At 32.2% G+C, this 72089-nt stretch overlaps 6 protein-coding genes and 1 pseudogene across 7 annotated transcripts; 4 read left to right on the top strand and 3 right to left on the bottom strand.

Annotated features, from left to right (window-relative positions):
* Positions 1 to 2993: 2993 nt before the first annotated feature.
* LOC114385956 (aspartyl protease family protein 2-like) lies at positions 2994 to 4655 on the top strand. The gene has a single exon (XM_028345982.1). It carries the CDS (start codon positions 3112 to 3114, stop codon positions 4453 to 4455), a length of 1344 nt encoding a protein of 447 aa, XP_028201783.1. The 5' UTR covers positions 2994 to 3111; the 3' UTR covers positions 4456 to 4655.
* Positions 4656 to 24591: 19936 nt separating this feature from the next.
* On the bottom strand, positions 24592 to 28916 carry LOC114385969 (transcription factor bHLH30-like). Of its 2 annotated transcripts, XM_028345993.1 has the most exons (3): positions 28592 to 28916; positions 27641 to 28307; positions 24592 to 25108 (listed from the first exon to the last, which is right to left on the bottom strand). In XM_028345993.1, exons 2-3 carry the CDS (start codon positions 28265 to 28267, stop codon positions 24617 to 24619), a joined length of 1119 nt encoding a protein of 372 aa, XP_028201794.1. In that variant the 5' UTR covers positions 28268 to 28307; positions 28592 to 28916; the 3' UTR covers positions 24592 to 24616. The 2 variants fall into 2 exon arrangements, with proteins under 2 accessions (XP_028201794.1, XP_028201800.1); XM_028345999.1 differs by lacking the exon at positions 28592 to 28916 and having other exon boundaries at positions 27641 to 28540.
* A 6356-nt stretch (positions 28917 to 35272) lies between these two features.
* Positions 35273 to 40722, top strand: LOC114385946 (probable lipid-A-disaccharide synthase, mitochondrial). The gene is made up of 8 exons (XM_028345976.1): positions 35273 to 35903; positions 37314 to 37413; positions 38054 to 38159; positions 38249 to 38472; positions 38799 to 38877; positions 39186 to 39424; positions 39827 to 40053; positions 40175 to 40722. The coding sequence occupies exons 1-8, from the start codon at positions 35629 to 35631 to the stop codon at positions 40368 to 40370; spliced, it is 1446 nt and encodes a 481-aa protein (XP_028201777.1). The 5' UTR covers positions 35273 to 35628; the 3' UTR covers positions 40371 to 40722.
* Positions 40723 to 42015: 1293 nt separating this feature from the next.
* Positions 42016 to 43756, bottom strand: LOC114372469 (annotated as a pseudogene).
* Positions 43757 to 45986: 2230 nt separating this feature from the next.
* LOC114385925 (rust resistance kinase Lr10-like) lies at positions 45987 to 48424 on the bottom strand. The gene is made up of 2 exons (XM_028345957.1): positions 47573 to 48424; positions 45987 to 47245 (listed from the first exon to the last, which is right to left on the bottom strand). Exons 1-2 carry the CDS (start codon positions 48273 to 48275, stop codon positions 46137 to 46139), a joined length of 1812 nt encoding a protein of 603 aa, XP_028201758.1. The 5' UTR covers positions 48276 to 48424; the 3' UTR covers positions 45987 to 46136.
* Positions 48425 to 48916: 492 nt separating this feature from the next.
* LOC114385904 (LEAF RUST 10 DISEASE-RESISTANCE LOCUS RECEPTOR-LIKE PROTEIN KINASE-like 2.8) lies at positions 48917 to 53654 on the top strand. Its single transcript, XM_028345940.1, has 4 exons — positions 48917 to 49877; positions 50318 to 50371; positions 52174 to 52197; positions 52311 to 53654. The coding sequence occupies exons 1-4, from the start codon at positions 49034 to 49036 to the stop codon at positions 53531 to 53533; spliced, it is 2145 nt and encodes a 714-aa protein (XP_028201741.1). The 5' UTR covers positions 48917 to 49033; the 3' UTR covers positions 53534 to 53654.
* Positions 53655 to 56131: 2477 nt separating this feature from the next.
* On the top strand, positions 56132 to 61966 carry LOC114385895 (SUPPRESSOR OF GAMMA RESPONSE 1-like). Its single transcript, XM_028345936.1, has 6 exons — positions 56132 to 56300; positions 57138 to 57279; positions 59565 to 59751; positions 59835 to 60358; positions 61183 to 61575; positions 61652 to 61966. The coding sequence occupies exons 1-6, from the start codon at positions 56293 to 56295 to the stop codon at positions 61706 to 61708; spliced, it is 1311 nt and encodes a 436-aa protein (XP_028201737.1). The 5' UTR covers positions 56132 to 56292; the 3' UTR covers positions 61709 to 61966.
* The last annotated feature ends 10123 nt before the right edge of the window (positions 61967 to 72089 follow it).

Below are 72089 nucleotides of genomic sequence, written 5' to 3'. Positions count from 1 at the left end.
TGCCAAAAGGAAAGCAAAGATGACAGAAAACCAACATCGTAAGAAGAATGAAAGTCAAAACAGCTGGAAATACGACGTGGACAATAACTATTGGATGAAATAATGGCACAAAGACAATGATCATGTATCCAAAAATGCTCAAAGACCACACAAAATTCATTATTCAATACTCATGGAAGGGCTTTTTTTCTTCTTCTTAAATGCGTTTTTGGTCGTTTAAATTTGGAATTTGACTTTTTAATTCTTTAAATTAAAATTATTTTTCTTAATCTTTTATATTTGTGAAATGTTTTTTAGTCTCTCATATCTAATTTTTGATAGTTTACGCACTAAAAGGGGATTAAATAATGTAATGAATAAAATTTGATCTTTCAAAAATTATAAAAGACTTTTCTTGAAATAAATATCAATGGATGAAGGATTTCATTCAAAGAATTCGAAATAGCTTTGTGCTTGAAAAAATCAGCTGGTAAAACTTGGATATAATAATGTAGAAGTGATTTAAAGAAAAGAACAAGTTTTATACAAGCAGTAATGAACACAAAGATTTTATACTGGTTCATCCTAACTCTTGAGTTACATTTAGTTCTCCTTCAAACCTTGAAGGGTTCCACTAATCAAATCCTTGATTACAACTAATTATTCTCCATGTCACTTCTGGTTACAACGAATACTCTCTAGGTCACTCTTAACACTACACTTAATCTCCCTCTGAAATTAAGATCCAAGTATTTTTTGTCACTAAGTCACTCATGATTTCACAAACAATATATGTTTGATAGAAAAAGTAATCTAGTCACTTAATGAGTGTTTACACAATAGGCTTAAATACTATGAAACTTGTTAACTTAACAACGCTAATATTCACTCAATTTGCTCAAGTTTCCTTTGTCCAGTGGACTAACAGCATTACAAAACTTGTTTGTTTTGTCTTAGAATATTCTCTTGTTTTTTTGACTTTTTAACACGAATATCTTCAAGCTTTATATAGACTTCAAAACTTTGATCCGTTGAGAGATCCTAGTTAGTCGTTGTCTAATGGCATAGGTGTTTGACACAAGGTTGCTACTGTGCAGAGAGAGAGAGTGGGGAACACAAACACTTTCTACAACATATCTTTAGAGAAGTACAATTTGCGAGTGTCACCTAGTACTCAGAGCTAACTTTTAGCGTATAGGCGTTAACAACATAAAACAAAAGGAATTAAAAATGTCTAAGATAAGACATTTTAAATCTTCTCTTTTGTGTCGAAAGAAACGTTAACAACATAAACAAAAGAATTAAGAATGTCAAGACAAGACATTTTAAATCTTCTCTTTTATACGCTAAAGCACGAGTTTTTCACTGAGTTTCTAGATGTTACTTTCTTGTGATTATTTTTAGTTCTCGAGGATTGAGTAACTATTTCGTTGCTTTTGCATTGCGAGCGAAGTGCGAAAACACTTGTCTTCACAGGGATGGACACAAACATATTATTGTCTAGTGACTAATACTTTGTTTATCGTTCAGTGTTCTTCTATTCATGTTTTTCTGTCTATATCTCATAGAGATAAAATAATCTGAAACTTAAGCATGAAGGATTAGAACATAAAATTTATATTTTGTTAACATTAAAACTTGAGGGATATAATTGTTTGGTACATCTCATAGAGATAAAATAATTTGAAACTTAAGCATGAAGGATTAATACATAAAATTTATATTTTATTAACATTAAAACTTGAGGATATAATTGTTTGGTACAGTCCAATGTGACTTGGATGCAATCATACTCAACGGCTTGTATCCATAATTTTTGACATTTTTTTTTATTATATGAGAAACTAAAAAAATTTGTGAATTTGACGGACAAAAAAATATAAGTTTGAATTTTGGAGACTAAAAATGATGAATTTTTAAATTTAAGAGACTAGAAACATATTTAAGTATTTTGTTAAGAGTAAGCATCATTCACATAAGGTGTTTATATGTTAGTTTTGAAGGATTAACCGACTTATCATGTGTTGAATTTCTAAATTGTATGTACCATAACTTTTTCGCATCAAGCCCATCTAAAAGACGGACAAGAGATATATGGTAAGTATGGTTCTAAAGAAAAGTAACATAAAATTTAATGTCTTGTATGAGACTCACCTAATTTATCAATGACTAATAAACAAATAATTAATAGTTATAAATTAAATTATAAATTGGTCATGAACTTATTTATATTAATTTTTAAAAATAATTATTATTTTAAGAGAATAATGATTCAATAACGGGTACAATATCTCTCTAATATTAATGCACTCTTAACCCTACTAATCACATAAGATAGAAAGAGTATAAGGAAGAATCAAAATCCTTAGAAAATAAAAACCTAGTTATAATGTCATGATTATCAATGTACTCCAAACAAGAAATAATATTATGTTTTTCTTTTAAAAATTTAATATAATTATATATTCAAGATTTAAATTTAAAATTACTAGTTAAGTTAAATTAATTCAGAGAGATTAATTCACGTCACATACTTGATAATTTTTAATTTCATTATTTTAATATCAAATATACTTAATATTATATATATTTTTATGTTTATCTTTTATTTTATATACATATTTAATGTATCTAAAGAAAAATATACATGTTTTAAAAAAAAATCTAAAATAAAAAATAACTAAAAATTAAGTAACTTTTTTTATCATGTTAAAGATATTCACCAACTTGATAGTTGATACGTTGATTATTCCTTTTTGACAGAAAATTTATTTAATTATATTTAATGAAATCTTTTCTTCCAACTATATATTTTTTCATATACAAAGTTAATTTTTTTAAGCAAATACGAAGTTTAAATTTAAAACCCCATTTACGTAATTTGAATCCAACTTTAGTTTACTAGAACTAAAACTAACTTGATAAAAAAATTATGTCACTTTATTATTACTTATTAAAAGTTAAAATTGAAACAAAAAAAGATACGTATGAAAGTACATCCTCCGCAATACATCCCGAAAAAACGCGTAGATCATCATCAAACCATCTTCTGATCTGTCTGTCTCTTTCATCCATCATCTCCCTTCTTCACCTTCAACACTCTCATTTCTTCCTTCTCCACCCCCTTCAACAATGTCTTCACACCCCTCTCTCTTTTCCCTCTTCTTCTTCCTCCTTCTCTCCCTCCCACAACATTCCTTCTCCTCAACAGAGGAGTATCTCAAATTACCCTTACTCCCTCGCACCCCCCTCCCCTCCCCCTCCCACCTCCTCGCCGCCGACCTCCGCCGCCTCTCCGCCAACTCCCCCCTCACCTCCGGCGCCCCCACCGGCTCCGGCCAGTACTTCGCCTCCCTCCGCCTCGGCTCCCCTCCCCAGCGCCTCCTCCTCGTCGCCGACACCGGCAGCGACCTAATCTGGGTCAAATGCTCCGGCTGCCGCCGCAACTGCTCTTCCACCGCCTTCCTCCCCCGCCACTCCGCCTCCTTCTCCCCCCATCACTGCTACGACTCGCCGTGCCAACTCGTCCCCCACCCCCCGAGTCCCAAAAATCATCTCTGCAACAATCACACCAAACTCCACACCCCATGCCACTACCAATACTCCTACGCCGACGGGTCCACCTCCACGGGCTTCTTCTCCAAAGAAACAATATCACTCAACACAACTAACTCTACTCGTCAAACAAGACTCAATAAACTTTCCTTCGGCTGCGCCTTCCGTACCTCCGGCCCAAGCGTCACGGGCCACAGCTTCAACGGCGCGCAGGGCGTAATGGGCTTGGGCCGCGGCCCGATCTCCTTCACCTCTCAACTCGCCCGCAAACTCAGCAACACAAAGACCAAAAACACCTTCTCTTACTGTCTTCTCGACTACACCCTCTCCCCTCCCCCTACTAGCTACCTCACCATTGGCCCCACCCCTAACGACGTCGTTTCGCGAAACTCATTCACTTACACTCCGTTACTCACTAACCCTTTCTCTCCTTCCTTTTACTACATTTCTATTCAGAGTGTTTCTGTTGACGGCGTTAGGTTACCGATAAGTGAATCTGTTTTCCGGATTGACGCCAACGGTAATGGCGGCACCGTCGTGGATTCCGGCACCACGCTCAGCTTTCTCGCCGAGCCGGCTTACGGGAAGATCCTCGCGGCGTTCCGGCGGCGCGTGAGGCTTCCGGCGGTGGAGAGCGCTGCCGCGCTGGGGTTCGACCTTTGTGTTAATGTTTCCGGCGTGGCGAGGCCGAAGCTGCCGCGGCTGAGATTCCGGCTCGCCGGGAAAGCGGTTCTGTCGCCGCCGGTGGGTAATTATTTTATTGAACCGGCGGAGGGAGTTAAGTGTCTTGCGGTTCAGCCGGTTCGACCGGATTCGGGGTTTTCGGTGATTGGGAATCTGATGCAGCAGGGGTACTTGTTTGAGTTCGATTTGGACCGGTCGCGGATCGGGTTCACGCGTCACGGATGCGCGGTTCGTTGATAAAAATCGAACCGAAATAAATCGAACCGCTTTTTGTTTTTTAAAAGACACGGATTTGTTATTATTGCCGCTTGTATTTTTTGGGGGACATTTGGATTATTATTGTGGGAAATTTCGGTGGAAGAACGTTGTGATGATCCTGTACTTTTTATTATTTGAAATTTCTTTTTGGTTTATTTATTATTTACTACTATCTTATAATATTTTGTGCTGTGTGGCTTATTTGAAGGGAAAAGAAAAATGAAATAATGCTCGAGTTGTGATGTAAATAATTGAAGGTGTTTCGAGTATGCTTCGTTCTTAGTAATGATCACATGAACGTTGTACGATCAGGAAGAACATGAATTGCTTGTACGTAAGGGACCAAGACAACGTCTGAACTCTGCATTGAATTGATTTTAGAGATTACCATTTCATTAATGGAAAAAAATTGTTAGGATTACTATTTAAATGTGTTTTTGGCCAGTTTGGTGATTTAAATTTATTACTTCAAAAATGATAGTAGTAGTAATTATAATTTTTTCATAAATTTATAACCATGTTGTCACTAGTTTGAAATCGGATGATGGTTGTAGGTTTTGATTTTTCGATTTGTAAGAAATTAGTTAATGAACAATTAGGAGATATGTCACAATTGGCAGATAAAGTAAGACGAATCAAACAATTAAAATTTAAGAAAGAGCATAATCGTAAATTTGATAAATTTGTTAGAAGAAATGGTATAGTTTATATCAAAACATCTAATTTCACAAATTGATTAGATTCTAATCAATATTTTGAGTTTGGTTATTTTAGTTATTTTTCTTGTTATTAAAAGAAATTAATTGAGTTTGGTTTGGTCTTAAGAATAATTTTGTATCCGTGTATCTTCTCAATCATATGTTGGGCAATAATTTTATAGTCTCTTTGCGCGTTTAAGATTAAGGGATTGGATATTATTCATAGCAAATGCCAACATACATAAGGTTTTCATCAAGCCTTTTCACACTATTGTGCTTGACATAAATGAGCTATGTATTCTCCCAGTCATATGTTGACCATGCTTATTAATCATTGACTGACCCCTTGTCCAGATGTAAATCGACCTTGTTAGGGTAACAAAGGTCAACACTTTTGGCTTTATCTCAAAGTCACGTCTACATTATTGGTGTAACTAGCTAAGTTGTGTAAATCCAAAGATCTCGAATAACAACAAGGTGGGATATAAGAAATCACTCCCGAAAATATGGAGGGTGCACTCCATGCATGAATGAATATATATTCCAAAAAACTAATAGACAAACAAGTAGATTACATACATACACTTGAATGTTTTGGCTAGATCTTCTAAACACATTCATGTCATTAATATATTATAATTAGGTTTGATGGGCATTAGTAAGTGTTATGATGAAGAAGGCTGAGGGGACAATGTTATTGATCATCTCGATGAAAGTGGACAAGTTAGTATTTTGCTGCAACCTTTCTTTTATGAAATAAAAAATCTTATATATGAATGATTTATTTTTTTTACCTTTTAAAAACAAGATTAAGGAAGATGGATGCTGCTACATTTTATTACGAGGTGAACAGTGAACACATATAGTGGAATTTAAAACTTAAAAGAGTTTAAGATTTATAAGGATGGCTTGCGCTAATTAAGCAATACACATACATATATAATAAGACAAAGTGATGGCCAATAATAACCAGCTATATAAAGATTCATTACATTAAATCAGCATGCATGTAATTAAATTTATGTATAAACGTGACACGAGTTTAGGACTAAAAATTTAGTAGCACAATGATAAAAATATATTTTTCCCAAATGAATTAGAAAATAGAAAATAAAAATGGCTAATAATCATTTGATTCACGAGATCGACAGTGGCCACTTGCTATAATTAGATGGGTACTAGTTAATAAATGCAAATGAGAAGCTCGTAGCAACTGATTTCTTTCTTCTCTTCACATGCAGTGAAATTAATCTCAGTAGTGTGCTAGCCAGAATCTCGATCATTTATCGGTTGCTCAACGTGCGTTCACATAAATGCACACCATGCAAGTGGTTGTGAACGGTCTTCAGTATTTATAATGGCACACCAATGGTTTCATACCAAAATCATGGAAACAATTTTTCTTTCTATTCTTTTCATTTTTATTTATTTAGTAAAAAGAACTCAATTAACTATATTAAAAAAAGTAGTAGAATGTCAAGTTCAATTCTCTTCATCAACTGGTGCAAATATTTATATACCGTTAATCAATATTCGGTGCTCTAATTAAGGATATTAATTAAAGAATTAAAAAATAAAATATTTTGTTGAAAATAATATGAGCACATTTTAAAATCATAGAAGAGTGGATTTTTTCACATTCCTATAAAACTTTTTCTCATTTTATTTTTTATCAGTATCTTAAGACACTAGTTAACACTTATCAATAATAATAATAAATATGATTTTTAAAGTAATTATCACTCAAGTTAATAAATTTATTATTTGTAAAAATTTGTAATACTTTTATCGAAATTAATTACTAATAAAATTAATAAATATTTCATGTATATTGTGGTAAAAAAATAAATTCCTATTAAAAGTATGCAAGGAGAAAGATTTTGCCATCTAAGTCATTATTCATATAGTAAACAGTTAGGATCTTAGAAAGATGAAAGAAAAGGGAATTAATTGAAGTTGGGCATGCCAAATTGGCAGTATAAAGGGACCAGTTAAAGTAAAACAACCCACTAGGCCTTCATTACCTTACACAGTCATGTGAAGTATGCGACCAAAAGCATAGGCATTACTAAATAACTAGGAAACCTCATAATCTTGAGGTCCACGATTGACCCAAACCAGATAGGATATGACCAACCCTTGATTGCATTAATCCACACAACATGTGGGACACAAAAAGGGGCCTCCAAAACATGCTGATCAGTGAAGGGGTCATTGCAGATTCAAGGACATAAATGGTGACCTATTTAATAAAAGTTAAAGCGCACAATATGGGAAAGGAAAGTGTATGTATGTGATTGCAGATGATCCAGCTGGCGAGATGGGAGCAAAGCTTCTTCTTTACTTACTACTCTCACATGTGACCTATTTCATGTCCCCACATTCTCTTCTGTCTTTAACCCCCACTCCCAAGTCCCAGTACTGCTGACTGCATGATATCATATAGATCCAACAATACGATACTGATTCAATCCCAACAAAAATAATTGCATGAGATTTTTTAATTTTTATTTGAAAATATTATATTATTTGCATATATATTTTTTAAAATTTAATTAGAATATACTTTTTATTTTATCTTAGATCAAATAGATCACATGTGTCTCAAATCTACTAAGTCAAATACTAATTTCATTTTTAATGTGTGATTGTGGTTGGTCTAATAAAATTTTACATATCACATGAATTTTATACATGTTATCCTACTAATAAATCATGTTCACTCGTGTAAATACAATAACATCTTCTTGCATCAACCTTTTGGTTTTAATTAGAATATACTCCATGGTAGAAAACTTTTATACACATTTAATTTGAATGTATTTATACTGAATAGCAGAATATATCGTATTTTTTAACATTTAATCCAGAATATACTGAACAGTATTATTTTTCTTTGCTATAAAAAATAACTGTCACTTAATCATGCATAAATTATCATATACAACAAGATTTTTAATTTTTATAATAATTATTTTAAAAGTTATATCTAAAGAATTTTAATTATTTGATTGTGTAAAATATTTACATTAATAATGTATAAAAATTAAATTGTATTTTTTTTTATTTATCAAATTATCTACCTTGCTGTACATTTTTTTCCTATTTCTCTCATCTTTTATATAAAATGTTATATTAAAATAGTACACGTACAACTACCATTTTTCTTTGAAAATATTAAATGGCATCAATTAATTTAGTAAGAATATATGAATGCCATAATTTTTTCTCACTTTTAAGTTTTAACATCTTTTCTTTCTTTTTAAATTTCTTATATTTTCTTTTTGATTTACTAGAAACACATATACGTGTAACACATCTTCATTTAAGAGAGATTTGCAATAGGCCTTATATATGAGTTAGAAGAAAGAATTAAACAATGGAAAGCCAAGGAGTGCGTTGTGAGACATCAAAGTTAGGTGCTCGATCGATCAGTATTCATATTGTACAAAATTGAGCAAACTTGATAGTAGTATCAGTTCAATATTGTATGACAACGTAGTCAGTTCAATTGTAATAGCAGTATCAATCAGTGGACGCTCTCATACTGAGTTTAGAGCACACACAGAAAGCCGATTCAAGAGAATTTGGGCCTCCTGGTATTATTGTAGCAAGGCTGTTACTTCCTGGTATTTTTGGCCTCCTGGTATTATAGAAAGCCGGAATGTTTTTATTACCTTCTGGATTGGATTGGACATTCTGAAAGCTAAAAAAGGGATACTTTTCCGGAATGTAATTTTATATTTTGGATTGACTATTCTGAAAGCTATAACAGAGGTGCAGGAAGCAATAGCTTATAGCAGTTGAGAGCACATAGCAATTGTAGCAAGGAGCCCAATGTCCCAATGGACTTAGGCTTAATCATGGGATTTGCTAGGGGCACCCAGCAGCATTGCTGGTGCACCCAGCAAATTTCCAAAATGGCAAAAATGCCCTTCAGCCTTTTTGTCAAACTTCTTCCGTTGACACTCGCGGAAGAAGAACTGCGGAAGAACCTTCTTCCGTGGAACTACACGAAAGAACTTCTTCCGCAAGAGTCAACGGAAGAAAGTTCTTCCGTGGGTTACCACAGAAGAAGGTTCTTTCGTGGATTAATTTGTTAAATGATTTTGTTAATTTTAAGATTATATGGTATTAGTTAAATGATTTTTTCCTCTCACAAGTTGACCAATGGCCATTTCTTCTACGCACCGCATGATATGTGTTGGTCACTTTTTTCCTCAAATTATTTACAATAAAATTCATTTTGGACTCGTCGTTCTTCACAGTTACACACACTCTAGTCACACACTTCTTCCTCTCTCCATTTCTCTAACTCTGACCATGCAATTGGCGTTGGTCTCATTGCATTCTCTGTGAAAATGACAAACAAGGCCAAAGGAAAAGGCAAGGAGGTTGCCAGAAAAGGTTCTGTTGGCAAGTGCAAGGGTGCCTTCGACGATGACAAGACCGATGGCGGCTGAAAGAGAAACAAGCGAGGTGTCGTTCAGTTATTTCTAACGACGAATTAAATGCCGCGCCAAGAAGGATGGACATGCCAGATAAGGGCCAGAGTAGCAGGTCACGTGTCGTCTCTCAAGAGGAAATGTTGGTCCGAAACTAACTTTTTTGAGTTTTGGGCCTTCCGTTGCAGACCCTGTTCGATTGAACCGGTGTCTCCTGTTATTTTTTTTTGGATTCGTTGACGTGCAAACATGAGACAGGCCACCTTTGGAGAGTCTCACGGCTTTCCCAGATAATTTTAAAAAAACCCCGAACAAGGGTACTTAGGCAAGTTTACATGGCCCGAAACTAACTTTTTTGAGTTTTGGGCCTTCCATTGCAGGCCCTGTTCGAATGAACCGGTGTCTCCTGTTATTTTTTTTGGATTCGTTGACGTGCAAACATGAGACAGGCTACCTTTGGAGAGTCTCACGGCTTTCCCAGATAATTTTAAAAAAACCCCGAACAGGGGTACTTAGGCAATTTTACATGGCCCGAAACCAACTTTTTTCTCAGACGACAATGACTGACGTGACCCGACAGTGAACGACGTGACAGGAGGTTGCTTTAGTTTTACGCTTCACAATGTAAAATAGTCACGGGTCTGATAAAAGGGAAGCCATGTGCCTGGCTGGGCCATTTATATAAATGATAGATGGGGATGTCCATGGTACTCAACAGCAACTAGTATTCAAAGTTTGTCAAATTAATTTTCGATAAACAATGACATTCTTAGGGGAGACTTTGTCCCAGACGATCGTGAACTCGAGGTTGACATTCATTTTTCCAAATGGAACCGTCATTCACAACGAGTGTGAGGTTTATTTTCAAAGTTCTAGTCCAGACCAAACATGTCTTCTACCCTATGGCCATCAAAAGCGATTAAAGGAGAAAAATGAGGTTAGAAGACTAACCTATAGGGCGTAACACGAATGCTTCAAAGCTTCAAATGCCGGCAATGGAGGACGACGCACGCGGAGAGGAAGACCTGGACGCGGGGAGAAGACTACTGGACGCATGGAGCTCTTGTCGCGGAAGAAGAAGAACTCGAAGGTGAAGAACGTTTGGGTCGCGAAAGAAGAAGAAGAAATCGAAGGAGGAAGAAGAAGCTTTGGCTCGCGGAAGAAATTTTGAAACATAAAGCTTTTTCATTAAAAAATTTTAATTTATTAATTTTATTATAAGGGCCAATTGTGTAACTTCACATAATTGTTGGGTGCACCTAGCAACAGCCCTTAATCATGGAGACCAAAGAAATAAAGTACAGCGATTTGAAGGGTGTTGCTAGGTGCACCCAACATTATTGTTGGTGCACCCAACACAAGGGGAAAAGACTGAAATACCCTTGATCCGTAAATCTTTAAGTTGATCCGTAAAAGGCATACGGATCAAGTTGATCCGTATGCCTTTTACGGATCAAGTTGATCCGTGTGCGCTTAATATTAACATACGGATCAAGTTGATCCGTAAGATTTACGGACCACCCTCACGCACATGCATGACAAATGCGAAGAAAACGCATGAGTAGTTTTGACATTTTTAAAAAATGTTGGGTGCACCAGCAATAATGCTGGGTGCACCTAGCAACACTCCGATTTGAAATAGCTAGTGATAATAACATGTTAGGACAGTAGATGTGAGAGTGGATGTCAAAGGAAAGAGTAAGGCATGAACTAGATAACCTAGGATAGTAGAGTCAACTTATAGTTCTTAGAGTGCTTATTCAGAAATTATGTCTGGTTCTTTTAAGTTTTACATTTTACAGGTTAAACATTGACGTCTTCTTGAGAGTAGCTTGGGACTTGGAGTTTGAAGTTGTTGCTGGAGGAAGAGTTTGTAGTTTTGTATCTCCATTGTATGAGAGTATATGTAGTTTATGTTTTATACGACACGTAAGTGCTAAGAGATTTGTATCAAATTAGTTCATGTAATATATGTTTAAGTTTTAATTTTTGCTTGTAGTCATCTAATGTTTTTACATTCAAAGTTTCCATCTCCTAGAAATATAGGTAAAAGTTAAGGTAGCATCCCTAGGATGTTATATGCATTTGTTGACATATAATATCTCAAATTTTCATCATTTTTTTTTATTTTACATTAATGTTCGTTTCTTAAAATTTATATCACATTTTAACTTTTTTTTTCAATCTTATATAATCTCTAACATGTGAAGTTTAATTCGGTTGATCTAAGTTAATATTTTCCATATTCTCATATTTTTTAAGAAAAAAACCAAAATTTCCTTAAATTTTTTCATTATATTATCTTAATTTTATAACAATATTTTTCTTCCTAAGAATAATTTTTTTATTGGACAGTCTTTAATTTAAAAAAATTTCTTTACAAAAACTTTTGATCTATCAAGATGCTTTTAATTGAATAGTATATATAATAAAATACAAATAATAAAAAATATAGCAAAATAAAATACAATCCTCTTATTTGAAGTTTTGACCTAGTAGTAATCATAGTATAAAGTAGGCGAATGAACGTAACATTTATTAGTCCTCTATATATCCATTAAACTTTTGGTAGATTTATTGATAAAATGTATCACGTGATGGACAAAATTGTTAGACCCCTTGCTCTGGTAATCATATATAGTTGCTAAATGTTTACTCTGTCTGGAAATAGGAGACCATCAAAAAGTTGTTCATAGCTTTTGGGTCAGGCAAACATTTCAATCAATGGACGTACCTACTTTTGTGTACCACTCAACCATATATGCTAGTTCTTTCCTTAACTCATTGATGCAGAAAATGTTATCGGTTGTTCATGTTGTACCCTAAACATATTCTGATTATTACTTTCTGTCCTACCATGTGCAATTTATCTATAGATAATGAAGCTGTTCTTCAACTCTTTCTTACAATTTTGACTTATCTTCTTAGGAGCATGGATGGAGGTTTGAAATGAAGTACGTTGTTGTTGCCTCGATTCTCTCTATTCGCCAAAAGAAAAAAGACCATGCAAAAAGAAAACAGAAAACAAAATTTTATAGTTAAATCACTTTTTTGGTGTAGAGTGATATTAAGTGCCACTGAAACTAGAGATAGTCTCACTAGTCACTACTGCAACATTCTTTGATGCATATAAGATAAAACTTTAACAAACGTAATCTAGTGAAGGAAAATTACATTAAATTAACCAAATATAAACAAAATATAGACTTTAAAAGATGCTATTTGCATTGTTTTTCAGACTTTAACAATTGTGCACAAGAACATTAATCACAGTCTGAAACTGAATCCCTTGACAGAAATTAATGAGGTTTGGCTATTGTGTTAATACTACATGTTTAAGTTTTGGAAGCAAAACCTCTACCCTCCCTTCTCCCACACCCACTTCACCTTCTTGAAAGACTAGCACCAAACAAATTTTTTTATTTAGGATCAGATATTCTTGTTCTGGAAACTCGTTGGAATTGGAGACTAATTTGAGGATTTGAGAGACATTTTAGTTTTCATTTATTCAATCACAACGTACTATTTATGGTAAGTTTATTTAGGATAGTGTAAAAAATACTTGTTACTATACCTAAAAAGTATGAATCCAAAATATCAACATTAAAGGAGTCAAAAGACTTGTCAAATATCACCCTTGGAGAATTGGTAAATTCTTTATAGGTACAGGAACAGAGGAGAATGATGAGACATGAGGAGGCAGTACAAGGTGTTTTTCATATAAAAGCACAAAACTCAGGAGGAGGCAAAGATAAGAAGAACAACAAATGGAAGAACAAGAAACCAGCTGAAAGCTCCAACAAGCAACAAAATGATACTTTTTCGCCTTGTCCACACTGCGAAAAAACAAACCACTCTAAAAAAAATGTTGGTGGAGGCCTGACATCAAGTGCAGAAATGTGGTAAGCTGAGACATGTAGAGCGGATTTGCAAGTCACTGGAAGAGGCAAAGGTGTCCATGGAGCAACAAGAAGAAGAGCAACTCTTTGTTGCAACATGTTTTGCTACAAGCAATAGTTCCTGTGATTCATGGTTAATAGATAGCGGTTGTACAAATCATATGACGAATGACAAAACACTTTTTAAAGAGCTTGACAAAACCATTATTTCCAAAGTAAAAATTGAAAATGGTGATTTCATCTCAGTCAAAGGAAAAGGAACTGTTACTATAGAAAGTTTAACAGGTTTGAAATATATCTCTGATGTCTTATATATGCCTAACATTGACCAAAATTTGCTTAGTGTGGCACAGCTAGTTGAAAAGGGCTTCAAAGTTATATTTGAAGGAAAATGGTGTTTGATTAAGGATGCATAAGGCAGAAATGTGTTTAAGGTGAAAATGAGGGCCAAAAGCTATGCTCTAAATCTAATGGAGGATGAGCAAATAGCTTTTTCAAGCACCTGCAACAACATTGAATTATGGCGCAAAAGGCTCGGACATTTCCACCTTGCGGGACTTCTATACATGCAGAAACATGCCTTGGTGAAAGGTGTGTCGTTGCTTGAAGACAAATTGGTTGATTGTGTAGCTTGTCAATATGGCAAGCAAATTAGATTACCATTTTCCCAAACAACGTGGAGAGCAACACAAAAATTGTAGTTAGTACATACAAATGTCGGAGGACCTCACAGAACAACATCTTTGAATGGTAATAGATATTATATTGTATTTATTAATGATTATTCCAGATTTTGTTGGATTTATTTCCTTAAATCCAAGACTGAGGTAACTAACATATTCTGGAAACATAAAGCATTGGTGGAGAATCAAAGTGGTTGTAGATTACGCACAATAAGATCAGATAATGGGAAGGAATATGCAAATAACACCTTTCACAAATTTTGTGAAGAAGTTGGCATAAAGCACCAACTCACTGTACCGTACACCCCACAACAAAATGGTGTAAGTGAGAGAAAAAATAGAAGTATCATGGAGATGACAAGGTGTATGTTGCATGAAAAGGAGTTGCCAAAGAAGTTGTGAGCAGAAGCTACAAGCACTATAGTATTTTTGCTTAATAAGTTATCATCCATAGTGTTGAATAGAAAAGCCCCATTTGAAGGTTGGTTTGGTTACAAACCAGATTTGCAGAATCTGAAAATTTTTTGTTGTCTTTGTTTTTCTTTTGTACCACAAGTTAAAAGAGACAAGTTGGACAAAAAGGTAGAAGTAGGAGTTTTTATCGGATACAACAATACTTCCAAAGCTTATAGAATTTTTCAACCACAAAATGGAAAATTTCTTATGAGTAGGGATGTCAAGTTCATGGAAGAAAAACAATGGAGTTGGGAGGAGTCAATAAAGAAGCAACTACCAGAAATTCCACAATTCATTGATGATGATATAGACGACTTTCCAGTTAGAGGTACAAGACTCTTATCTAAAATTTATGAAAAGAGTAATGTAGCTGTCTTGGAACTTGCTGATTTTAAAGAATCTGAGATGGATGATAAGTGGATAGAAGCAATAAAGGAAGAGCTAAAGATGATTGAAAAGAATGACACTTGGGAACTAGTGGATAGACCTCAACACAAGCAACCTATAGGAGTCAGATGGGTTTATAGAACTAAGCTAAATGCAGATGGTTCTATAAATAAATACAAGGCTAGGTTGGTCGTGAAGGGCAATGCTCAGGTGTTCAAAGTGGATTTTTCAGAAATGTTTGCTCAAGTTGCACGCCTCGTTACAATTAGAATCTTGCTTGCTTTGACTACGCAAAAGGGATGGAAAGTTTATGATTTATATGCGAAGTCTGCCTTCCTAAATGGTTATTTGCAGGAGGAAATATTTGTGGAGCAACCAGAGGGATTTCAAGTCAAGGGACAGGAGGAGAAGGTCTACAAACAAAAAAAGGCCTTGTATGGTCTTAAACAGGCCCCTAGGGCCTAGTACAGTAGAATTGATGATTATCTTCAAAACCTTGGATTTCTTAAAAGTCCAAGTGAAGCTACATTGCATATGAAATTGATGGGTACTAATTTAATCATAGTTCTTGTGACACCCTCTACCCCTCACATATATACTAACAAAAGAATAAAAATTCAAATATTAATTAAAAGTATTTTTTAAACATTTTTAAATACAAGTCTTTCAAAGGGATAAAAGGCTCACATTCACTTTCTTCTACATCATATTCAAACTTGTCCAAATAAATAATGAAGTTATCTTGGCTCAAACAAGACCATCTAAGACTTCATACAATTAATATAAAACTATATACCCCCAATGTCACATCCTATCAGAGCGTTGTGTCTCGACGTCCTTTAGCACAATTTTCCTTAAAGTAATTCACCTAGTCATCTGCTCCCCCGAACACAAAGTTCAAGATCATCACAGGATCGAAACACAAACAACACACGGGGAATGAGTTATCACATTCCAAACTAATAAAGAAACAAGACAACTAGATATACATATCATATAAACCAAATAAAACTTACTTACACGTAACTCACGTAATTCCGCCACTTTATCATTCAAAGTTCATTTTTCATCCATCAAGCACACTTTTCAATCATCAATCACATTACACAAGAATCACACACTCTGATCAAGACATAATAACACATCAATTTCATAATAAACAATTAGCAAGCGCATGAGACAGTTATGCTAAGACTCAAGCCTATATGCAATGTGGTACCATGTCAATGAAAAACCACCCTGAGGCGCTTAGGAGTACATAACAAGACACACCATACAATGAGTTTGTCAAGTTACTCTCACTAAGTAAGATCATAGGGAGACCAGTCAGGGTCACGATGTTTTGCGAGAATGCTCCAACCATATGGGATCAGCATAGGCTTAAAGGAGCACTTAAACCCGGTGACCCCCAAGGCCTACACTCCGAAGAGTCCGTCAGGGTCTCTCCCTCCTGATTCAGGTCAAACCCCTAAAATCATTTTAGCACACAGACACTGCTTGTGAATTATACAATACTCACGACCTCACACTCGTGTTTTAAACACGTACAACATATTGCGCTACAATTTAACACTGGTTCCTGAATAGGAAACCCACACTTTCTCTTTAACACTACGCATTTACACTTTTCTCAAGATAACACTGGTCGGGTTATTGTACAATTCACAGCTTACAACACAAATAATGTCACATCAAGAGTTAATCACACACTTATTCACAACAAAAACTCATTCACAATTTCACATCTTATAATGTCACAATTCACCATCACATATTTTCACATATCTCACAATTCAACACTTGTTCTACTTTACACTTTTACTCAATCTCAATAACAATATTGTGATCTCAAAACATGTCATTCCATAATTCATCACATATTTCATTCATAGACATTGCTCATGAATTATACAATACCAACGACCTCACACTCGTGTTTTTAACCATACAACATATTGCGCTACAATTTAACACTGGTTCCTAACTAGGAACCTACACTTTTTATTTAACACTGCGCATAAACATTTTTCTCAATATAAACATTGATCGGGTTATTATATAATTCACAGCTCACAACACAATTAATGTCACAATCAATCATCTTATATTTACGTGTATCTCACAATTTATCGCATTCAACTTTGCACTTATATTCAATCTCCATAACAATATTATAATATCAAAGTAATATGTTATTCTACAATTCATCATATATTCGATTTATCACTTATATACAATTCCAATCATAATTTCATAATTCTAATATAACTATTTATTACACTAATATTATTCAAAGCACAACAAATTATACAAGAATATTTCTTAATCCACATGGAGTAAAAATCCCTCACATAATTTTACATAATCATACAAGAAGAATTTTAATATAATAAAACATTCCAAAAATAAACCCAATTTGACCCTCTAAGGATCCATACGCATATTCTCACTAATTTTCAATTGTGAATAACTCATCTCTTACCTCTAAGCGAGCTCATGTGTCTTCAGACAGTGATAGCAGCATCTCTATCAACTCCCTAAAATTCTTTCAGTTTTTTCCTCTGACTACTCCAATAGAGTTCTCAAACGTCAGAGAGACAAAGAAGGGATTGAAGCCTCCACTTGTACTGTCTTCGTAAGATTCCTTTTTCTCTCCCCGTGAATATTATCTCACAAATCCCAACGGTGAAATTGTGCCGAACTAAACATCGAACCACATATCAAAATTTCATGAAAATCCAACGGCTAATAAAACCGGGATCATAGTTTTATTGACACCGTTTCGGGTTTATGCGGGAAAGGAAAAGGCTACGATACGAAAGGTATTTCTCTCTGTTCAAACATGAAATCTAAATTCCCAACGGTGGGAATGTTCGAAATTGAGTTTCAAACTTGGTGCTTAAATTTCACAACGATCCAACGGTTAATGAGTCTGAGATCATCGTTTTTTTGAGATAGGATTCGTGGTCTGCGGAAAAAAAAAAGGATTTTGAAAGGGGAAAAGAGAAAAACGAAAATGAGGTGAAGAGAAGGCACCTGACTTAACATAACTATTTATACCTAGGATACTCAGCCTATTATTTGCTCTATATTTTTTTTTTTTACTAAACAGCTTTTCAAATTTATTTACGAAAAAATGGGATGTTACAGTTTTTATCTATGTTGATGACTAGCTTGTAATAAGGAATGAAGAAAAGTTAATAATGGAGTTTAAAGTTGAAATGTTGCGAGTGTTTGAAATGACAAACCTTGGCCTGATGTCTTTCTTTTTGGGTATGGAGTTAAAGCAAGATCATGGTGGAATCTTCATATGCCAAAAAAAAAATACGCAAGGGAAATACTCAAAAAATTTCACATGAAGGATTGCAAAAGCACTGCTACTCCAATGACGGTTAGGGGTGGGAATAGGTTAGACCAGGTCAGGCTTTAAAAGGTCTGAGCCTAGCCTACGATGAATTTTTGAGGCCTGAGCCTGGCCTATAGCCTATCAAAGACTTTTATTTTGGCTCGGTCTGACCTTTTTAAAAGTCTAGCCTGGCCTGGTAGCCTTTTTAAAAGCCTTTTTATATTTGTTGGCTTTGGGGTAGGAACGTAATAGGAAAGTTAATGGAAAAGGAAATGTTAACCAGAATAAGAAAGCCAATAAAAATAATGAGTAATATAAAGGGGTACATTACTCACACCTAAATTATAATTAAAGTCTTACTTGATTATAAGAATGAAAATTATGAAGCAATAATGTGTAATCAAAGTCTGATGGTTTCAAAAAAAAATAATTGTACCCAAAAAATAATATAAGTATAAATTGGTACCAAAAATAATATAAATATATATACATATATATAGGCTGGCCTATCGGGCTTATCAGGCTTTTTAACAAGCCTAAGCCTGGTCAATTTAATTTAATAGACTTTTAAAAAAGTCTGAGCCTAACCTTTTAATTAAATAGGTCAGTTCAGGTCAGACTTTATGTAGGTCAGGTCGTAGGCCCCTGTAGGCCGGTCTGGCCTATTCCCACCCCTAATGACGGGGTTGATAAGGTAAATGAGCATCAATTCAGAAGCCTAATTGGTTGTTTAATGTATTTTACTACAACTAGGCCCGACATCATGTTTGCAGTAAGTATGCTCTCAAGATTTATGCATTGTGCTAGTGAAATGCATCTTCAAGTTGTCAAACAAATTGTGAGATATGTTAAGAGAACTGTAGACTATGGTGTCAAGTACACTCACTCTCAGAATTTTTTCTTGGATGCTTCGAACCTCGACAATGCTAGACACCGTCACAAAAAGAACTTTGTCAAAAAGATTTTTTGCTTTTACTATCTTCATAACTTTCATTACTAATGTGGTTTTACCACATCATATGTTAGTGCTTCCAATAGTTGCTCAAAAGTAGGAGACCTTGGAGTGGTCGAGTGTTGTCTTAGCCAATCAGCGAAATACATGAGAGGGTTTGTGGAAGCTACATCAGTGGATGTTCTTTAAGGAATAAAGTAGTTCGGGCGAGGTATTATTAGTCCATGCTCATGACCAACTGCATGGACTTTGTGAAGAAGTGAAATCCCTTCTAGAAACTACATTTTCATTAATAGGTCTTGCCTAGTGGCACTTACAAAGTCAACAATTAAAAAGAGAAAATAAAAAAATAGTGCCCAAAGGTCAACACTACGAAGCTAGAAGAACTTAACAAAAACAACCAATCTTCAGTATCTCAGTCAACGGTCTCCACAATCTCCTCCTTAAAGGGGCCAACTGCTTCAAAATTCGCATCCCCTTCCAGAACCTTCACTTACTCCATTGTTGCATTGAAGCGGTCGACAACAAACTGCTATGTTGACTCAGTGTTGATCGTCACCAACTCGGCCTTCAACCTATCGACCTCGTTAGCTGCCAATGTGACCTGCACTTCCAAAGTAGTCACCCTCTCCTGCAAAACATTCTTCTCTTTCTTTATGGTTTCTAAAATCGCAAGCACCTCTGATAAACGTTAAAATTATCATATTTTCATATGTAATTTGAGATATTTATTTATACTTTAATATACTTTAGGCCTTATTTTGAATCAAAATCGTTATGTTTTCAGCTTTTAATATATCTTAGATAGGAATTATGATTTTAGAAATTTTTAATATGATTTTTTGAAATTTTATAGAGAAATAGGGAAATTTCATAAGGTAGTCTCGCTCAAGTGAGGTATAGGTCGCTCAAGTTAGCTCAAACGGAAGAGAATAATTTTTTTTACCGAAGATGTCTCGCTTAAGCGAGGAGTGAGCTAGACAATGCGTCCAAAAATTGAATTAATTCAAAACAGAGATAATTATGGAGATATAGCTTGAAGATTAATGAAGAAAATCACTTGGGAGATAATTGCAACAATTAAAATATATTATATCAGCTGAAGAGATAATTTCCTTGTATAGATTACATTATTTTGTAAATTAAGGAGATTATTTACTTATATTAAACACATCTATGATTCTATAAATAAAGAGGGATAGGCAGCAAAAAAAATACATCTACACACCACCCTTCACTGAGAAACTATCTTCTTTTCCCTCTCATTTTATTTCATGAGTGGCTAATTTCTTTCTTACCTAGGAGAGGAAAGGATTTAACCCTATTTGATGTAATTTTCTCACATTAATATATTGTTTGAGTTCATTATTTGTCTTCTATACTTAATGCTTTGTGAGTCTGCACACCTGATAGATGAATCCAGGAATTGGCGTACACTTTGGCGAGTCTCATTGAAACCCGAACTGAATCGGATACTTAATTAGGGTTATCTCTAGAGATTGAATAATTTTGGTTATGTCTCGCTAATTCCCAAATGATAATGTTGATTGCTTGTGTTGGTTTGCCAAGAGATTGAGAATCAAGGCAAGTGATTTAGGGTCTATCGCCTAAGGGATTAGGGATAGAATACATTAGTAAATTGGAGATGAACAATATAACGATGTAGAAGTGTGAAGAATTGCAACAAATAAGGGGATTCGAGTACAATCTTAGCATTTCAACATTATTTTTTCTGTCTACAATTATTATTGCGTCAACAAGTAACTTCTTACATTTCTTTAATTTCTGTTATTAAATTTTTAGCACATTAATCTCTCTAGAAAAATATATATTTTATTTTCTGTTTTGATTGATTGTAGTTTTAGGTAATTTAAAATATAAAAACAAAAAAATATCTTTATCTGGAAGATTTTAATTTGAATATTCATCCTTGCACTACTCCCTTGGAAGATGACCTACGCTTCGGTTCAATACTACAATTTGGATTCAGTTACATTTGATCGACGTAAATCCAACCGTATGTAAAATGTTAACAACATCTTTTTCCCTCTGGACCAGTGCATCTTTGTCATTCTGCAAATTAATCTTGGTCTAGTCCAAGGCAAGTCAATCAACTTTCGCATTTGCAGCATCTTTTCAAAGTTTGTAAGCCTCAGCCACCAAACAACCCTTTCCTTTTGAAGTTCTTCTTTTGTCTCTCATCAGTTCCTTCCTCGGTCCTCCATGACACATAAAAGTGCACTTAGTTGATCCCCCTCCGTGAGTGCTCCTTTCACACTATTGAGGGAGATCAGTTTCTCCAGCATAGGTTGGTTGGTCTCTAGTAGGTCGTGTGTGTGACTATGAACTAAATGAGGAAACACAAATCCCAAAATGAAACCCCCTCATTCCGCAAATTTCCCAAGTCCAGGGGGTTCTAATTGTTTCCCATTGCCACCATCAGTGACTGGCCATCGGACCTAGTCGAGGCAGCCGATCGAACATTTGGATCCTCATATTCGACCTGGATATATAGTCTTGGTTACCTATTTCAGTCTGAGATCTCTTTCAAGAATTAGGGGTATTCCTAGCAGCCTTAGCATTCCCTTGGAGAGTTGTTGACATCATCGACCCATCAATTGCATTAAGAATCACATTATCAACTCCATCGTCAGTGGCTTGTTCATGTTTCTCTTTCTGGGCTAGGAGCCAAGCCATCTCAAGTTTGGAAGGGGATATACTCTTTTGTGTTATTCTTTTTACAAAAATACACGAAAGCTCAAATGTCGGTCGACACATCAAGACTCATAATAGAAATATTTTAAGATTTTTAATTACCAATATATACTCTAAAGTCCACTACTCAGTATTTTAGTTCAATAAGTTTCACAATTTTGGACATAACGGAAAAATCGATTAATTGTTTTAGGTTCTTTATATTGAAACGTTCAAATTTCGAAAGGCTCTCTAACTTCACATTTCCAATGTTACGAAGCTTGCCCAATGGTTTGGAAATCCATCCAATAAACCAACCCTTTCCTCTAGCCCTCTTACTTGAAAAAGCTTATATTTGAAACCCTTATATGATGTTGTGATAATTTTAACAACCCTTGCTCATTTACACTACTTACCGACACCCAAGTCATCTTCTTTATGTTGGTAAACTTGAAGAAATAAAAAAAAAACTTACATCTACATGATTAAGATTTTCCATAAAGCGAAAAGTCTTATGGTGGGCATCCACATGAGTAAGATTGTCCTTGAAGCCAAGAGCCTTTTGGTTAGAAACTATATGAGAAGACCATCCATGAAGCCAGGAACCTCATGGTCAGCATCACCATGAGTAAGACCATTTGTGAAGCCAAGAGCCTCATGGTTGCATCACCATGAGTAAGACTATCCATGAAGCCAAAATCCTCATGGCCAGCATCACCATGAGTAAGACTGTTTGTGAAGCCAAGAGCCTCATGGTCAGCATCAACATGAGTAAGATCATCCATGAAGCCAAGAGCCTCATGATCGACATTAGTACGTATTATAAGACCAACCATGACGCCAAGAGCCTTAGGGTGAACATTTATATGCTATCATCGTCCATATTTTTAACATCTAAATTTTTTCATATTACATCAAGTTCAATTTGGCAATAGACCTACAACAAAAGACATCTTATCCAAATTCAATTATTTTGTCATGTTATACTTAACGCTTAAAGGATCTTTACGCTATCAAATATAGTTCTTACGTATTTATGACTAGTCAAAAGAACAACCTTGTATGTTACTTATAACTTAGTCGATTATTGTATAGTTCTTTAACGATTACAACTTGGCCTGTGATATAGATAAGATAGATATGATAGATCCTTGCGAGACAATCAGATCGTTCAATTAGGGAAGACCCCATATAAACTCCAATGGCTTACTTAGAAAGACCTTATATACTTTACACTTGAATGCTCTTGGACTAGGTCTCCTTATTCTAAGGCATGATCTAGCTACAAAAATAATAACCTTATTCTACTAAATGCTATTAAATAAAGTACATTATTAAGAGTTTTTTTTTTTTCAAAAGCACATCAAGAGCAAGAGACATCATATTAGAAAAAACTAAAATATCAATTACATTTTGAGAGAAAAAAAGTTATTCATTATAAAACAATTTTATATTATCATTTAATCACAACTCATTATATATAGTAAGTTTCTTAACTTTGATAATAATTATCTTAAAAATTATATAAGAGTAATTTATAATTAAATAACACTAAAACTATTTTATATGTTCAATGGATAATTATTAAACTCTTACATTTTCTAATTTTTATATCAAAATTTTAAACGTGAAATAAAATATGATAATATATATATATATATGAAATAATAGTAATTAAATCCTCTTCCAGTATCCTTCGATCTCTTTGTATAAAAAGTATTAAATGTTTTATATTTTTTATTTACTGCTATTTTCTTTGTAAGAAAGTAGAAAGATATCAAAGAGAATTTGTAAAAAGAGACAACATTACTTACTTATTAGAAAGTGCGAAGAATTGAAGTAGGTGATGCTGGTCTGTTACCAGTGGTCATGATGTGGGGACGCAGCACATGACGATAACTGAATCGTCACCATCCCATTCGTAGTGATGATCATGATTATATGCCATGCACTGATGAATGCACACACACACTTCTACTCTCTCAAATCTGAATACATCAGAGAGAGTGAAGAGAACAAAACAAACAAACAAAAATAATTACACAAACAAGAAGAAAACTTCAAAACAAAACAAGACATATCCCCTTGCAGTTGTTGCAGCATATATATATGCTTGAATTTAATGCAGATGGCATTTTCTCAACTCACAGAGAACAATCAATGCCTCATTTCCATGTTGGGATTTAATATAAGGTTTCTCTTTTCACGAAAAAGATCCTTCTGATCCTTTCCCTAACCAACTCTATTTCTCTCTCTCTTCGGATTCAGCACAAGCAAACAAGTACATGTACAAAAACCACATTATACCATTACCTCATTGCCTCATGATGAACAAAATACATTATAGTAATAGTAGTAAATAATGACAATTTTCTTTTTTCAACACACCAAAAACCAAACCCAAACCTATTTTTTTAAAATAAAAAAAAACTAATGTAAAGCAAATTAAAGATAATTAAGTAAGACAATCATGATAATATATATATATATATATATATATATATATATATATATATATATATATATATATATATATATATATGCGCGCGCTTTAATTAGAGAAAATATACTGTTATTAATTCATAAAGAGCTTTGTTCAAGGATATTGATTTTATTATTAGTAGTAGTAGTCCTTTGGCGCTTAACATTCCCAGAAGCTGATTCATCCCCACCACCACTCTTCTCCATCACTGCCTTAAGTGCTTCTTGTATTGAGCTAATACAATATTGTTGTTGCATGCTTTGTTCTCCATTGTTGGTGTTCGAATTTTCTTCTTCATCACCGGTTATGACTAACACGTTCTTCACACGTCCACCGAGTGAAGTGATTTCGGCCCTAAGGGTTCTTAGTCTCAATGCTTTTAGCGTCTTGATTAGGTCAGGTAAGAGATCTGACCTATCTTCGCAGCACAGTGAGGCTTTGATCACGAACTTTCCGTCTTCGTCGATTGCGTCCACCGTTAACTCGTCTGATTCGGTGGGCACTGTACTCATTTCTACTATGAGTGAGGTTTGGCGCTTCAGCTCCTTCACTTGCTGAATCACTTCTGCTAATAATGAAGCTTTATCTGTCTATAAAAACAAGTTCAAAGTTGTCAAATTAAGTACCTTAATTTTTCAAGAAAAGTGGTTAATTTAATTAATAACAATAAATATATCTTAAATTTATAATTTTTTTTAAATTATTATTATTATTATTAATATTTTTCTTTTGTTGATATATAACATTTTTCTTTTAACAAAATATATTTTTTAGTGTAAAAATAATTAATATAAGATACATTTTAGATTGAGTTATATAAAAAACAATAAATATATTTTATTTTAAAGTTGAATCTTATAAATAGGAATAGGAAGGAAGAGAGTATAAAAAATCAAATTAATCATACAAGCAACGACATACTTATATTTCCTGGCTAAATTATGAAATAACGACTCTAGCTAACACACTAATGCATTAAGTCTAGTTCTTTATTTGACTACGTATGATTTCATGAGTTCCAAATTAATTGTTGTAAAAATTATAGTACTATTAAGAAGTGTGCTGTTTATATACAAGGAAAAAAAAAGCTTCAGACACACTCATTAACATATTTTAATCAAATACATTCTTAACATATGATACGTAATTAAAAGTATTACTAGCTGTATTTTAAGAGTACTGAGTAATGTATCTAAAAAAACAAGAGTACCGAGTAATGAATGAATGAAATATATAAAAGATTAAAACATATGTATAATATCTTAAGAAATACTAAAAATGTATTTTCTAATATTTTCTTTCAATATATTTTTTTATTGGTTAAAATTTATTTAAAACTATAAAATTATAAATAAAATTTATTAAATAAAAAATTAAATCTATATAATTTTATAATTTTCATCAATTTTAACTAGCTGTAGTGTTAGAAAGATTGGATGCTATATAGCATTTCTCTAATTTCTTAGATATTAGTATATTATTTTTTAATTAAAATTGACATTTCTTCTCAATAATCCATATAATAAAAACTTACATTAAAAATCAAAACGCAATATCAAGGTCGAACTATTAAAATTACCTAAGGAATTACTTATATTTCATTTTGGTAAATGATTTTTTTAAAATCATAGTTAAAATATGATTATGATAAAGTACATTGGTAACATTTTTTATATATTTTTTAATTTTATAATCAATATTTTAAAGACACTTATTAATTATTAATTATTACTTATTAGCATTACCATTATCTCATGATTAATAACAAAGGTTGGAAATTGTGCATTGTGTGAAAAGAGATTGACGGGGTTGTGGGGAAGTTTGAGGTATATATAGGGTAGGGCTATAGCTTGATAATTATGGAATAATGTAAGTAGGGGGGGGGGTATTTTGAACGGTGGAAGTGGCATGCAGCATGTGTAGATAGATAGAGAGATGAAATGAGATGAGATAGGTATATAGAATAGTGCGTGGGTGCATGTGTGTGACTGACTGAAAAGGGTGCTAGTTTGTCTCTCGGGCTTTATTTTCTTTCTTTTTCATTATCGAGTTGAGTTTGACTGATCAATATTATCCGGCAAGAAATTTCCACGTTTAGCTTTTCAACTGCTCCTTGGTTCCTCTTTATCGCATCGACAAGCGACGTTAACGCTAATACTACCTTTCTTTCATCTTTAATCACTTTTTCTACTAATTAATAACCTCCTGGGAACTACCACACATATATACATAGACAGTCAAACAAAACAGAAAAAGTATACATATAAAACTACACAATTGCAATGCTTAAATTAGGAAATGCTAGCAATTAACACATTTTTTTTCTAACATGTCTTTTGTTATTGATTAAAACTAAAATTTATTAAAAAAAAATTGGTATAAATCATGTTTGCCTTGTTTTTAATAAATCATGTTTCATAATTTCGCCTTTTTTCAATATTATATAGTATTAGAATGAGTATCTTGGAACATTTTGCTATATATCTTCTCCTTTAAACAACAAAAACTGTCAAAGCCAGCATAAAGGAATTGCATGCACCCATTTTCTAAACAAGATTTTGCTTAGTTTACGTTACACCAGACCAAAGTAATTAATGTGTAGAATCTTGGCAACAGTTACAAGCATTCTCTTAATTCAAAAATCCCAACCAAGAAAACGCAAAATAAAAGTGTGTACCCCGTTGAGCAATGAGTATGCTCCTATTATACCAATGTACAGTACACTCACACGACACATGTGGTGTGTGCAGGCTAGGCGTGATCTTATACGAGGTTTTGTCAATTTTTATTGTCTTTTTTTCTCGGTTAGACATGCATGACATGCTTAATTAATCACAAAATCATAATAATATTTGAAATCTCGGGTTTGGATAGAAATAAGTGCATGTTTATACAGAAACAAACTAAGCATGCACTAATTAACAGTCTTATGGATGCAATCCAGAAGGATCTTACACTTAATCAATCTATATTTTCATGTATAATAGTAGGTTTAATGATTTTTTAATAATTATCTTAAAAACTATGTTAAAAGTAATTTCTGATATTGACTGAGAGTATATCTTTTTTTACATGAAAAGTGTATATAAAATAATTAAAACTCATTATTAATATAAACTTACTTTGGTAGTGTTAGGAAGCAAACTGCGAAGCTTGGCAAGATGGTTGTTGATTCTCTCTCTGCGTCTTCTTTCAGCTTCACTGTGACTCTTGGAAGCAGCAAGAGCCTTAGCCTCCATGATTTCTTGAGCAGTCATCCTTCCCAGCTCGGCTTGGAGTCCAAAGGGTGCTGCTGAACCGGGTTGAACCATGGGTCCAAGGGTGTCAGATATGATCCTCAAATGGTGGTGATCATGATGAGAAGAGGGACCCTCGTATGCAAAATGGAGAGAAGGGACAACCCTTCTGCTGCTGAAGAAGCTTGCATAGGGTGAAGGTGTTGTTGTGGGAGGAGGGACAAGAAATGATGATGCTTGCTCATGAAGATGAACCGGGTTTGTGTTGTTGTAGTGAACCGGGTTGGGATTGAAGGAGGGAACTGGAGGAATGGACCATGGTTGTTGTTGTAAGATTGAAGAGACTACTTCAGGTGGGAACATTAGCCCTTTTGAACCACCACCACCACCAAAGATGTCACTGTTTTGTTGCATCTGTTGTTGAAGAAGAAGGTGTTCTTTGTAGCTTTGAATGTTGTTGTTGATGATTGGTGGAGAGGAACACTGGCCATGATCTTCTAATTCCTTTTTCATCTCCCTCTATATTCTGTGTGATGTTTTGTGAGAACTGTGGCTGTGTAAAATTAATAACAATTCCAAAGCTTTATATGTGATGGAGAAAAAAGAGAAGGAAATTTTTTTGAGGGTTCAAATGTCAGAAAGGTGAGGGTATTTTCTGTTTTGTCTGATATTGACTCTATAAGGAAAAAGGAGCTAGAGTTGAGAAAGGGAAAAGGGTATCGAGAAGAATACTTCATATGTTCAATTTGTTTACATTTGCACAAGGAATAAAAATGAAACCTGCATTGAAAAGGAGAAAAAAGAGGAAACTAATTAAAATATAAAAAAGACACAAACCTTATTGATTCCTTTTGATCCAAGGGATGAGTACTGATGATTGTGGTCTCTTCTAGTTCGGTCTTGTAATTCTATTTCATGTGTTGAAGGATCAATTAGTTACTTTCTCTTGTGGGGGTGGGGTGGTGAAAGAAAAAGGCCAAAGGGTATTTTGTTTTGAACTTTAATTCTCTTTCTCTCTCTCAAATCTCTTTCACTTGGTAGGTGTTTATATTTCTGCCACGAGTGTGTGGCAATGACCCCTTGCATTCAATAGAGCCTTCCTTTTCCTTTATGCTTTGTTGGTGTCTTTTTGGACTTATTTTTGGTGTTTGTTTGCTCTCTCTTCTTCTCTCTCTCTCTGCACTCTTGCAGCCTTCACCCTCTAAAATATATAGAGCCTGTTTGAGTACTGGTAGTCCCCTTTCCTTTCTTCTTACGGCATTAACTTTATCTTATATCATTCCATGTAGCTTTCAGGGGTGTCTGTGGAGTGGCATCTTTTTAAACACAGCATAAAATATTAGCAGTATAATGCTATAATGCTTTATGAGAGGTATCTTATAGAGTTAAAAAATTAGAAGAAAAAAAAAATTTATTGAAAAAATTATAAGAAAATATAAAAAATAATAGAAATTATAATTTTATATATTTCAATAAAAAAAAAAGTTATCTTTTTAGTTATTTAACTAATGTCTTAAGCATAATTGTTAACATATGTTATGTTTTATAATCATATATACTAAAATCCATAGTATTTTTTAACTATTGTATTAGTATTTTTGTCAAAATAATGATAAATTGTTATCAAAAACATTGAATGCTGATAAAGTAAATATTTCTTTACCCGATTTATTTCATATCATGAGTGAAATAAAATTCTGATCATGAACCACTTACTCATGCGGACCGTTGGTAGTAAAATCTATATTATAATCTCACAAAGTAACACTAATTTTTGGTTGCTTCTGATTGGTTCAAATATACTAGCTGTGAGGGAAAGAGAGAGAGATGTGGATGGGAAACACAAACATGAACAGAGTGAGCACAACACAGATTGTCGACCGACCAAGGACCAAAAAGGCTGAATAGTTATCATCATGATAAAAAAGCTTAGCTTAACCTTTTCTTTCTTTTTCCATTTTTTTTAAAATTTCCAGTTACTAGTTCAGTTTTATATATAGTTAATGTTTTAGTTTTTGCATGTATTTTTTATGTTAGTTTCATTAAGAGAAATGTTAATTAATATCCTTAGGATATTAGTTAAAAAAACTGAAAAAAATTAAAATATGTAAATCTATGTTGTGCATAATTTTTTATTATATTATTTTATTTTCACGATAATGATTTTCTTTTTTTAATTTCTTAATCGGAATACTAGTTAAAATAAACTTTCACTAATTCATTTTCCTTCTTTTGGGGGTCATTTTTAGGCTTTGCACTTTCCCTATTGGCGTTTCCTTTTAGTATTTCATTCTTCGGTCAAGCCCCCACGTTCTTCCATACTCTTTGCTAGTAGTATGTGACTATGTCCACGCCACACTTTCTGCTTCCCCAAGACCATGTAATCATTGTGTCTTGGAACACACACTCCACCCCCTTCTTCCCTCTCTTCTCTCTCCTTCCTTCTCCTAAACAAAGTGTCTTGGTTTCAGTTGAAACTATAGGTGTGTAGTTGTATACTACTACTATATGTTTATGCATATTTATATTCTTGGTTCTCATTACCCTATCCTTTTGAGGGGTATATAGGAAACTTTTGCATATACACGATCTATATTTTTCTAGTAGTGGAGTGCAGGTGGTCCACGAGTAAAGGACAACACAGGAACAACAAATAAAGTAGTAGTATATAGCTAATGCTTGAAATATTTGGTTTTTTACCTTTTGATGTGGAAATTTGCAATATGAGAGACAAAGAGAGTAGTGGATCAGCATTACCGCCTTCATTTTACGTTGGCATGGATAACCTATGTCATAGTTGTTAAACTTTAGAATAAACTTATATATTCTTACAAGTTTACGAGTCTACTTGATTTATGCGAGTTAAAACAAAAATAAATCTATTTTTTAACAAACTCGAAATAAACTGAATAATTTCATAATAGACTCATATAAATTTGTAATAGTCTACAAATTCCCTCACATCTGTCTTCAACAATATTAATAACTCAAACTAAAGATTAATCTAAATTGAGTTTAGCATCGGTGTTTTGGCTTACCATTATATAATTATAGCAAGTCATCATTTTGCACATAAAGTAAGATGAAATTATTCGTATTAGTTTGACTCACGTTCTTGACCCTTCAATTTTCTCAATTTGATAATCATCAACTTGCAAACCATTTACCGAAATGTATCTTCTATAGTAATTTTTTCATTCCCAATAAAACGAACAAAGAAATCGTTATTTTAAATATATCGAAAATGGACACATACTTTTCTACATTTGTAGTTATGTGCAAAAACCAAAAAGTAAATGTCGGATATATCAAATCTTGTCTCGAAAAAAAAAAGATATATATCAAATCTGATGCAAAATGCATATTCTCTTAGAATAAACATTAAATACATGGCTTTAATTTCTTGGCAACTTCCTGTCTCCGTATTTTAATTTATCCGTGTTTACCGCAATGACGTTGATGACTCAGAGTTGTGAGCTATATAGTAAGGACAACAAATTAATATGGATTTATTATAATTATATAATGACAATTTTATTTTATTTATTAGAAAGAGCCAAAAGATAATCTTAAATTCTGATGAAAAGAATATTTAAAAGAAAATGTCACTTTGGGATGGTTGGTAAGATATTGTCCACTAAAATGTTAGAATTTGAAAAGGCCGCACAACACAATGAAATAATAGATGCTTCCAATTACTTTTGACAAGTTTGACAAGTGGCACAGTTTTTGAAGCTCCTCTCTATCTACTATCTAGCAGAACTTTTTTTCTGGTTATTATTGAAAATTAATCGAAAAATTATCTGAAAATAAAAAAAATTAATTAAAAGTTTAAAGTTAATAATTAAAAGTTGAAAAACTAATTTATTGAATCATAAGTGATTGAATTGAAAAGTATAAAATAACTAAAAAATCAATAAAATTATTTATTTAATAATGTAAGAAAAAAATTTAATAAATATATTAAGAATAAAAAAAATAAAAAATAATATTTAAAAAATACTAATTTAAGTAATATTTCAAAAATACTAAAATTATTAAAAATTATTTATTAAACAATCAAATAAATTTTTTAACTAATAAAAAATTAAAAATTAATTATAAAATGTGTTAATATAATCTTTTGTTTATGTCTCTGGAGCTTCACACCTCCTCATCTCCTCATACTCAATTACTCACTGTTGCCTTATGTTTTACCAGTAGCTGTTGTTTGCTGCTCCCTGGTTGGTCCAAAAGAGGTTCACATAGTATGGTTTTGGTTTCCTATCTTTTTACATGGTAAAAAAAGGAAAGCAGAGTAATTTATTAGCCCTGGCTTAGAAGGCAAGTCTTATAGCTCTTCACCTGCAAAGTCTGCAAGCTAATTACACAGTTCCCATAAGTCATCAAAAGTAAAAGTAAAACGTAAATCATTAAAGCCTAGACACGTACGTTTCCCTATTCAACATTATAGAGATGGAAAAGAGAATTTATTTCATTGGATAAATATTTATTTTCCGTCTTCAATGTACAACAAATTTATTTCTAAAAATAAATATTCAAATTTTTATTCTCAAAACTAAAAAAAATATGACAAATTCATTCGTCCGTTAGCTTACATGACACATTTTAAGATGAATTTGTGAACATTTTACACATTGAGGGACGAAAATAATTATTTATCCAAAATATAATTTAATCTTCATTTTTTCTCTTTTTTAATCATTACAAGCATAACATTATAATAAATACTTAAAAAATAGAAAAACAAACATGAGTTATAACAAACATAATAATAAATATAATATTGATTAATAAGTATAATTCATTCGTCAGTTAACTTTTAATGAAAGAGCTTGCATGACACATTTCAAGATAAATTTGTGAACATTCTACACATTTAGGAACAAAAATGATTATTTATCCAAAATATAATTTAATCTTCATTTTTTCTCTTTTTTAATCGTTATAAGCATAACATTATAATAAACACTTAAAAAATAAAAAAAATAAATATGAGTTAGAACAAACATAATAATAAACATAATATTGATTAATAAGTATAATTTATTTGTGACTTTTGAAATTTCTATTATGACAATATTTGGTAGTGACAAAATGAGTCTTATTTTTTTGTAAGAATTAACTTAATGGTTATGCATATTTGTTTAAGTCTCATATTTTGGATAAAATATTGTTACATTAAAATTTTTGGAGTAATAAATAAATTATACTTATTAATCAATATTATGATTATTATTATGTTTTGTTCTAACTTATGTTTATTTTCTAATTTTTTAAGTGCATATTGTAATGTTATGCTTGCAACAATTTTAAAAAAAAAATGAACATTAAATTATATTTTGGATAAATAGTCATCTTTGTTCCTGAATATGTAGAGTGCTGACAGATTTTTCCTTGAATATGCCACATAAACTCTTTCATCAACGGTAATAGATAGAAATTAACGGATAAATAGATTTGTTACACTTTTTTTTTTTACTTTTGAAAACTAAAATTTTAATTTTCATCTTTTAAGAACAAATTTATTAGCGCTCTACACATTCAGAGATAAAAATAATTATTTATCCTATCTCATCTTACTCTTATTTTGAAGAATAGGCAAGGATATATTCTAATTGATCAATCTAGTTTATGTGTATTTGGGTTACATATGACAAACAACATAAAGGAGCTTATTTTTATGTTAACAGCTTTGTACAACCACTTGAAAGTACTTTTTTATGTTTCTTTTTAATTGTCGTTTTTCTTTAAAAGTATTTTTATTTATTTGTATTTATAAAATTTAAGATAATACTAATTATTTTTATCAATTATCTTTTTACTTCTCACTTAATTTTTAATTAATTTACACATTTATATAACTAATATACATTTATTGTAGAGTAGAAATAAAAATAGTACAATAAAATTAGGAAACTTCAACATTATTTTATGAAAAATAATAAAATTATTATATTTCTTGATTTGCATCTTTCGTTGTTGTTTATCTCTGTTTTTAGAGTTAAGCAACCATGCTTAACTTGTTTTAGCATTGGAGCAATTGAATTAATGTTACTTATTTTAGTAGAGTTGTTTATTTAAGCAATGCAACTTAACAATTTCTTAACAATAAAAATTTATTTGTTCATTAAATAATTCTAATTAGATCCATTTATGTAACTCATCATGTTGAAAAAAGAATAGTAAATATTTTAAGTGTATTGTGAAATGTCTAGTACCCACCAAAAACTCACTTAAGCAATTCAACTTTATCTGCATTCAAAAGATTTTTTCTAATAGAGTTTCGATCAAAAGGTTTTTCTAATAGAGTTTTGATTTGAAAATGGCTAAAAAAGTAGGCTACTAATATTAGGACTAATGTGGCTGAAATTAAAAAAAAAATTAGTATACAATTTTTTATTATAAATTAATTGAAGTGAAAGATTTTTTTAATTTTTTTATAAAAATACTCGTAAAATTTTTGTGTGTCAAATGTCAAAGGTTAAAATGACAATATATATATATATATAGAGAGAATCATTTGAGAATAAAAATAATTAATTTTAATCGTTAGATTAAAATAAAAGATAAAAATTAAAATATTTTAAATTAAATTAAATTTTTTTATTTAAACATAAAATATTTAAAAGATTTGCTAAAGAGGAAATCAATATATTTTAAAGATTTAATGTCATTTATCGACTTTTTAAATTTATGTCAAGGTAATCATTATAACCATCATCACCATGATTATCGTTATGTCCACCGTCGTCAACACCAACATAATCTCCGCCCTTACCGGTGATGGTAGTGGTGATAACGATGAAAATCATGTTGGTGGCGATAACCATGATCATGAAGGCAATTACAATGGTGATGGTGGTGGAAGTAACGATGACAACCATCATGACGATGGTGACAATTAAAGGTGTTTGTGATGGTAGTCATGGTAGTTGTGGCAAAAATAATCATGACAATTACGGTGATAGATTTGAGATATTTTATGATGACATAAATTAAATATTTAAAATATTTGATTTCTTGTTTGATAAATCTTGTAGAAAGTTCATCGTAAAATAATATATAATATTATAAAATTTGAAAAAACACATAGTGAAATTCGTAGCCAACCTCACCCCTCACTTCCATGCACCTCCAAATTAAAAAATAAGTAATTACTTCTTTGAAGTGGTAATAAAAAAAACTAAAATTATAAATAATTTTATTAATTCAGTTTTTTTATAAAAGTTACGATTTCAAAAAGTGGTAAAATAAAAAAAATTACACTAAAATCGTAAATAATTTTATAACTTCCGTTACAAAAATAAAAAATAAAAATTAAAACGGATGTTACGACTTCAATCTTAAAAAACTTAAAAGTCTTGGTATCACTTATCATAAATAATTCAAAAACAATCCATTTAAAAAAAAATGAAAAAAAAATACCCATTTGGGTAAAAAAAAAAAAAAAAAGCCTTCGGAAGCAACATCTACATTCACTAGTGACTTAGACAAGAAACGCTAAGAAAAAAAAAAAGAGCAAATCTATTTTGTAACACTCCCAAAAATAAGTTATTTTCCCCTAAACACAAAAACACAAGCCTCATCCGCCCCCTTCTTTCTCTTCGTCCAGAACCCGTCTCCCCTTCCAGGAGAAGGTCAGCCCCCAACCTCCCTCCGTCTAACAACTTCACGGCGGCCCAACCCTCCTCCGCCGAACCCCTCCACGGCGGCCCAACCTCAGTATAACCCATTTTCTCCTATTGTATTTTAAATATCAGAATTACTTTAAGCCTTTGGGTCCTGGAAACTGCGGCGCCATCATCAAACGAACGACACAGCGTTTGCCTTGTTCGTTGGCGCAGCAGGGCAAGCTTACCCTGCGCATTGTTATGCTCTCAAAGTGGATCCCTCCAATTTCGTTGGGAGCAAAATCTTTACTGAGAAGGAAATGCAACCTAAACCCAAACCCGAACATCCCGAGAGTGCAATGGTTCTCAGTTTCATCGTCGAAAGCAGCTCCGATGATAGAGATGGCTGCAAGAGATGGGGAACTGAGGGTCTTCCTTGTTGCCGGTGAGGTTTCTGGAGATTCCATCGCTTCTCGCCTCATGGCTTCGCTTAAGATTCTCTCTCCTTTACCTATTCGCTTCGCTGGTGTTGGAGGGTAAGTTAACTTTCTTTTTTTTTCAAGTTTTCTTAAAAAGAAAAAAAAAAGAATTAAATATATTTTTTATTTCTGGAATTTAACATTTTTTTATTTGCTTATCTGTATTTTTTTAGTCATGATAATTAGCTTTAGATAATATTGTTTAAAATTATGTTTTTTTTTTTATATTTTAAAGACAAAAAATAAAATAAATATATTTTACAAAGGTTAAAATTAAAAATAAATTTGTAAGAACAAAAACAACTTTAAATTGTTTTAGGCTGAGTGAAGAGAAAAGGAGAGAGAAAAATGTAGAGAAAAGGAGAGAGAAAAATGTAGAGAAAGGGATATGATATTATTGAATCTGAAAGTTAGTTATAGAGTTAGTTACAAGAAAGTATTTATTCAAACTAAGTACAAAACAGAATTAACAAATAGGAGGGAAAATCTGTTAATAGACTAACAGCCTGATATGAGTGAGGGGCTGTTAGCAAAAACTAACGGCCCTTGCAAACTGTTTTCACAAGTTATTCTAACATATGCTCTAATAAATTGCATTCTAGGAAACAAAAATATATTTAAGAAAAAAAAAAGACACACACAAACACGCTAAAATACACTTATAGTCTCATCTTATCCTGTTTGTTTCAGTTTCGTATCTTAAGTTTATGTTTTAAAGGTTTCTACTTTGATTTTGTTATACCAAGTTAGTCCTTTGGTCAGTTTATAACACTAACTAAGTTGGTCAACTTAGAGATGTTAGGTCATATGAATAGGTGGCAAAAAAGGCTACATGGCCCAATGTGGGCAGACCCGAAGCGGGTTACAGGCTATAATGTGCCAGATTCAATTCGGGCCTAAATAATGAAACCTAAGCCCTGATTTTGTGAGCTTTTAATGGGTTTTTACGGGCTTAACCTGCATTGGGCCATGACGAGTTGGGCTAAAAAGCCTACATTTAATTTGGGCTAAAAAATTGAAGCCCAAGCTCTATGTTTCATTGGGCGGATTCGGGCCGGCCTGGTTAGCCTGACCCATTTTACCTCCTCTTATTGAGTACTTGTCATTTCAGTCAAAATTAATACTAATAGTGCAAAATAACTAATCGAATGACTATTTTAGTCTAATAGAGACATTGTAGTGAAGTAATGAACTAATATATTGTGATATAGTTGATAAATGATTTTGTCCCTTAAGCTTATGGTCGAAAGATTGATCACTAGAATTGTGTGTATAGATAACACCCGAGAGAGGTCAACTTTCTTAATTGGATCTCAGTAATTCGAAGAATTAGTCATTAACATTCAACCAGGAATCCTGGCTTCACAAAAGAAAAAGATGAGATATCAAAATTGTTTTTTTGCCAAAAATATATCTCTAAGGAAAGTTTAATTCCTAGATATAAGTTTGATACTTTATCTATTTCAGGGTTAAGATGACAAGTGAAGGATTGCAGTCTTTGTTTCCCATTGAGGATATTTCTGTAATGGGACTTTGGGAGCTATTGCCACATTTGTATAGAATCAGAGTGAGTGCTTGGATTTGTGTTATGTAATCATGTTCCGCTTCGTGTATAATAATTAATTTGATTTCTAAACCGAGAACAGTAGCTATGATTTTTCAAGTTGTTTTCCACTGAATGTGCCTTCAGAATTTATTCGATATGTTAAAACTGAAATCTTGAATATAGAATATGGTACTACTGTTACCTGAAAAGAATGGTTACATGCACGGATAGAAAATAGGACACTGCACAGCTATAATGCATTAATACTAGTGTAACATAAAATAATTTAAAATCAACATCAGAAGAGAGAATAGGGTTATTTAAACCAAATACAATACATTGTGGATATAGTGAAAAATTACTGTGATATTTCCATTTATATAGCTATACAAGTTTAGAAATCAAGAGAAAAAGTGTTAAATGCAGATAGGAGCATTCAAAGTGTCTGTGAAATGTGTTTCTAAAAAGATATATTTTCGACATGGATACTACTACACTACATATAGCTATAATGGAAAATGTCTTTTGTTCCTTGATTCATTGCTAATTTTATTTCTGAAGGGATATCTGTTGATTTTTACCATATTTTGAATTACATTTGAAGCTTATGTACCTGAAATTTTATCAGTTACACATGTGAATTCCATGTTTTAATTTTCAGGTGAAACTGAATGAAACTGTCAAAGCTGCTGCTCTATTTGAACCTCATGTTGTATTAACTATTGATTCTAAGGGCTTTTCATTTCGGTTCTTGAAACAGCTTAGAGGTACTACTACTAATCTCCTTGCTGGAATAAATTCTGCCTGTGTGGTTTGAGAGTTATGCTGTATGCAAATGGGGGAATGCCTTTTGCAGCTAGATATAGACAAAAGAAGTTGCATTCGCCAGCACACTTTCACTATGTAGCTCCATCATTCTGGGCATGGAAAGGAGGTGAAACGAGACTCAGAGGACTAGCGGAATTTGTGGATCATTTATTGTGCATACTTCCAAATGAGGACAAAATCTGTAGATTAAATGGATTGTGTGCAACATTTGTTGGGCATCCAGTCCTGGAAGATGTTCTGGAATTGAATTTGGTATGAGCTTGGAATATCTGATAACGTTCTTGTTAGCTTTATTGTAAACCTTGTACGTGCTTATTAGTCATTTTATGGATTGTTTTCTTTTATTCTTTTATCTTATACAATAGTAAGCCAATTTTTGTTGTCCTCTTGGAGTTTTAGTCCTTCCATATTTAAACATGATCCTTTCCAATCATTAAAAAACTTATAAAAGTAGTTCTCAGTCTCTCTTTTATATCTTTATCTGTAACAAAAACTTTTCCTTCTTTGTTGTTATTATATTTTACTTGGTCCAAATTTCATGATCTCCTTTTCCTAAATTTGGCAAGCTATATTTTCAGAGAAACAATTCCTCGATTCATGAATGGAAGGCTGAAGGAAATGGTGAAGACTTCCGAATTAAGCATGCAGTGCCAGCAGGTACACTTCTAATCAATGAAGTTCCTGAACTTCACATACCTATCTGTACGAAAAGTTTACTAATTTATTGTTTCTGGCACTGAATGTATGAGCTCATGCTTACCATTTCCTCAGTTTAATGATTTTGCTCTTTCTTTCGGTCTGGATATTTGGTTTAGCATAATGTCCCAAAATCTAGACTTTGAAGCAGAAGTTAGAGTTTAAAAATAAAAACTGACATGAAAACTGTTTTTTTACATAGTTTGTACTATTTTGTTAACATTGAAGTTATAATTTTCTTTTTGTCACTTTAATTTTAACTTTAAAAGGAGCCACTATCATTAGCTTGCTTCCTGGAAGCAGAATGCAAGAAGTCAGTCGGATGCTTCCGATCTTTTCAAACACAGTGGAACTGATGAAAGACATGGTTCCACAGTTGATGACAATCATTCATGTTGCACCTAATGAGCATGTGGAAAATTTCATAGCTGATGCTGTTCACAGATGGCCTGTGCCAGTTGTATTGATATCAGGTGGAACAACACAACTGAGATATGATGCTTTTAGTGTAAGCCCCTTTCTTCCTCAAGTCTGCCATTTACAAAACAAATACTGTTTTACTCATTTTTGCCAAAACATGTAGCATTAGTAGAAAATTGGTTAAATACTTCTGATATAGACATCCTGTTATGACAATTGTTCTTATTATGGTCCATTGTAGAATGTTTGTTTATAGACTCTTGGTTACTCAATATATAGTGTGACCAGTTATTATAGAATTATACTTGAATCTAAACTTGCAATGACATTATAACTGTTGGTTTTCCAAAATGGTTTTGCCAGTGGTTCTGTCTGTCCAAATATTTTACTAGATTGTGAGTTTGGCCATTTCCTTCTGCTTCCTAGTCCCCTATATACTGCATGAAGGCTACACTTTGTGCCTTGTTAATTTAAATTAACTGCTTTGTAGGCAAGTAGAGCTGCGTTATGCACATCTGGGACAGTTGCTGTGGAGCTGCAGCTTGCACGATTACCCTGTGTTGTGGCATATCGTGCCCATATTTTGACAGAATGGTATATTTGGTACAAAGCGAAGATACAGTATATATCACTTACCAATATTCTTTTGGACAAAGCCATTATTCCTGAAGCACTCTTTCAATCTTGCAAACCACTTAACTTAGCCTTGTTGCTCAAGTAAGGCTGAAATTCAAATTATTTCGTCTGTATTACTAATTTGAGAAAGCTGAGAATTTATCAGTTATAGCCAGTATTTTTGTTGGAATGTTTGACACCTGTTTTTGGCTCTATACTACAGAGATTTATTACATGATGATGGTTGTGGAGAAGAACAAATAATTGCAGCCCAAAAGATTCTCAAGCTTCTATGGCCTTCAGAGAGAATAAAGCTCAACCTTCTACAACAAAATTTGAAAACTTGTGCTGATTACACTCCAAGTGCAGTTGCAGCATTGACTATATTAAACCATGGGAAGCCAATGACTAGTATCTAAGGACATATCTTTCTGCAAGGGCTCTGGGATTGGATTTTTTCACTGCAAAGTTTGAAGGTTTGAAGCTGGAGGATATTTTCATTTCATATGTAACTGAGAAAAAAATAGCTTTCAAAAGTGTAGAATCAAGTTATTGATAAACATGGAGATGGAAAAGCATTGCTCCATGTTTTGTTTCAGCTAACTCAAAAATTCCCGACCTTGCATTTTTTCTTCTATTGCAGCTTGTTTGTCTGCATTGATTTACTGGTGTATAATATTCTTTATGAATGATGATGATTATGATCATGATCTGCAGCAGCATGGTTTGATGGCCTCTGATGAAAATACCACCATTTGCTATTCTTGTTTTGGTTTGTTTGCGTCCAGTTCTTGCAATGGCAATAGCAGCAACTCAAGCAAGTCAACTATTCAGGAAATGCAACTAATAGACAAGTACATAATTTTTATTAATGTGAACAATAGTGTTTGTGAATTTGAATCAGCACAGAGGTAATAGCCAAATACAAGATAGAAAAGGAAAAACAATTAGGAAGGAAAATAGAAGAAAGATACTCAAGGAAGAAAGACACTTTTCACATTCTGAATACCCTCCTTCATCAATTATCATTCAACGCTTACTTGATACATAGTCAATAGCTCACTGCACGAATTCTCTCATTTCTTGATTTCAATTCTATCATCTATCCTAAATGTTATAATTCCTTTTTTCATGTCAGCAGTGCTGAAGTGTTCACTTTTATTCCTTGTGTCCATCTCAGCCGCTGACTTGAATTCTTCACGTGTTTCAACACCTGAAATTCAGGAAGAAATGTTATATTTGTAGTTTAGAAATATGTGTGTATGTATATGTCAAGATGAAGGAAATTATAACTGTTTGGGCAAGTAATAGCTGAAGCAGGGTGACATCAGCAATTACCCATGTAGAAATCTCAGTCTTATTTTGTTATTAATTAAATTTTAAAAGAAAAGGTTCATCAATATGTGCAATTAAGCATCCAGAATTTTGGAAAACAAAAAATGGCAGAGAATGAAATTGTGACTACATAAGCAATTAATCAGGTACACGAATAGAAGCCAGCAGCATATGCAATTAAGCATCTAAATATCTCAGTTATATTATATTGTTAAGTTTGAAAAGGAAAACTAACGTGTGAAACAATTCAAAAAATACAATAAAAAAAAACAAAAGAGTATAAAAAGAAGGTTAAACGATTATTTTGATCTTTTATCTTATTTATTTTATTTAAAATAATTCTTTATTTTATTTAAAAGGTTCAAAATGATCCTTAATCTTTTAAAAAGTTTACTTTGGTATATTATCTAATTAAAAAGTTTAAAATAGTCCTTTAACTATTTAAATATATTTAATTTTTGTCTTTCAAAAACACTAAAATAGATGACGATTTAAATATATTTAAATAGTTGAAGGATTATTTTGAACTTTTTAAATAAGATAAATGACCAAAATAATTTTTTTTTAAAAATGATCATTTTGAATAAAATAAATAAGATAAAAAACTAAAGTAAAATTTTTAAAAGATAAATAATTATTTTGAAAAAAAATAAGATAAAAGATTAAAATAATAATTTAACTTAAACAGAATTGCTATTAAAATTTGGCGGAAGAAGCCGCATGACATATCTACATTTGATCTATAATAATATGCAAAGAATTAAGGCATTTTCCATGTGTCTTACCAACAATAAAGGTTTTTCTAGTTTTACTTAACTCTCTAGTGACGTCCACCATATTCATTCTTTCCTTTGGTGATTCTACTGAACAAGATATTCCAATGTTAAAGAGTGAAACTAAGCACTTTTCAACATTTGGAGTAAGATTCTGACCGTTTTCTTCTTCAAATTTTGCTTCTCCATGATTTGGTACAAGTGATGGGTCCAAAATCTGTAAAATATTATCAGGAAATGAATTTTCCACAAAGTTATGCAAATTTTGACCATCTTCAAAGATTTCATCCGTGAGTTTTCTTCCAGTAAGCATTTCCAACACAAGAATCCCAAAGCTATACATGTCGCCATTTATAGACACATCAGAACCCATTTCATACTCTAAAATATATAGTAAAATTGTCAATAATTTGTAATTATAAATATCAAGTTTTCATCAAATGAGAGGGGAATTCAAAGAAACATTGATTTGAGAGTTTAGAACATACCTGGAGGAGAATAGCCAACTGTTCCCAACTGTTCCCTTTATTCCAATTGTACTTGTTTGCTTTGAAGGAGTACCATTAATAGTTGAGAGAAGTCTTGCTATGCCAAAATCATTCACATGAGCAACCATGTCATCGTCAAGAAGGACATTGCTCGGCTTTAGATCACAATGAATGATTGGTTGCTCACATTCATGATGAAGATAATGTAAAGCAGAAGCAACATCAATGATGATATTTAATCTTTGATCAAGATTCAATGTTCTTGGATGTTCTGTAGTTAGTGTCCAAGGATGCAACCATTGTTCTAAGCTTCCATTTTTCATGTACTAAAAAATTAGAGCTTTAAATTCTTGACCGTTGTAATCTGTACTGGAACATGTTAAAATTTGAACCAAATTTCGAAAGACACCTTCGGTTGGCACCTCACCATCCAACATGTTAAAAGACACATTAAGATATTCTAAGGAAGAAATGTTCTGCAAAACATTAGGAATTGATCCAAACAGGTGGTTTTGGGACAGGTCTAAACGTTGAAGACCTTGGAGTGATGCCAAAGAGGATGGAATGATTCCTTGCAAATAGAGGTAACATTAAACATTCTCCTATAGTTCCAGGAATGTCACCAGACTGATGATTCTCAGAAACATCTAGTAAATCAATATGCTTTAGCTTACCCACTTCTTTTGGAATACTACCACTCAATGAGTTTTGTGACACTGCCAACGCATCAGTCAGAGATGAAAGATTAAATATCTCTAAGGGTATGGCTCCTCTAAGGTTGTTATGTGAAAGGTTTAAGTATTGCAACTTTTAGCAGGTTCCTATACTTGGAAGAATATTTCCTTCTAACATATTTTCTCCCAAACCCAGATAAAACAATCGACTGAAGTGTCCTATGGAGGTTGGTATAACTCCTGAAAGCTTGTTTCCACTCAATTCTAATGCTTGCATCTTCTGAAGTTTCCCAAAAGCACTAGGAATAATCCCTTCAAAATGGTTATAGAGTATGCTCAAGACAAATAAGTTAACTAGATTTCCTATTTCGGAAGGAATTTTTCCGAACATCTGATTATTCCCAAGATATAGTTGACTAAGTTGGGTTGATAAATTGCCCAAAGAATTTGGCAAATGACCTCCAAAATTGTTGACAGCTATAGAATATTTCCTTCTAACAAATTTTACTGCTCTCTTTAGCTCATCAAAGTATTTCAAAGTTTTTTATTGATACATTTTGCACACAAGGTTTTCACTGAAAAATAAGTTCTATACGTTATTAGACGATAGTCCACCTATACTTAAGAAAACTTATCTCAGTCATTAGACGAAAGTTTTTAATAAACTTGCTTATTAAATAAACATCTTCCATTCAAAAAGATTTTATATTTTGACTAACACACTATTCAATCCCCTTTCTAGTTTGATTCATTGTATTTCACCTATCACTTTGCAGGCCTTGTTGTTGCCTAGCAGGACCTGCCCTCCATGGCTTTCCTCATATGAGCTGAACCAATCCATGTTAGGACACATTGAAATGTGCATCCTGAATCAAGAACCCATTCTGGTTTGATTGACACCTCTGAAACACGCATAACCTCATCACTTTCATACCCTTCTGAGACAACAGCAGCATCACCATTGTGACTCCTCTGATCTCCATGTCTCTTTTTCTTTTTATATTCATGGCACTCCTTCTTGAGATGTTCCTCACTCCCACAGCTGAAGCATTTCCTCTTCTTGCCCTCCTTTGACTTGGATCTTCATCCCTTCTTGTTCTTAAAATCTTTATTTTATGACCTGCTCTGGTGTATAAACCTTCAACATCTTGATCACCTCTTCCCTGAAACTTCCTCTTTAATTCCTTTGAGAATAAAGTAGTCTAAACTTTCTCCAATGACAGTGAGTCCCTGCCATATGAGTGTGTCCGAGAGGCTATCAAATTCACTTGGCAATGACTTGAGTAACAACAATGCATGATCTTCATCACCAAGCTTGATTTCAATTTTTTTCCAGATTAAGAAGATCTTATTGAAATCATTCAAGTGATCTTCCAATGCCTTTCCTGATGGCATTTTCAAGGTATACAACTTTTGCTTCAAGAACAACCTGTTGACCAAAGATTTGGTCATATACAGGTTTTCCAACTTTAACCAAATAGTAGCAGCAGTCTTTTCCTTTGAGATTTCTCTCATAACCTTATCACCCATAGATAGGATCAGTGCACTATGCGCTTTGTTGAGCAAATCCTTCTTCTCCTTCTCTGACAGATTTGTGGGAATTTCTTCTCCCCTTCAAGAGCCTACCCCAGTCCTTGTTGAACCAGCAAGGCCTTCATTCTCCATAAACTGAATCATTCTTGCCTATGAACTTCTTAATGTCAAACTTTGTAGAACCCATTCTTTGATTCACGAAGAACACCCCAAGGATGAAAACCAATCTAGGCTCATGATACCAATTTGTTATGATAAACACATACTGCGAGTTTTCTATAATCAAACCTGAGTGCATAGAACTTAGAGTGTTTAGGAAGCAATAGAGAACAAAGAAGAAAGAATGAGAATCATTAGCATTTAATTATTAGCCTAAGGAAGAAGTACAAGCTTTATAAGAGCTTTACATTCAAATACTAAGTGCTAACTAACTTTTGGATATTCTGTCATAAAGAATATAACAAAATTAACCACCTAACAACTAACTCCCTAATCCATAGCAAGCTCAAGCCACACTTAACGGGTTTTTAAGAAGAAAAATAACATAGGTTTTAAAGGTTGAATATGTTGATGTATATCATGATCTCGAAAGCTTGAAGTGTAAGGACTTGACAAGGATTAGAACTCATCAATCTTTCTCGAACCAAACAACTATACATTGATATTGTAACTACGGTTTATGCAAAACATAAATAGTCCAATAAGTGTGATACACTTTTCTTTTAGGTGTGGACGAATTATTACTTGCCTTGTAAGTAATTGATAGAAAAATAAAGCTAAAGAATTTAAACACATATTGACCAAGTTTATGAATTTTTTTTATTACGACCAAGTCTATGAATGAAACAACGCGTATAATTTATTAAAAAATGTATAATTCAACAAAAATAGAAACATAAATACACCAAATTAATAAATAATAAATTAAATTACAATATTTTCCTGATAAACTTTTAACACAATCGCCATTATCACAACAAGTGTTTACATTTTCAAATATCAAAGAAATCTCTAATTTCATTACAATAATCTTGCATTATAATAATATTTTTTCAATGAGATCACGAACTTAATTTCATATTTTACATTTTTTTTATTTAATTAATAGATAGATAAATCTTTTTAGTATAAAAATTATGAGTATAATAGTAGAAAGCATAAAATGTATCATGACTATTCATCGATCTCTATTTTGGACCAAAAGTTGAAAGTAAAATTTACGAGTATAATAGTAGAAGCATAACATAAGAAACAATAAACAAGTAGTAGATTAATAAGTTTACATGATTAATAGACTATTAACAATGCTGATAAATCTCATAATTTCTATAAATTAAAGTACAGATTACATTTGAAGGAAACCTAAAAGTGGCTCATATTATTTACTCTTGTATTTCATCAATAACTTCCAACTTGAAATTCTGACGACTTGTTGGAACATCATCATTTGTTCTAGAAGATCCAGAGATGTCAAAAGGAGTAGGGGGTGCAATTAATTCATCTCCAACCCCTTCAAGCATTTGTACCACCGTTTTCATGGATGGACGGTTCACTGGATTCCACTGAATGCACCAAAGTCCTACAATGGCGAGTTTCTTTGCAATTTCAACATCTCCCTCATCCTCAACACTAATTTGCACGTCTCTACCTTCAAGCAAATTATGGATCCATTCAGGGTACAAAACTTGAAAACTTTCCTCAGCATCTATATTCTTTCTTCCTCCAACCATTTCTAGCAGTAACATTCCATAACTGTAGATGTCAGACTTGTAAGACACGTTACCAAAGTTCCTTGAGAAAACTTCAGGGGCAATGTAGCCCAAAGTTCCCCTGGCTGCAGTCATTGACACTGTGCTTTGATTTTTGGGACACAATTTGGAAAGTCCAAAGTCAGTGATTTTTGGGACCAAGTTGTCATCCAACAAAACATTGTGAGGATTGATGTCAAAGTGAAGTATTCTATGATCACAACCAAGATGGAGATACTCAATTCCTCTGGCAACACCAAGAGCAATTTGTTGCAACTTCTCCCAGCCAAGAAAAACACCCTTCTTGTCTGGTGGAGCCAAGAATCTCTGCAGTGACCCGTTTGGGAAGAAATCATAAACGAGTGCGCGATGGAACCCATCCGCACAAAATCCAAGCAAGCGAACAACGTTAACGTGATGAATTTTCCCTATGGTTCCCACTTCATTTATGAAATCCTTCCCATCTCCCACTGTGTCGTTGAGTATCTTCACAGCAACCAGAATTTCTCGAGAGAGCATTCCTTTGAACACTACTCCGTGAGCTCCTTCCCCTAAGCTTTCACTAAACCCATTTGTGATTCTCTTAATGTCAGCATAAGTGAATCTCGTGGGCTTCATTGCCCTATAATCCTCCAAGAATTTCTCTATTCTAGCTTGATCTTCTCCTTTCTTCTCATAATAGTGATACACACAAACAATGCAAGTGACCGTAAGTACCAAAAGCATCAAACCAACTATTCCTCCTGTTGGTGAAAAATCATGTTAGACAAAATGAATAACATAGAAGAACAAGGATTAAATTATGGTTGCAATTGTTGTTGTTGAGATCACCAGCATTATGCAACCCACAATTGTCATTGTAATTAATAGTACTATATTATAATTATTTTATAAACCACAATTATCTTTCACAAACCAACTATGGTTGTGATCATACAATATTTTAGGCTTAAATATATTTTTGTTTTGTTTCTCATCTAGAACCACAATCTAAGTATTGTATTATTATCACAAGTTCACAACCACAGATGTAGAGGAAAGATGGGGCAAAATTAAAGGACACTCCATACCTGCAGCAATGAGTACAATAGTTGATGTGGGAGTCGTGTTTGTTGAGCAAACGAAACATTCAGTTTCACCTTTGGTACTATTCTTCCATTTACATTTCTGGTTTTGTGTTTCACAGTGTTTGCAGTCAGGTTTCGACCATTCTATAGTCACGGTCGGGTCATAAAGCGAATATTGATCCATCCAGTTGGCAGACAAAACATCTTTCACCTTGGTGCAGGATAGTATTTCAGGGAATCTAATAACGTCCAGGTAAGAAGAAAGTAACAAAATAGGACACGACGACGACATTGAATCGCAACGGAAGAAGGAAAAGTTACGCCTAGTCTTGAAAGCATAATCATATGAGGGGAATTGGAATGGAGAAATTGATGCGTTGCTGAGTTGCAATAGCTGAGAGGGAAGGCAATTTGCAGGGTCGTAGATTTGAATCTGCTGAGATTTGTAATCAATTTTTCTGACTGCCAATTTTGTTGGAACATTAGGCAGCTCAAGTATCAACGTCTTCTTGTTTTCCGTACATAGCAGATCGAACCCAGGGGGATATTCGGCGGTGTGATTTAGCTTGCTGTTTCTGAGATAAAATGGAAATTGAATACTAACCCCTCCACATTTATCCGTGCATTGGTTCCCGCTGATCACAAGCTTCAGTGGCAGAAACACCAACGCCAGTAATAGGAGAGACAAGTTCTGAAAATTGAGCATGGTGGTGGTGGTGGTGATGGTATATCTTGCAAGCAGGCCAGAAAATGTTTTTTGCTTACTTGGTCTTCTTTCTTTTTTCCGTGGTTAACAAGATATTTAGAATGTATTTTTGTTTTTTTCTTTCTTGTAGTATTGATACTAAATTGTTTCATCTAAAAAAATTGTTGAAAATTATGAGTGCACATAAAGTAATTATTTCTCTTACAACAACACCATTTATCTTACACCAATAATTAATCAAGATTTGAAATACTGACTTGGTCAAAGAGAGATAAATTACTATCACTTAGTTGGTAGAATGAGTTATTTTTATTATGTACTATATCTACTTGTTTTCCATTATTAAGAGTAACCTCTAAGTTGATTTTCTTACTTGAGAACATCACAGGAAGCTTCGTTGAAGATTGGATAAGAGCAGCTCTAAGTTGCTTCTCTTACTTGAGAACATCATTGAAATGGATAGATTCGAAAAGTAATCTAATATGACATAATAAAAGTCATACAAAATGAGCTGAGAGATAAGAAAAGATAAATAAATAAAACAAATACACGGTTGGAGATGGTCCAAGCGATGGAAAATCTTGAAAGGTCACGCTGACATCCTTTATTATTAGTTCAAGTTCAACACGGAAAGACATTCATCTGCTTAAATTTCAACGAGAGATAACTCTCAGAATTATTATGTCATTTATGATTCTAACCAATAACCAAGAAATATTTAAGTATCATCTCATTACTTTGACGATAAAGGTAACAATATGTGTGTCTTACTTCCTTCCTTCCTCTTTTCACAATCAATGGTTACCTTTCTGGCTATCATAATTCTTGTGCTGCTATTCCAACAAACTTGCCTTGCCAAGCAGCATCACCACCACCCACCCTGTTATTCTTCATGTGGCGAAATTCACAACATAACGTATCCATTTCGACTAAAAGGCGACCCAATCAGCTGCGGCGATCAAGATTACGAATTAGATTGCGTTGAAAACGTGACAGTAATGACTCTATTTTCAGGGAAATTCCACGTGCAGGAAATAAATTACAAGAGGTACGAGATCCGGTTGACCGATGCTGGTGTGGTGGAGGACATTGCTTGCTCAATTCCTCGTTATTTCTTTAATCTCTACAATTTCACTTACATCGGTGGTCTTAACTATTCTGCATATGGTCCGTTAAGTTTCTCGGGGTATCCTCAGTATGCGGTGTTTCTAAACTGCACTACCCCAGTCACCGATGATCCTCGATACGTAGCTGTGAAGGTCAACGGTAATTGTGATTCGAGTTCCGTAGGCCATATCTATGCCATTCTGGTCACAGACGATGATGATCGCTTTGGGTTTACACTGACGGACATCAAGGTTGGGTGCCGATTGAAGGTTGCTACATTTGCAAACTGGAAATATAATAACAGGGAGGTTAACGTTTCTTATTCTGATATCAACAAGTGGCTGCACCACGGAATTTGGATGTCTTGGTTCTTTCCAGTTATTTGTAGGGACCGATGCGGAAAGGGTGTGAGTTGCTACATCGATCAAACCACGCGAGAAACTCGATGTGCAGATAGCTACTGCCAAATCTTTGGCATTCAAACATACAAGTGCGGTGAGAACATACTGCCAAATCTTTATTTTTTATACTTCTATAATATAATACAGAGTTGTGAGATTAATTCTAATCGTTTCATTTTCTAATTTTATGAATATGTTATTATATGTATATCAATAGAAGCAGTTATATGTAATTACAGTTTGTTTAGATAAACATTTTTGTAAGTATTTTTAAAAAAATAGGAAGAAAAAATACATAAATTAATTTGTAAAAGTTCTTTGTATAGTTTATGTAAATTTTATTTTAACATGTGTATAAATTAATTTTAGTTTATAACAAGTTGAATTTCTTTTTTTTTCTTCTTATTTTCTTCTTGTGATACTCCTTCTCATTTTCTAGAAGTATTTCTAGACAAATTTGTTATTGAAACTGATTATTATACAAATAATTTTACTCATTATAATATATGCTAATATTTTGCTTTCGTTGTCTAGGAATTCGTAATCAGATTCTTGAATATATGCGGCAAATTCTTGGCTACACAGTAGGTAAGCACGCTCTCTCACATCTTTGTCATTTCTCTCGTACTATCTTCTCCACCTCAAGTATTACTGGTGCCTATTGGCTACTTAGAAGGTTATTTTTATCTTGACTAATTAGTAAGTTCGACTCAGAATTCCAGCATTAGTAATTTTTTTTATAGAAGATTGTGACTTTATTGATTGATGGACAAGTGAACTTATTAAGTATGGTTTTACATTTAACCTTAAAACAAACGTTGATATATATTGTTCCATTCTAGTTTAAGGGAGTCTCAAGGTGCACTTTTTTAATATTGCCTTGTTAGCAAAGTGGAGGTGGAGAATGATTTTTTGTGCGGGGAGTTTGTTGTGTAGAGTACTCTACGATCTAGATATGAAAACTCTGAGAGGGGTCATGTGGGTAGGACAACTAGCAAAGAATTTTGGTGGAGGGATCTTTCGAAGTTGTGTGAGGAAATTAGGGGAAGGGGACAAGATAGATATGTGGAATCATAAGTGGGTGGGGGATTTTTCCTTGGCTCATAAGTAGTCTAAAACCACATATGTGCTGGTGAAGGAATTGGGAAGTTGGTGGAATGTAAGATGGTAATGGAACTTTCAATGGATAAGGCAGTTGTGGAAGAGTTTATGGAAGAAATTAATGCTGTAAAACTTTAAATAGAATGTGTTGGATTCTTGGACTTAAGAAAGCTGCAAATGTCCGGCTTTGTAGTAGGATCGGGCATTTGTCCATTATCAAGCGGTTACCTTTTATTTTAACTTTTTAGTGTGTTAATAGGAAGTAACCATGGGTGCATGAGACGTTTCATGTTTCGGGTCTTTCAGCCATGGTGGCTTTGTAAGTTGTATCGAGTACTTCTGGTACCATTTTTATTGATTAATATATATAGTCTTTTTTTGCCGATCCTAAGAAATGGGAGTCTCGATGTTCTTTTCACAAACTTTCTAGGTGCGTTGGTTCCTACTTCCTAGTTGGGAAAGCGGGGAAGAAGTTATTTAATAAAGACTCCAATGCTTAAGCCATAATAGGCCAGATTTATAGCCGTATATAGTTGGCTAGGGATTTAGGCATACTTATGCTATATGTTTGACACGGAGAATGAAAATAATATATATATATATATATATATATATATATATATATATATATATATATATATATATATATATATATATATATATATATATATATATATTTGAATTAAAATATTGTGTAGAAGGTGTGTGAGACTTACACTATTTCTTGTTTATTTCTCTTTCTCTCATTTTTTTCTCTCCTACCAAATATAGCATTAAAGTGTAGAATTGTATTGCCTTTTAGGTCTCTGTTGAAAATATAACTTGAGATAAAACGATTATCTTCTTTATGATAAGCCTTCTATCTTTTGGTAGAATAATAGGAGTCTTTTGAATTATTCCTTAATTGATAAGGAAATCTATCATTGATGTTGTTAGGGGACTTCTTTAGCCTTTTGGGCTATTTGTGTGTTTATGCTTTGGTCAAGGTTGATTAGAACTTGTTTGGAATGGCCAAGTCAAGCTTACAATAGTAACCCCTAAGTCAAATAGTTGATGTTACCATGAGGTGTTGATTTACTGATGTGTTTTTAATTTGTCTATGGACTTGGGTTGAATTAGATCCAAAATAGATATAAACTTTAAAATATTTGACTATTTATAAATATTTAAATAATACACTAATTTTTTGTAAGATGTGTATCAAAAACAAGTTTTGAACAAGTGTTATTTTGTTTTCATGTTACTATATCATTATTATTTTTTATTCACGTAGTCTTTTATTTTTGCAGGTTATCTTAAAAGCGTTATAATGGGTAATACAACTTATCTATTAATTTGTCAACTGATTTCATATTTGAATAAACTTATCGATTAGACCAAAACATGCTTTATTTCCTCACACATTCAACAATATTTATCTTTACAGGATATGTAAATAGAATAAGATATCGTGAGCAACTAACAAGCTGGGATAGTGAAGCAGAATTCTTTGAACAAAATGCTATAGCAATATTCCTGGCAACCAGATTGCTATTTGGAATCACACTTTTACTAATGCTATATATCTATATGTGGCGACGTAGACATTATTCAATGTATGAAAACATTGAAATTTTTTTGCTAGATAGCAATCTAAATCCTATTAGGTATGAATACAGAGAAATAAAAAAAATGACCAAAGATTTCAAAGTGAAATTGGGTGAAGGAGGTTTCGGCTCTGTATACAAAGGAAAACTTCGAAGCGGGCTAGATGTGGCAATAAAGATGTTGACCAAATCCAAAACTAGAGGACAAGATTTTATCAGTGAAGTGGCTACAATTGGAAGAATACATCACGTGAATGTGGTGCGTCTTATTGGATATTGTGCTGAAGGAGAAAAGCATGCTCTAGTTTATGAATTCATGCCTAATGGTTCATTGGATAAATACATTTTCTCTAAAGAAGAAAGTGTCTCCTTAAGTTATGACAAAACATATGAAATATGTCTTGGCATAGCTCGTGGGATTGCTTATTTGCATCAAGATTGTGATGTGCAAATTCTACATTTTGATATCAAGCCTCATAATATTCTTCTAGATGATAACTTCATTCCAAAGGTTTCGGATTTTGGACTTGCAAAGCTATATCCTATCAAAGATAAGTCAATTATTTTAACTGGACTAAGAGGAACTTTTGGTTACATGGCTCCAGAATTATTCTACAAAAATATTGGTGGAGTGTCATATAAGGCAGACGTCTATAGCTTTGGAATGCTTTTGATGGAAATGGGAAGTAGAAGGAGGAACTCAAATCCTCACACAGAGCACTCAAGCCAACATTTCTTCCCCTTTTGGATCTATGATCATTTTATGGAAGAAAAGGATATTCACATGGAAGAGGTCTCAGAAGAGGATAAGATTCTAGTGAAAAAGATGTTCATAGTTTCCCTTTGGTGTATACAATTAAAACCAAATGATCGTCCTTCAATGAAGAAGGTTGTAGAGATGCTTGAAGGAAAGGTTGAAAATATTGATATGCCTCCAAAGCCTGTTTTTTATCCCCATGAAACAACAATCGACTCTGATCAAGCATCATGGAGTGATTCAACTAGTTCTTGCAAGAACATTGACAAAACCAAGTCCAATTTTTCACTGGAGAACAACTCTTGACAAACTATGGTTATGAATAAATTCAATCTCCAAAATTAAGAGAAAATATGTTATGTGTTAGAATAATTCTACAGCATCAATTAATTATAAATCAGCATATATATAATAAATTTATTGATTTTTATAATAATTGTTTTAAAAAATTATATTAAAATTGTTTTGTGATTGAATATCAGTCTAAAACTATTTTATAATGTTAGATGATTATTAAACTCTAAAATTAAATTGTGTCACATTGAATGCCCTTTATTAATTAATGTTATGCGTTAATTAAATATTATTCCTGATTATATTATAAAAATTTATATCATCTCAATATATATAAAATCTGTCCAGCTACATTACACGTGTTGCTTTGTTATGCCATGAAAGTCTTTTTTATTTATTTTTACTGCACATGTTCTCTCTTACTTTTTACTGTGTAACTACCTGTGAAAAGCACAGTGAGACCAGTTCTAGTATGTAATATTCATATAATGACTTTTTATATCATTGATAATTTTTAATCAAACTAAGCATTAGACGTGTCAAAATCTAGACAACAAAATGTTTACATGAAAAAAAAATGTATGTCATCTTTCAAAATCAAACAAAATATTCAATTAGTTGACTTTAAAAATTATTAAAACTAATTATGGCTAAAAACTATTTTTAACTGAATTAGTTCTAAATATATTTTCTATATAACTAAATTTTAAAATAAATTTAAAATTAGTATTAGTTCAAAAAACCAATTTTAAATTTTCATTTTGGAGCAACTTATAACTACTTTTAAACTATAACCAATTTTGTCAATAAACAAGCTAACCGGTTTTTTTTTTTTAAAATATAAGTGGTTCAATTTTAAAATCCAATCCATATAATTGATTTTATGGGCTTATGGTTTCCTGTAATGGTGGTTATATAATATTTATGACACAAAGATCTCGTAAATAATTTATAACCATTTGATACGAATGTGCTGAGTATTTTATGCACATGGTTGTAGGTACTTCTGGTACCATTTACATTATTAATCTATACTCTTTTTCGCCGAAAAATTATTTTTAAAATGGATTTTTTTAAAAGGAAAAAAATATATTAAGAACACTTAGTTTTTTACAAGGGTCAAAACCAAGTCCAAAAGGCACCCAACACAATCTCATTGTCAAAATTACATAGGAGTAAGCTAAAATTATAGCAAGAAAGAACCAAACTCCATGCGTTCTTATATATATATATATATATAATGACAATCGGATTTGCATCTGTTCTTGCTACTGTATTTGAAATTGATAATGGTAAAGGTTGGTCTTATCAATAGTGTAATAATTGTTTGAAGAAAGTTCAAATTGTACGTTGGTGTAATAATTCTTATCATCTGTTAAATTCATTTAAAATGAGTTTTTTTTTATTATTATAGTTTTTGTGCATTTATGTCTTCTACATACTTCTACAAATTGAATCTGAAGGTAATTGATAACACAAATTCTACATGTTTTGTTTTGTATTGTTTAATCGTATTGTTGCTCACTTCTTACGAAAATCTGCTTCTGATGTAACAGAGAGAATAAAAAGGTATTTGTCTGTAAACTATGTGCAAATCTTTAGTTTAATAAAATTTGATGTGGTCATAATATTCTAAATTATTGACTATATCATGGTTAATTTTAATAGGACAAGGAAATTATTGGTCGTTCAGTTGAATCCAATGAAATATCATGGCTAATTCTAATGTAATAAGAACTATTAATTTCATTTTTTTTATACATTTTCCTATTTCTAATTCATTTTATAAAAATGAAAGGCCGAAACAACTATATCTGTGCATATTTGATAGCAACCGTGAATTTTAGGTAAAATACAGATTATTAACTCGTTTTCTTGTCGCTTACCATTTTCCTTTTTAAAACTTATGATTAGCGAATTAATCCACCATTGAGAAATTGAGACCGGTGGGGAATCCAAAAAAAAAAAAAGTCTATAATGTTTTTATGGACAAAAATATTATAAGCTTTTAGAAAAATTAAAAATAATCAAAATTAAAATGATAAAATGAGTAAAATTAGTATTAATATATTTTTTTTCTTGAATTAAACTAGCATTAATTTATTTTGAAAACTTGGTTGACCACAATGAGGTAGTCTCTTCTGCTAGACCGTTCCCCATCGGTAAAAAAGAAACTCCTTTGATACTTTTGGTTTTGGACTCAACTCCTTTGATACTTCCAGAAAGTTTGCAGATAGAAATTTCTTGGGCAGAAAAGGGCACAAAAAATGAAAATGGGAGTTCATTTAGCCAGAAAGGGGACTGCATATAGCAATTTCTTGGAAGAAACACACAAACATGGCACCAGTGATTCAAAACCCAAACACACACGGAGAGAACGAGCAGGTATATGAAAAAGTCAGTCAACGAGTACACACACTGCTTTAATGATTAATTTTTTTTTTACTGATAAATTTAATGATCATTGTCCTTTCCTTTCTCTCACTCTGTTTTGCGCTAATTATTTAATTTAATTCAATGTTTTAAGATAATTCACATTCACACAGAGCAGTAGTATTAAATAACTTTTCAAATTTTGAAAATAATTATATAAAATCCGAATGAAAACAAAGAGACTTTAATAAAGCGTGAAGTCAGTGAACTATTAAAATTAAACCACTTCTTTTAATATCATTTATTTCCTTTTGAATTACACGGTTGGATTTGAAGTTTCAGAGTCTAGAAAAGCAGAAATTGAAGGTTTTGAATAGAAATCAGCAACGACTTTCCCTATGGCTGGGTATGTACTCTTCTCTTGCTCTCAACGTTTGATTACTGAACTCTATGTTTCACTTGGATTTTCCTTCTGGAACATCATAGTACAAACTGTTTTTGCAACAATATTGTTGTGTCTGTTGAAGGAACCCCATTTTCTTTATTAAAAATCTAAATTGGGTTACCTAGTTTCTTGTGAAAAATGATGTCTTTTGTGTGTTCTGGATGGGTTGGTTCATCTCTGCTATGTTCTTTGTTCTATGATTGAAAGAGAAGTGGAAGTTAGTAAATGGGGTTAGGTAGTATTAGCGAAAAATGTTAGCTTTTTTTTTTTTTGATGGAGTTTCTGGTTTGGTGGATTTGTCTCTGCGATGTTCATTGTTCTACAATTGAAAGAAAATTGGAAGGTCCTAGATGGGGTTATGTGAAGAAAGATTTTTTATTTTTTTTAATATTTTGGTTGAATCTGTGTTGGGTTCATTGCTACCTACCATGTTGATAGTTCTTATGATTAAAAAGCAAATGAAAGATTATGAAAGCAATTAAAAGTTGGAGCTTTCTATTTTGGTTAACCTTTTGATGGTACATTGAATGTAGAATGCACTGTTAATAGTGAATTAGTGGTTTTAACTTTTAAGATCGACCTTATTATTTGGTTTAACTTCATCGATTTGGAAGTTGGAATACTGAGATTATCAACTAGTATTTGTTTGTTTTATCTATGATTAAAGGAAATGCCAGTCCACTGCATAATGTTTGTTGAGTTCTGATATTGATAAAATGCCTAAATCTATACACTGGACTTATGCTGTCACAGCCCAGTAATAAACCTGTTGTCTTGATGATGCTCTTGTTTATGCAGAACATCATGGTTGGTGGACAAAAGTAGAATTGCAACCAAAATAAAATGTACATCAGGAGCTTGTGATCATGGAAAGGTTATATGGAAAAGCAATCCTACCAAGGCTTGCCCAAATTGTCAACATGCTATTGACAACGGTGATGTAAGTGTAGTCTCTTTTTCAAAATATGGCTGTTCATTTTCCTGAATTGACTTCATTAGTACTATTTCTATTGGTAGAAATTGCATCCATTTTAGTTTAGGTGGAGTCCATTTGTCATAGTTCATTTTCGACTTCCTTGTCTCTATTGTAGTACCTTTTATTTACTTTAGTGTGGATAAGTATTACATCATATTTATAGTAATGGTGATTCAGTAAGATCAGCTGTTTATTAAATAATTTATATAACAAAAATGGAGTGGTTATGCACTTTTTCCTATGTTGAGACTACTATAAACTGTAACTAAGTGAGACTGGGGTTACCGGTTTAACTGAAATAATATAAAATTTAAATGGATAAGAATGTTAGTTTTAACAAATTGGAATTCGGAAAGGAAACAAACACTTTCTTTTTTCTTGTTAATTTCATTAGGAGTAAGTAACATTAATATGCTAGTTTGTAATTGCAACTCAGTTTCCCTTACCTTCAGTTTCAAACTATTATTGCACAAGTCTACTACTTTTGGGTATAAGATATGCTTACCTGCTGCTATTTTCTAATTGTTTCCAATTGTTCTGAACTGGTGATTAAGGTTACCAAATTACAATTAAAATCGTGAATTATCAAACTAATTTTTTAATTGGGAATGATAAATCATATTGAATTATAAGATTCATATACACAATAAAAAATAGCTTGAAATATACCATGTAAATGATCTATAGTGATTACGGATGGAAGTGGGCTGGGCTGCCCGTTGGGGAGCTCAGCCTGTTTAAAGCCTTACTTGGCCCAACTCATTTAGCAAAAAGGTCAAGCTCAAGCTTTTTAAAAAGCCTATTTAGTTAAATAGGTCAGGTCATAGGCCTTAAGAAAAGTCTATTAAGCCTAACAGGTCAGTCCGTTTAGCAATAATATTTATAATAAAAATATTATTATTAATATGATATATAATATTATACTTTTTTAAAAAAAATTACAAAATTACTTTAGTAGTTTAATGATTTGATTCATTTTAATTAATGTTTGAAATAGGTTAATTTGTATAAGCATAGATGGGTAGTAGGAATATTGATTAATGTTTGTAGACAAATGTTAGCATGTCACTTGTAATGTTTGTAGACAAATGTCACATGTAATGTTTGTAGACAAATTTTGCTCATATTTTGTGGTTTAAAATTGTCTTATTGTTTTTAATGAAAATCTTTGGTTTTGTTTAAAAAATAATAATTTTTACACTTCTTAACATGAAACAAACCTTTAAATGGACTAACGGGCCTGACGAGCTTTTACAAAGGCCGGGCCCAAGCCTAAAAATAGGCTCATGACAGGTAATAGGCCCTGGCTTGGGCTATAAAAATATGAAACAGGCCAAAGCTTAGGTAGGGCCTGGGCCAGCCCAACCCATTTCTACTCCTAATAGTGGTCAATGTACTGATTTTCAACTGGAAAATGTCATAATGATCATAACTCTCATGAAACAAAATCACAAGTTATGATTAATGATCCAGTGTATGAAGCCACTATCTTAGAAGACCGAAATAGAGCAATTGGTTAGCCAAATACTGGGCATAGAACAAGTGAGTGATGGTTTGAAACCTGTTTCAGAAGATTGAAAAGAGCATTTGAATAATTTAAAGTGTGCATTTAGTGGTGATTATTCAGTTCCTTTTCATTTAACAATTTAATCTTATCAAAGTTTTCGTTTTCTTTGATAAGAAATGGTGAAAGAAAAGTAAAATATAAAAACATATTGTTCGATTGTATGATCTGTATTGGTGATACAAAGTCGCACTAATTCATCCATAGATTGTAAGATTTAAAGTCATCTTTGATTTATCACATGATTCAAATTTATGGCTATCTAAATTGTATTGAATTGTGTAATTCAAATTGTTTTTGTAAGATTCTTATGACTTCGGATGTGATATGCCTTTGAAATCTTCAAGCCTTTTATGCATAAGTAATGTGGGGAAAAGAGACTATCAGAACTTAGTCATGTATAGTCGAATGTGGTAATATGATCCATTTTATAATGGATTTAGTTGGATTGGAATTTTCCTTACTGACAAACTAAATGTCCAAACATCTATTTGTTACTAGAGTATTTTCTTTTTGCTCTTTTCAGCTGTGCTACATGCCATATATTTGAATTGTTAGAAATATATCCTACAAATTTATAAGTATAGAGTTATGGTTAAAAATAAAAAACATAATGAAGGTATGATTAAAACTTTCATCCTTTAAATCCTAAAGTCTAGCATTTGAACTTTTTTTCTGATGATAGGTAGCACAAGAGTGGCCTGGCTTGCCAAAAGGTGTCAAATTTGATCCATCTGATCAGGAGATCATTTGGCACTTGCTTGCAAAAGTTGGGGTAGGAGATTCAAAATCTCATCCCTTCATTGATGAATTTATTACTACTCTTGAAGTGGATGATGGAATTTGTTATACTCATCCTCAAAATTTACCTGGTTGGTAGCAGTAGTTTTATTCAAATTTGATTTTTTTTTTATTACTTTCCAATCAATATGACAAACTATGATGAAAATTTTAGGTGTTAGGCAAGATGGAAGTGCTTCCCACTTCTTCCATAGAGCAATCAAGGCTTACAACACGGGCACCCGAAAGCGCCGAAAAATACTAGGGCAAGATTTTGGTGATGTCCGCTGGCACAAGACTGGAAGGACTAAACCAGTTGTCTTGAGTGGGGTTCAAAAAGGCTGTAAAAAGATTATGGTTCTGTATGTGAGCAATGTAAGAGGAGGAAAAGCTGAGAAAACTAATTGGGTTATGCATCAATATCACCTAGGAACAGAAGAGGATGAAAAGGATGGGGAGTACATTATCTCTAAAGTGTTTTACCAGCAGCAGCAAGTCAAATTGGGTGATAAAAATGACCAAGATGTTCCTGAAGCCTCTGAAATCACTGGACCCCACCCAGGTCTGTCTGTGGGAGAAGAAGGGACTATTGAGAAAGTGGATCCAGTCACTCCGAAATTGGTGACTCCTGAGCCTCCTTGTAATGGAAGGTGGTGTGCAGATCTAGACCTAGGACAAGAAACACATAATGTTCCTCAGGTAAAACCTTGAAACATATTTCTTGTTATCAAATGTGTTTGCCTATTAATACTATGCCCTGAACACTCATTTCTGTTTTGCTTTTGTTATTGGAAGAGGATATGTATAAGATGATGAATGTATTGCTTTAAAATGTAGCTAGCATATTGGTAACCGTAGAAATTATTATTTACATATTTGAAGTCTAATTCCTGTTTTCCACATGAAAGTGTAGTTGATTCCACATAGTGAAAAAGGAATCACCGCTTGTTCTGTATTGTTGTTTTACATCTTATTCAATTGAAGTTTTTTGTAGGAAGTGTTGAACATTGAACAGTGATTTTGTAACCAAATGTTCCCTTTGGTTTCTTCAATCAAACATTTTAAGCATTTAATCTGAATTTGACATGTCATTTTGACGAATTGGATATAAATGTAAAATGACTGGAGGATCAAATGCCTATTAAATATAAATAGCTTTTTGTAGTATTTTATCTGTGGAACATGTAATTTTTTTATGTAGGCTAATGCGACTAAAAGATGCCATATGTTCTGATATTTTTGGGAAGTATATCTTTATATGAGTGGGTTCTCTCAGCAAGTATATGTTGGCTGGTTCCACTGCTGAAATAATTTTACAATTTTACACATTTTTCTTTTTTATTAATTCCAGAATGTAACTTAGCCGTTTAACTAAACTTCCAATACTTGATGTGTTATGCAGTTATGGTATTACTTTTTCTAGGTGCAACTTGTGATGATATAGTTTACCGAAATTTGAAAATACCACTTAGTGAAGTTGATTATTCCTATTCTGTTTGTGTTCTGCTTTGATTATACCAAAGCCTCCTCGGATGGATTGTTTAGATGAAATTCAAGCTGATTGCCAAGTACTTGCAAATGAATCATCCATGGTAGAAACTCAACACAATGAAGGGATGGATGATAAAGAAAATAATGCGGAGGATGGCCAAAAATGGTGGGACAGTGAGTCACAGAATCTGTTGGATTCACAACAACTGGTCGAGGCACTGTCGCTGTGTGACGATCTACTCCAAAGCCAGTCTCCCAGTAGAGATGGAAAACATGAAGATCACAAGAACCAACCCGGTCTTTCTGTTTATGCTCAGTTAGGACCAGAACATCTGAAGAAGGATATTGAAGAGTGTCAAAATCTTGCCCTTAATCCTGCAAATATAGAGAACGATACACCTTCAGAGTTTCAACTAAGTCAGCTGGTATTTCTGTGTTCTCAACAATTGTTAAAATGAATTCATTTTAATGTCATTCTAATGTGTTTTCTTGTTTTTGTAGGAATTTGGTTCACAGGACAGCTTTATTTCCTGGGGCTACAGCAAGGCAGTGAACTAATATGGTTCTTCACCTCAGCTGGGGAAACTGATGCTTTTTGTAACTACATTTTGTTGTTGAGCTTACCTTCAAAATTTTGGGCTAAACCTTTTCCCTTTTTAGTTAAAGGGGTAAACTCAACTGTAACTGCTTTGCTTGACTAATTGAGCTGTAATGTTAAAGCAATGAACTTTATTGCTTGATACTTTGATCAAGTAGTGCTGTAATTACACCTTGTTTTGGCTTGTTGAAGTTATTGTATCTTCCTGGTTCTTTTAATCTTGGATGTGGACCTGACTTGCCCACGTATAAACACACAACTCTCATGTTCTAGGATATAATGATTAAAGAGATTGATGCAGGTTGACCATCAAATATAAAAGTACACTTATAATATAAGTACTTATATATAACTAGGTCTCTGAACTTTTGAGATTTTTTAATTTTTAAGTCTCTAAACTAAAGAAATGTAATTAGGCTTATGATCTTCTACAGATTTTAATTGGGTCCTTGCAGTAAGTCAAACCATCACAGATTTTTTTTTTTTTTTTTACGATTTTAAGTTGTTATAAAATAGCTCCAGGCACTTAATTACAAAATTATAGAGTATCGAGAACTTAATTACAAAATGTTTTAGTTTAGGGACCTAGTTAAAAAATTTCGAATAACTTAGGAAACTACAAATGTATTAAACCTTATTTTTATGATCAGAGACAAAAGAAAAATGGTTAAATTGGTTTCATACGAGCTATAAGCTGTTTTTATAAGTTTCCTTAGAGAGTTTATTTATACAAGTTAACAACAGTTTATGGACATAATATTTTTTTTCATTAGTTCTTCCAAACACTTGAACCGTAAAACCAAGTTCTTTCAAACACACTCTGAACCATAAGTTTGTATACCTAGTTTCTGACATAAATGAGCATCAAACTTACAACTTTTGGCTGACTAATAAATGTATTAATTATTTTGGTGAGCTGAATGGGGACAAGTTAATTAAAGCACAATGCTTGCCTCTAACATTATACTATTAGAGTCTGGTCTCTACACTGTCCTGCTTTTGCTACTGTTTGGGATGCTATAGTAGCTGTATTTTATAATGTACATATAATGCTGTATGACTAGTCATATGCTTGCCTTACACTTGTTTTGTCTCAACTCATGCACTTGTGTATCAAAAACAGTCCCATGTCCTTTCTTTCTTTATAATTTTTTGGAGCTTTGGATTATTTTAGCTTTTAACAAATATTGCATTTTACTTTAAAATACAAATAAAAAAAAAGTAAGGACTTGATTATGTTAAACAAGATTTCTGATTGGAGTCTTATAGATGCAAAGAAACATGAATGATAGGGGAGACTCCAATCAAGATAATTAATCAGATTTTTCGACCAAAATTATTTATCACAAAAATCGATGAATACTTCACACCAATATTATCACGACAAAAAAAAAATAGTAATAGGTTTATCCAGAGGGAAAACTTGGACCATTTGGAATGATAATCCAAATCCAAATGAATTACAACTCCCTCAAATTCCTCAACATGGCAACAAAAATCTTGTAATTCGGGAAGGGTTTTTGTTCATGAAGTGTCCAAACTCCAAAGATTCCCTGATGGACCAAAGCTTAATGCTGGCTTTGCTGTTCACTAGTCGGCACAGACAAATAGGGACATGAACAACCTCAGCTAATCTGGCTCTGACAGTGACGAGGCTCACTCTTGCAACTAGATAGCATTATCCATTGTATCTTGTCCAAAGTTGAAAACAAAGTAGTTCAGACATGGAAGAGTAGTCAAAGGAATCATGATATATTAAGCTTCTGTTGCTTAACCTTTTTCTTCCCTATTACTCTACAGTTCCCTATATTATGTTTTATTTGGTCAGTGGGAACAGCTTTAAAATTGTTTTAGTCACAAAGAGATTGATAACTTGGTGTGAGAGGGAGATTGCATGTATATATAATAAAGTGTAGATAAGTAGGTCTAGGGCAATCCCAGAATCTTGCATTTCTATTAGAATTTGACGCGGGATCAAGGGCTATAGGAAATGTGTTTTCAACATTAAAAAGGGATATAAAAAAATTGTCTCCTTTGAATTTTCATCATAGCTAGGGAGTAATTTGTAACCATTTTTTTAGAAGACTAACATAACTTTGAAAGATACACTACTCTTTAGGATATTCTGGCTTCTTTATAATCACAATGAGAAAAGGAATAAAAAACTTTACGTCGTGTATTTGCTGTGAAATCTCAAATATGATTGTATCGGAATATGTACAGCAATATATGCGTTAATAGTATTCACTTGGTAGCAATACTCTTCTGTTGATCGATGTTCATCGAGTAAATCTAAGTTTTGAATATTCATGACTCCAAATAAATTACTTGCATTTTAATAATTTCTCTAAAATATTTTTTTGTTAGTTTATAAAATTAAGCACTTCTGTAATATTTTTTTAAGAAAACCCTTTTATAAACTCCCATCAATACCATACATTAATAATTCTATAAATTAGAAATATAGCTAGGAAAATTTAGTGAAATGTGAATATATTGTTATTTTTTCTTGAAATCTAGATTTAGATGAATTTTATCTCTAATTTTTCTTATTACATTAAAAAATTTGAATGTCGTGTTCTCGACCTGCAATGGAAAGTTCTGAGAGGTTGTTATCGTATATGAATACTTCTTTTTTGGTGAACATAATATTGATATGATATTTAAGGTCGGGTGGATTATTAGGTAGTGAAGAAGATTGCAAAAAAACGCATGTATTAAAGTGAAGAAGTTCTGTACATAAATTTTTCCGTCTTTTTTTGCATGTAAATCCCGCTAAAAAATTAGCATAAATCATGTAAAATATTGATATTATTATTAAACCAATTTGTATCGATTACTACTAATTGATAATAAAAATGCATAACAATCAATGAATATATTATCTGAAATCTACGTATTAATCAAACATCCCTTAATTGCATCGTTTATGTCATAATTAAGGATTGTTTTAATTATCCCAATAATAAATACATAGAAAATTTATAAAGTTGAGACCTTGATCGTTCTTAATAGATTTTTAATATAGTAAATTATTAAGTATTAATTGCTTATACATTTAAATATTTATTAAAGTTATATTGCACCTTTAATTCTTAATATTTGTGGTTTGCAGATCCTAAGGGTAAAAGAAATGTAGAAATACAATTGGTGTTTGACATATCTTTTCTTATTACTAAAGCGAAGAAGTTCGATAGATAAATTCCCCCCCCCCCCCTTTTGCATGTTTATCCGGTTTAAAAAATCACGTAAATCACATAAAATACTAATATTGTTATTAGAGCGATCTGTATTAATTACTACCTATTTGATATTAAAAACTCATGTCAATCAATCTTCTCTTATATTATTAAAGTGAAAAGTTTTGTACATAATTTTTTCTGCCTATTTTAATCATGTAAAATATTAATATTATTATTAAATCAATTTGTATTAATTATTGTCTAATTGATATTAAAAATGCATACCAATCAATGAATATATTATCTGGAATCTATGTAGTAATCAAGCATCTCTTAATTGCATCGTCAATGTCATAATTAAGGTTTGTTGTTGTTTGAAGGAATTGAGGTTTGTTTAAAAACTTGATTAATGTCATAAAGGATTGTTTTAATTTTCCCAATAACAAATACATAGCAAATTTATAATGTTGGGAGCTTGATCATTCTTAACAGATTTTTAATATAGCAAAGTAGTAACTATTAATTACTTATACATTCAAATGCTTATTTAAAATTATATTGCACCATTCATTATTAATATTTGTAGTTTGTAGATTCTAAGGGTAAAAGGAATGTACAAATATAATTTGGGAAATAAAAAATGTATAAATCCATAAATTCAATTCTTAGACTTTGATTTGTTGATCCCAGGGTAACTAAATTTGCAGTCTTGTTGTAAAATTTTGACAGCAATAAAAAATTCATTTAGGGAATTAAAAATATCATCGAACATCATAATTTTTAAAAAAATCTCATAGTAAATATTGCACTTAGAATAAGTTAAGAGTGATTTATAAATTTAATTAAAATAATCAATAATTTTAAAGAATGATCCGTACATCGCACACGAATAACCCGATTAATTATCATAATAACTGATAGTGTTCCAATATTTTACGGTAAATAAGTAAATTTATATTCACTAAATCGAAAAAATAATTTTTTAAATGATAATTATCAATTTATTGATTAATCAATACTTCTCTGATCGAAATTTCACTGTTTGGTCATTATTAATTGAATAAATAGTTAATTAGTCCTTAAATTTAAATTTCATTTTCATTTTAGTTTTTTTTTTACAAAGTCAATTTAGTTCTTAAAATTAAGAAAAATTCAACTAAATTTTTGAAATTTTTTAGGATTTCATTTCAATCCCTGAAATTAATTTCTTTTTCTTATTTTGGTCCTTAAATCTGTAGAACTTAAGTGATAATAATAACATAAATTTATATAAAAAAAAATGGATAAGGTTTAATTTCAGCAAGACGTATTTGACCTCAAATACATCTTGGAAGCCTGTATTTAAATTATTGCATATGTTTTCTTTCAAAAGAGTTTAATAATATAAAAATATGAGTTAAATATATCTCTGTCTTTTTAAAAAAAAGATTTTGCATTTGGTTCTTTTCTTTTTTAACTTTTAGTCCCTTAAAAATATTATTTTACGTGTTTCGTCTATACCATTAGGTTGACTCAGTAAAGTAATCCTAAAATTATTTTTGAATTTTTCTTTTGATCTCTTTTTTTTTTTATCATAACCATTGATATGTTTTTCATTTGATGGGAACGTCTCAAGTTAATGGTATCAATAAAACGGCATAGGGGAAATACAATTTTTTTTAGAAACCAAAATTGAAGAAAAAAATTATTAAGAATTAGAAATAAAATTCAAAAACTTTTTAGAAATAAAAAATATTTAAGTCTAATAAAAAATTAATTATCATTCATTAAAAATCATTATTACGATAATTTTTAAAATTATTATTATAAAAGTCAACAACCTTATTATACAAGATGATTTGTTATTGAATATGTAAAATTTTATAATCAATACAAATCTTATATTTTTATGTAAAAAAAAAATCCTATTTTCTCTTTTTAAAACTAAAATCATAAAGTTGCTAACAAAAAGCTTTCAAGTGTTAATGACAAAAGAGTGTGCTATCTTGACACACATGCACGTACTCAAATATATGTATTAGTTATTATTAGTAAAGTGATAATAATACTTTGTATATTTTAGTGAAGATGAATATATATTTCATATTTCAAATCTTGGCCATGTGTTATCTCTCCAATTCAAATGTTGCAAGACGACTAAAAAGTATATTAATATGAGCAGAAGGGGATGAATGAAGAACAAGCATGGAGTACGATCATGAAATGGATGGAGAAACGGGGACCAAAGGTGGGTGTGTGTTGTGATTGAAATTTGAAAGAGAACAAACTTACGAGGTGGGGTTTATGAAAGTGGAGGTGCGCACGTGGGCATGATAAAGCTGCCATTTTAACCAGGTACTTCTGTTCGGTTTCCCCTCTTATGTCGACTGAAAAATATTTAATAAAACATAAGTGAAGATGATCCAGGATGGACCACCTTAACAGGTGGTTAACTATAATTTTAAATTGTTAAATTAATTTTACTATTGTAGTTCTATTTCTCCAAACCTTTCCAGCAACCGTTGACCATTATATAATGTTGTTGGAGGTGATTTTTGGGGACGTAATTTATTTAATTTAATTATGCTGTTTCTCCGTTACTGTTGGCTCTTTTTTTCTTCCCTTTGAATTTGCAAACCTGGGAGGAAATGATGAAACAACACACTCAAAAATTTTTTTTTAAGAGGGACAAGAAATAACTTATAATATGTACGCTGTCTAGGATAAGCATCTCAATAATACCGACATGAGAACATCGGGCGACTATCCATAAGCATGTACACCATCAAGCTTAATGCTTGAAGGGTTGTATACCGTCCGAGATAAGTATCCCGAGATACCGACCTTAGTGAAAGGGATGGCTATCTCTTGTGTGAACATACGCCATAAAGAATCCAACATGGCCAACTAGTCATGACTATCGCCATTACCAACTAGGTGAAGTGATACTTGATTCTCGTTATGGTTGAGAAGGCAAACTGATGGAAAGTATCTTAGAGATGTGGTGACAAGTAAGGGAATCATTGCGATTTGACATGTCAGGAACACACAACAATGCATTCGTACTACGTACGAGGGGGACAAGACTAAGGATGCACAGAGCCGTGACAAAAAAGGATTAATGAAATCACAACACGTGAACAACGTCAGAGAGCATCGTGTACAAATAGAGTTGAACTCTATTGTTCATCTCAAGTTCATGGTTAGGAAGAACTAAGGGAGCCATTGGTGTGGGCTTTGAGCTAGAGTCCTCTACCCTCTCTCTGTGCTATTCTTCGATATGAACATAGTATTTTCACAAAAGTAAAATATTGTAATACATAATGTCATGACAAAAGAAATCCAAAATATTTAAGCTTTTACAAATTATTGTCCTTGAGGCATTTTCATACTTTGAAAATGTTCTATGATTGTTTCATTGTCAATACCATAAAAAATTATTTTTCTCTATGTATGTAACCAAACAATCATTCAAGTATTCATCTCCCATATACTTGTGTATTCTATTCTTCACAATTCATTCTAGAGAAAACATCTTTCACCTGTTTTAGTTGTCACAAGAAAAATCAAAGCTAACTACACTAATAAGTATACCATTTGATACATAATATACTTTTTAGTTTTCACCAACATTTGATCATCAAATCAAACATCTCTGGTAATTGTTTCAAGTTAACTTTCAAGCCCATAAGTTCTACAAAAGAAAATTTTGATAGATAAACTTAGACAAACAAATCAATTTTCCTTATCAAATGCAAAAAATAAATCTCTTGCATTTAAACTTACTACACAAAGAAGTAACTCAATGTTCACCTCGATAAATCTATTGTTTAGCTCTTAAAGTTATCTATCAATCACTTGATAAAATAACTTAACTTTGAAAGTGATGGAGATTTAAAACTTTTTTAACTTTACGCTTTGATCTTCCTTCTGAAATGAATGCATCATCCATATTTGGAATGTTAGTATCTTGCTTCTCACAAAATAATGAAACTTCATTTAATAAAGTGTGCCTACCATCACCTCTTATGCTTTGTAATCTCTTCTTGTACACTCTAACCAATGTTATAGAATTTACAATATCTTGATCACTTCTTTGAAGTGCTTAAGACAACTCATTAGTGATCCCCAAGATATTCTTCATCAAGTGCAAGTTAAAAATAAATTCAAAAGAATGCATAGATTTTAATAAATGACATGTTTTAGCACATTGCTCTAAGCTTATGCCATATTTCTCAACAAATTCAAGGACATAAACCACTGAAGTAAAAAAGAAATTTAGCTAAGTAGTGTACCATAATGTGAGCCCCATCTTTTATCTGTTAGGGTTTCATGGTCTATTAACAAACCATATTTTGAGTGATAGTTTGTAAAAAAATTTGTGTCATTTTCATGTATTTTAGTGACAAAACTCACATGTGGACTTTAATTTTGTATTGTAGAAGCATAAGCCACTGAATTGAGTGATTGAGTTGGGCACTGCACATTTACTTGAAAAATTGAAGACTATGTCACTTGATAACAACTGTAATAAATTTATCATAGTCATGATAAGCAGCACAACCATGACAAAAATATAATTGTTTCTTAAAATTGTTTTTTAAATAAGCACTTGGTTTAAAGTGATGCTAAAAAAATGTAATAAGAACTATTTTTAACTTGGATGTTGAAGACACTATTTTCTAATAGTATCTTCAACATCCACCAACGCAATATTTGGAATCTTACTATTTTTAGAATTATATTATATATTTTTACTTATATATTATTTCTTATATTTTGATGCACCGATTAAGAAAAATGATAGAAAATCAATTAAGATGGTTTGAATACATATAAAAAAAAAAGATCAAAAGAGATATCAATTAGAAGAATAGATTATATGATATCTGATGGGCACTGGTAAGGTCGGCTTGTTCTTTCTGCTGGTAATGTGCTCCTAACCTTAACGGGTGATGCTACTTTGAAGAAAGAATGCGACAAAAAAATGTCAAGAAAGATTTTATGTTAAATAATATTTTTAAAGTTTTAGTTTTTAATCTTGCTAGAATGTGTCATATAATTTATGAAGCTGGCCTCATCTAATAGAGAAGAAACTTTCTTGTTGTTGTTGCATTTTTTAAATTTTGTTTTCATTTTTATATTTTTAAAATTTTATTTTCAATCTCAATATATAATTTCAAAACCATAATGATTCTTCTTTATTGTTATGCATAAATTTTGATTTTCATTCCTACAACTACTACAAGAAACCAATCTTCTGTACTTTTTTGAAACTATAAGATTCAAAATTAAATTTTCAAAGCATAAAACCAAAACCAAAACCAAAATTGAGAAAATTTACAAAGACTAAAATTGCATTTAATTATTATTATGTTTTTACTGTTATAAAGACAGCTCAATCCTTGATGACCTCATGCACATTATAGATTTTTTTTTTAAGCGGTCATGATCCTCTCGCATGAGGAGGCAGTATGGTGTACAACAATGCACACGTGAAAGTGTGGTATCAGAGAGGCCCACAACACACACAGATTTGAACACAGAAGCATTGCATTTTGTTTCTTCCGTGAGCCAAAGTGTGGTGGTGTCTGCTGTTTCCAAATTTGTTTTTTTTTTTAAACCTTGGATTCATTAAAGAAAAATAGATTTTAATTAATTTAAAATTCGGTTAAAAGATAAGTAAAGTTTAATAAAAAATTATTTTTTATCAAAGATCAAATTTAAATAATATCCGAACGATTCAATCTTAATTTTGATTACTCGTGTTGAATTATTTAATTTTTTATTTCCTTAATAATGAGTAGTAATGCGGAAAATAAGTGTTGAGCCATTTCATTTTATTTTTTTTTCAAATAAAAGGTTGATTTGATGTTGTTAGGTTGAAGACAACATGCTCAACTCACATTCGTATTATTACCAAGATTTCAAGACAACAATATCTGAATATCCATTAGTCTACCTTAAGAGTGGATACCAGCTGAAGGTTTTTTTGGCTTGATCGAGTACATTCAATGTTTCCCACCGTATCTAACCCTCATTTTTTTTCCTTCTTCTTAACAAGTGCACAAATTAAATGTGACAAAAGATTAGTGATTCTTTTAATACTTGGCTATTTAAGAGCTCTATCTATCTTATTATTACTTTGCTTAAATTATTTGGTTGCAACCAATTAATTGTCTTTATATAATCCCCTTACATGAGTTGACTTACTTTATGGATTTTTCATTCATGATGGAGCATGACATCGGTTTGGTATAATATAATTTGTTTCCATTCATAACTGCCCTTTAATCCCATTTTAAATACTTTGTATATAATAACTGCTAAACTAATTTGTTAATTATTTTCTAAATTATTTTAAAAATTAAATAGGTCTCTATATTTTAAAAGTTTGTTTAGCTATTCATTTGATTCCCTGCACAGTTTTTATTTTTTAATACTCACTTTTAAAAATTATTGATTTTAATTCCTATGCATACATTTTTAAGTGTCCTGACACATACATTTTTAAATTCATTTCGATCCTTACAGTTTTGCATGGCAAAAACTATGTTGGGTAAGTCTTTGAGTAGCTTATAAGTTTTTTTTTATTAACTTATAAGTTGTTTTGAACAAAATAAATTTGTTTGATAAATGAATTTATTTTTCATAGGTTACTTTAAGTAGTTTATTTTGATAAATTACTTCAAGTATCTTCTGGAAAATAACTAGCTTATAAGTTATTAGTTTTTTTTTCTTCTCAATTTTATCCCAAATTATGTTTTATCCTTTTATTTAATTTAAAAATTTACTTATTTTTTTTGTTCGTGATCCAAAAGAACTCTCATGTCTAATTTTATGTTATTACGTGCAAATGACACAAATAACTATCAACTCGTCAATGATCATTCATGTATCCTTTCTTGATGTTAGAAATTCTTTAAATCATATAAAATCTTACCATTATTTCATAGTCATGTAAATGAGAAATGTACACATGAAGTTCTTATTGTACAAATAAAAAATAAATGTTCAAAAAAATTATAAACAAAAACACTTTTTTATTTTTTTTGTTTTAAAATAATATAATTAATAAAGTATTTAAATGTTAAAAAATGATTTTAAAAAATACAATTCTAATAAATTTAATTTAATTCAATTTTAAATTTTCAAAAAAATGAAAAAAAAATAATTTTAC

This window comes from Glycine soja, chromosome 2 (genome assembly GCF_004193775.1).
Source record: "Glycine soja cultivar W05 chromosome 2, ASM419377v2, whole genome shotgun sequence".
Lineage (NCBI taxonomy): Eukaryota > Viridiplantae > Streptophyta > Magnoliopsida > Fabales > Fabaceae > Glycine > Glycine soja.
Note: the sequence above shows the minus strand (reverse complement) of the source record. Positions and strands in the feature narration are given on the sequence as shown.

What these genes read in the sequence shown, in the direction of transcription:
- LOC114385895 (XM_028345936.1), top strand. An exon ending in ATGCTATTGACAACGGTGAT is followed by an intron (nt 57,280 to 59,564) that starts GTAAGTGTAGTC and finishes TTCTGATGATAG; the next exon opens with GTAGCACAAGAGTGGCCTGG. An exon ending in TCATCCTCAAAATTTACCTG is followed by an intron (nt 59,752 to 59,834) that starts GTTGGTAGCAGT and finishes TGAAAATTTTAG; the next exon opens with GTGTTAGGCAAGATGGAAGT.
- LOC114385925 (XM_028345957.1), bottom strand. Translation starts at nt 48,275, where the DNA reads ATGCTCAATTTTCAGAACTTGTCTCTCCTATTACTGGCGTTGGTGTTT. An exon ending in TATTGTACTCATTGCTGCAG is followed by an intron (nt 47,246 to 47,572) that starts GTATGGAGTGTC and finishes TTTCACCAACAG; the next exon opens with GAGGAATAGTTGGTTTGATG.
- LOC114385969 (XM_028345993.1), bottom strand. Translation starts at nt 28,267, where the DNA reads ATGAAAAAGGAATTAGAAGATCATGGCCAGTGTTCCTCTCCACCAATC. An exon ending in TGCTTCCTAACACTACCAAA is followed by an intron (nt 25,109 to 27,640) that starts GTAAGTTTATAT and finishes TTGTTTTTATAG; the next exon opens with ACAGATAAAGCTTCATTATT.
- LOC114385956 (XM_028345982.1), top strand. Translation starts at nt 3,112, where the DNA reads ATGTCTTCACACCCCTCTCTCTTTTCCCTCTTCTTCTTCCTCCTTCTC.
- LOC114385904 (XM_028345940.1), top strand. Translation starts at nt 49,034, where the DNA reads ATGTGTGTCTTACTTCCTTCCTTCCTCTTTTCACAATCAATGGTTACC. An exon ending in CATTCAAACATACAAGTGCG is followed by an intron (nt 49,878 to 50,317) that starts GTGAGAACATAC and finishes TTCGTTGTCTAG; the next exon opens with GAATTCGTAATCAGATTCTT. An exon ending in AATTCTTGGCTACACAGTAG is followed by an intron (nt 50,372 to 52,173) that starts GTAAGCACGCTC and finishes TTATTTTTGCAG; the next exon opens with GTTATCTTAAAAGCGTTATA.
- LOC114385946 (XM_028345976.1), top strand. Translation starts at nt 35,629, where the DNA reads ATGCTCTCAAAGTGGATCCCTCCAATTTCGTTGGGAGCAAAATCTTTA. An exon ending in ATGTTCTGGAATTGAATTTG is followed by an intron (nt 38,473 to 38,798) that starts GTATGAGCTTGG and finishes CTATATTTTCAG; the next exon opens with AGAAACAATTCCTCGATTCA. An exon ending in AACTTAGCCTTGTTGCTCAA is followed by an intron (nt 40,054 to 40,174) that starts GTAAGGCTGAAA and finishes TCTATACTACAG; the next exon opens with AGATTTATTACATGATGATG.